Below are 72,089 nucleotides of genomic sequence, written 5' to 3' on the forward strand. Positions count from 1 at the left end.
CTTCCTTGCAACACTCACAAAATAAGGTTGAAGGATCATAAGAAGAGTCAAGAGAAGGGCACCATGCATTTTGAAGCCAAACTGAATTTTGCTAGCTGCCCAGAAATCAAATACTCAAGGTCGGCCTTAAGTGGCTCAGCAAATTGGAAATCTTGTCGTACAAGAAATGGTATTTTGGATCGTAGTTGTACCTCTCAAGATGAATGTTAGAGTTCTTTCTAGTGTTTTTTTGACATCCATCAGGAATGACATAAATGTCATAAACAAATTACAAAATTGCATCTATATCATTCAGAATGACATAAATGTAATTTTTTTTATTACATTTATTTTCTTCCAGATAGACACTAGAAGAACACTAGAAAGAGTTCTAGCATTCCTCACCTCTCAATGGCCTTCTTTGCCATCATAATTCTTTTCTCATTTCTCAAATGCGTGTCGCTTCTTTTCTACATTTCGTTTGACTTCCTTCCCTTTTCTTGCTCTCTCGTCCTTATCTGTATTTCTTTAGAATTCATTTTCTTCAACATCGATATATGGAGTAGGTCTCTTTGGGGTAATAGAGCAAATGTGGCTAGCGCTTTTCCTTGGGTCGTTACAGAGTAGGTCTCTTTGCATTGTTCTCTTTATCATCAATCTTTTTTGTGCCTCTTTCCTAACCCTAGCCTATTCCTCTCCATAATTTGGTCGTGACGAACTTCTGGCCCATTGAGAAGCCGGTAGAGAATTTCCAGCAAGTCTTTAATTTAAGGGTTAAATACGTTTTTAGTACCTGAGTTTTGAAAACTTTAATTTTTGGTACCTAAGTTTCAATTTGCATCACATATGGTAGTACTTCTGTTTTGGGAAAAGATCATATTAGTACCTCAGTCAAATTTTCCGTCCAAAAACTAACGGCCCGCCACGTCACTACCACTTAGCACCACTAGGAACACGACACGTCCCTTCCAACATGTTAGCATCCACATAATTGCCAAATCCCCCCAAAATCAGTAAATGACATGGGTGTGTGCTGTGGAAGTGTTTATGTGATTTGACAATTATGTGAGTGCTGACATGTCGGAAGTGAGAGGTGTCGTGTTCCTAGTGGTGCTAAGTGGCAGTAACATGACAGGCCGTTAGTTTTTGGACGGAAAACTTAACTAAAGTACTAATTTGGTCTTTTCTCAAAATTGATGTACGATCTGTGATGCGAATTAAAACTCAGATACCAAAAAATAAAGTTTTTAAAACTCAAGTATTAAAAACGTATTTAACCCTTAATTTAAAGACCCTAATTTGGCAAATCCTCAGACGTTGTATACTAATGTTTCAGAGTGGTATCGGTGGAGCCATGTAGCTACTGTGCAGAAATGCTCTCTGCTTTGTTTACTAAAAGGACTGGTGCTCCTCAAGAGACAAATGAGTTCGAGAGTGGTTTGGGCACAATGGCCTTGTTTGATAAGCATGGTTACAGAACAGGATAATGCTTGGCACTATTCATTGTATTTTTTTTTTACTTTTTTATTTTTTTCCAACAACAATTCACATCAAAACATTCATATTTTTTTTCACTTTTTATATCACATCAATAATTTTTTATTACTATTCAAATAAAAAAATTCACTACAATACAAAATTTTTTCACTTTTTTATACAAATTCTTTTTATTTTATATCACATCATCACTTTTTACTAATTTCAAAACTAACAACCCACTACTCTGTTCTGTTTTTTGCCAAATAAGCTCAATGACTCCAGGACAACTCCAAAAAGTATTGCTGAACAACTGGTGATTTTTTTTTTCCTAGGCAGAGTATTTATCCTTTACTTATATATAAAGCTTCTAAAAAAAAAATAGACAGACATAATTCTCGTAGACCAAAGTGTTCGTACGGCTCCCGGATACGGTATTGAGTGTAATCTGACAGGGCCATGTTGAATAAATTTACGACCATGCTGTTGTTGAGTCTATCACGGGATAGGGTCTTGAGTATCTTCTGGATATAAATTCACAGTTAGGCATGTATACGAGCCGAGCTCAGGCGAGTAGTGGTTGTCCAAACTCAGCTCGTGGAGAATGTTCATGAGTCGAGCTCATGACGGGTATCAAAATCTAGGCTTGGCTCAACTTGCCAAAGGAAAATTCTAGTCCGAGCTCGAACTCAATCTTTTGACGAGCCGAGTGTCTTATCGGGCACTCAGCTCGCCCGGCTCGTGAGAAAAAGGATTCTGAAAAAAAAAAAAAAAAGAAAAAAAAAAAGAAAAAAAAAAAAAAAAAAAAAGAAGGGAAAAACAAAATGTTTGGAGTTGATGCAAACCTGAGAAAGAAATAAAATGGAGGTTCTGTTAAGAAAATACATAAACAAACCATCTCTAGCTTTACCGAATGATATCAATTTGTATTTTAAAGGGAGAGGAGAAAAAAAAAAATGTTCCAGATTTCATCCATTGCTCTTTGTTTGTTAAATGATACGAAACAAATAGGAGAGAGTAAGAGTCTAAGAGATTCACAACAAGATTACTTACACTATGACTCCTGTTAAAGCAAGCTCAAAGGAATTCCCTTCCTGGATTAAAAGAGAAAACATGCAATGAAAATAAGAACAAAAACAACTAGAAGTGTAAACAACAAGAAAGGATGAACATGACAACTCCCAGCAAGACAGAGGAGTAAAATCAAAATCTAACCTTGCAAAAATTTGAAACTCTCAAAGCTGCCTGACTCGTCTCCTCGGTAACATGCGTGATGCACAGTGCACTGAGGATGAGGATCCCCTCAAATTCTTTGCCCGAATTTGATACAATTCGGGCAGGTTGTTGTGAGTAAGCATTTATGAGATTCACCTGACCGGATAAGCAGTTGGGCAGCCCAACTTTTATTTGGTCAGGTGGGTCTCATAAATGCTCACTCACAACTACCTGCCCGAATTCTATCAAATTCGAGCAAAGAATTTGAGGGGATCGTGCACTGATGCTTTCAATTACTTCAATGTTTGGAAAACAGGAAATGGCTGAAAAGCCATGATGCGTCTCTGCCAGTGACGCACGTCACGCACGCAAGTCCAAACAGGAAATAATCCTGTACACGCAACTTGCATTTGATTAGATACATCGGCGTGAATCAGACAAATCCTAGGCGTTGATATCAATTAGCTATTGGATGATTCAATAATTATCATTGAATCTGATGAATAGCGTGCGTGCAAAACACTAAAAATAAAATTTAGGGTCAGTTGTGCTCTATAGCTGGAATGCACATTAACCATCCAACGGTTGAAATTAATTAACAAGCAAATCTAACGGTCATCTTTAATTAATTTTAAAAAACAATTAAACAAAAATTTTCTACTCACTCTCTATCTCTGAGAGTCTCATTTAGAAGAAAAAAAAAAAAAAACTCTGACTCTTGAGTCTTGAGCGTCTCAAGTCTCGGTGTGGTGGAATTTTATCCAGTCGACCACGCTGCACGCACGTCGCCTGTGGTGGAAAACACACTGTTTCCAAATTTCAAAACACTGTGCTTTGTGGAAAACGCACCGTTTTTTCATTTATGCAATAAGTTAACTTTATAAATTATAAGTCTATATTTATAAGTTAATTAAAAATTTAAAAAATTATTATTTATACTTAAAAATAATTAATTCTAACTTATTAGTTACATATTGATATAATTATACATTTATACTTAATTAGATAATCTGTTAAATGTTAATCATAAATCCATAATTAGTATTTACACAAATTACAATTAATCATAATTCATTAATTCATAGGCTCAAGAGTAAAAGCTTACAAATTATTAATTATATTTAAACTATAATAATAATAATAATAATAATAATAATAATAATAATAATAATAATAATAATAATAATAAGGGTTAAATACCTTACTGTCACCTGTAGTTTGCGACCTTTATTTTTTGCCCTTTGAATTTTACTTTTTATCATAGATGGTACATGTAGTATGAGAAAAGACGAAAATGGTATCTTCGTCCATTTTTCCATCCAAAACTAATGTTCAACCATATCATCCTACAGGTGTCAGCGTACATGCGCAAATATAAAAAAATTAAAAAAAAATAAATAAATATTCTGAGCCACCCCCAAGGCCATTTTTGGGGGTGGCCGAACCACCCCCATGGCCCTTGGGGGTGGCCGAACCACCCCCATGGCCCTTGGGGGTGGCCGAAACCACCCCCATTTGGCTTGGGGTGGCTCGGCCTTTAACCACCCCTTCAAAAATTAAAATAAATAACTACAATTTTTTTTTTTCAATATATATCCTAGTGGTTTTATACATTTCTTGATGTGTCTCATGTGGTTTTAATAAGTACCATAAATGGTACTTTATACACAAATAATATTTGGTATATTTGGTATGCCTGTTTTGAACCAAAAGTAACATGTATGCCTTTCGTGTATCAAAATAACATATTGACAAGAATTGAACCCTTCATAAAAAAATATATAAAAAAAATAAAACAAAAAAACTAAACAAAACACAATCAGTCTTGTGTAACAATTGGAAACACAAAATTATTTGCGTGGCTAATTGATATAACCCACATATGACCAAATGTTTGTTACTTAAACACAATTTTTTTTTTCCAATATATACCCTTATGGTTTTATAAACTTGGCCAAAATGGGGGTGGCAGCCACCCCAAAATTTATATATATATGTAAAAGAAATCATTAAAATAAAATAAAAAATAAAAAAATAGTAGCCACGTCAGCACTGAGGTGTGTCACGGAGACAGGTGTCGCGCATGTACGTCGACACCTATAGGATGACATGGCTGGACGTTAGTTTTGGATGGAAAAATTGACGGAGGTACCATTTCCGTCTTTTCCCATATTACAGGTACCCCCTATAATAAAATGTAAAATTCAGGGGGCAAAAAATAAAGGTCGCAAACCACATGAGGCAGTAAGGTATTTAACCCTAATAATAATGATAATATAATCATACTTAATCATTATTTTATATTTAAGCTAGAAGTATCAAAATTATCTATGTAATTATCTAAGTAACAAGATATTTAATCATTATAATTTATATTAGTTACTTGGTATGAATTGTATACTTATGAGTCATGACTTTTGTAGTTATGTGACTATGTCATTATGTGGTTATAATAATTTATTGTTTTATCTTAATTTTTAATTATATATAGTTATGAATTATGATTCATATCATATGATATGGGATTATTTATGATATGATATGAAAATTATGAATCATACTTAATTACTTATTCTAACTTTATTAGTATCTAATAATAACATTTATATGACATGATACAACTAAAATTGATAGAACTTAGATCACACTTAATTATACAATAATACAAAATAAGTATTTTTTATATGATTATTACATTATACATTGTTCCATATGACATGAAATTTAATATCATATAAATTGTTAGATCATACTTAAATTAAATCAAATGAATTGTTTGATCACATCATTTATTGTTGTTACATCATAGTACATTGTTAGAACTTATATCACACTTAATTATACAATGATACAAAATAAGTATTATTGATATGATTATTACATTATATAATAAAGATATAATGTGTCATATCACTTAAGATTTAATATCATATAAATTTAAATCATATGTATTTCATATAAATTCTAGTGATAATACATATAATCATATAATTTAATAATATGAATTCTAATAATTATACTTAATTTGTGATTATAAGAAACACATTGTTGATTTTAATGCTAATCAATTGATTTGAGATTATACCAACTATATTGTCATTGTATATGATATGATTATTTAAATAATACGATTAAGTATCAAGATTTTCATTAAATCATATGATTAACAATTTATTGTTAATTCAACAATCATTAGATATTTAATTATTAGACTTAGAATCTTAGTCTCTTAGATCATATAAGATATAATCATATTAATTATCTTTTATAATTAAATTATATATTATATAGACACTTATAGATATAACTAATAATTATATATTGTATAACAATAATTAATATATATATATATATATAGATTAATAAATATATACGAGTCGAGCTAATAAGCGAGCCGACCATTTTTATGAGTATGTTCGCGAACTTTAAACGAGCGAGCCGGGTTTTATACGGGTATGTATCGTTTAATAATCGAGTATAGTTTCGTGTCCACAAGTAGCTCATTTAATAACCGAGTCGCGCACGAGCCGAGCCTTATCGAGCCGAGCCTGAGCGAGCTCACGGGTAGCTTTGCTTCGTTTACATCCCTATTCACAGTAAATGTGGAACGAAGGACTTCTGGAGGCCCAAGTAGCCGAAATGAATTATGATCCGAACTTGGACGATTAAACCAATCCAACTGACTGTAGAAGCTCCAGTCCTTGATCTAATGGATAAGCGAAAGAGTTGAAAACCAAGGCAACTCATATAACTACAAGACAAAGACCCGGTGTAAGTTTGAAAGAATCTGTAATGAACAATTCCAACAATGGCAAAATTCTGAATGAATAGCTTGAGAGAGAAAGAGAACAGGTGGAATTCAGTGCAAGCTTAATTATTGAGTTTCTTTAAGGTTGCAACAGAGATCCACTAACGCAGGACGAAACAAGAATAAATTGGTCATTTAGTTTTATTTAAATTATTAGTTTTTGTTTGTAATTCAATAATGGGCTTGGCCCAAAGTCATTCATATTAATTTAAGTTATTTGTAATTCAATAATGAACTTAGCCCAAAGTCCGTCACATTAGGGTTAGGGTTAGAATCAGTCTATGAAGCTATTTAAACATAATGTTCTATTATGATAGACAAATGATAATTGAATAAAAATATGTTTGTATTTCTTGGAGGTGTGATTCCTCTATTCTTTTGGTGGTGAGACGCTAGTTTGTTCTTCCCTATTGTTAGTCTGATGAGACTCTAGGTTAGTAAAAGGTTTTTCTTATAATTTGCTTTCAGTTTAAACTTATGTTGCGTCACTTCCTCTACTTGCGAAGCCAAAGCCAAGAAGCGCCTCTCTCTCACTTGCTTGCTCAGAGTCTACTTGCCTCTAAGGAAATCGTCTTCTCCGCCACTCTCTCTCTCTCAATCAGTTTAAGGTAACCTTCTCTTCTCTCTCGTTTTTGCTTCTTTTATATATTATTTTTTTCTCTATTCTCTGGTTAGGTCACAAGCAGAGAATCCCCTCCCTTGTTTCTCCTTCTTCTTTGTAACCCATCCCCTCCTCATTTCCTTCCTTCACCAGACAAGACCGAGTGAGAGAGATAATGGGTATGTGAGTTTTGATTATGATTTGGATTTGGGTTGTTTCCGCAATCGGTTGGAGGATGGGTATGGGATTTGGCCAATGAAATGGGAGGTTGATTTTGGGTTGAAATAATGCTTGATTTCCGACTTTGTAGATCTGGAGTATTCGGTTCTTTTTCTTCAGTATTTTGTGTTGTCTCTATTTTGGATTTAGGTTTGCCCACAATGAGGGTGTTTTGGTTGATTGATAGCCGATTGTGGAGATGTGTTGGCTGTTGTTGTTCTTGCTTTTGGTGTTTGGTGTTTGGTTTTTGGTTCATTTTATGCTTTGTGTTTGTTGTGAAAATTTTGGAATCTTGAAGTGATTTCCTCAAAGTTGTAGTTGTTGCTTGCCAATTGTAATGGCCTTATGGATTGGGGTGTTTTGGCCTTGTAATGACCGATTACTTTTGTTTTGTTCTCTGTTTGTTTGTTTGTTTGATTTGTTTCTAGGTCATTTTCACAGCATTGAGTGCTGATACAGTAGATGTGGTTACTATTTTTTTTGGTTTCTGCAGAAGATTTGATGCAGTACGTTTTTTGGTGGATTATGGTAATAGCTTATATGATTGAGGTGTTTTTGTTTTGCTTGTTATAGATGTTAGTATATTGCTGTAATTGCTGTATGTTAATGTCTATGGGAGAATTTATAGATGATAGTATATTGCTGCAACAATATTCCTCTGAACAAACTAGAACGTATGGAACTTGTTATTGCAGCATTTCAATACTTTGACAAGGATGAATACGGTTATATTACAATTGATGAGCTCCAGCAGGCTTGGGCAGAACATAACATGAGTATTATTGACCATGAAGGTATTGAAGATATAATCAAAAATGTAGATCAAGATAATGTATGTGATCAGAATTTTTTTTCTTCAAATGACATTTGCCTAGCAAGCTTGCATCTGGATTCTCCTTTCAAAACTCTATGTATTCATGATGCTATATGACTTAAGAAATATGTATGAGCTTTATAGACTTCAAAGTGTAAAGTTTTGCAACTTTTGAAGCTGCTAAATTATCCATTGTTGTAGTTCATTGCTCCTTTCATTTATAGACTTCTGTGTTGATGCATTTAGAGCATCCTTATCGAACTCACCATTTCCCTCTTTACTCTAAAATTTGGAGAAATATCACAAAAATGGCCCTCCATCAAGCTCTCTACTCTTTCACCATTTTAGTTTTTGTCAAAACCTTAACCCAAATATGGAGAGAAAAAAGTTTTCGCCATTCTTAATTTCTGAGTTTTATATTGCCTCTCTCTTCAACTCAGTTTCCTTCCTCCCTTTGGCGCCAACAATTCCCTCTCTCTCTCGCTCTCCTTGGGTCACCTAACCCACAAACGAAAGTTGTGGTCTTTCAATGGTAGCGGTGCCGGAGGAAGTGGGATGGTTAATAGGCTTGGAAGGAAACAAACCCACCAATCCAATCGGAAAACCAGATCAAACCCACAATTATTTTTCTCAAAGGAATCTGAGCAGTGAGAGAAGGCCATGGGAGAGGGAGAATTTGAGAGCAAAAGGTATGGGTTTATCAGGTATGGTCTCTCCTTCTACTCTCTCTCTCATCACAGCTCTCTCTCTCCTCCGGTTTTTCCCTTTTCCTTGACTCTTCACGAAATCTTCACAACAGTCTCTTCCAGGTGCTTGTTTAGTTATTCCCCTTCTTCTTTTTTCAATTGTGTTTTGACTGTACATAGATTGTCTTTCTTGTGGATAATGACGAAATTTTGTTTATGGGTATTTCGTTTATCTACAAAAGATGGTATTTTGGTTGGAAAGGCCATTTGGGTTCATATGGTAGTTAGTTTCAACCAACTAAAACCAATAAAAAATAATATTTAGTTAAAATAGAGAAATATTCGGAAAATTTGATGTAGGAAACTTTTTAAAAGTGATAGATAAAACCAAAAAAGTAGATTCTAGAGCTAAAATTTAGAGAAAATTTGAAGAAATGACAATTCAAAAATATGATCACTAGGAGAAAAAAAAAAATGACTGTTTGAAAAATAAGAACGATTGAGAAAAAATGATGGTAACAAAAAATTATCCTTAGAGAGAGAATAGATAATTGAATGTATGGTGTCTTTTAAAATTCATTAGCTAAACTAGATAAAGTAAGTTTTGATTTGTCATTTTGCATATAGAAATGCATAAGTCATTGGGAGTGCTCTAAGACGTAAAAGATGGCTCTTCCAACGAGATAATTCATCATCTATGTGTGAACTGTGAAGTGGGTAGGGGTTGAAAGATAATTAAACGGCGTCAAAGTCTATTTATGATTCATACATTTCAAGTGTAGTAAAACAACATGTTTAATCCAAAACAATCTAGACCCTTCAATTTTTTTACAGAAGTTCGTCACAACAATCTGGACCATTCAATTTGTTTTAAGTCAGATTCTTAATTAAATAGGTCAAACTCCTTAACCCAAGCCTTTTAATTTCGTGTTAAATTTGGATCGAGTTCGCAGGTCGTGTAAAAAATTATTCAAACCTTACTTTTAGCCTCCCACCTCATCACATCTTTTTAGCAGCTGCCCGGAGTCCGAACTATCCACTTTTTCTTCCCCACTGTAGAGCCTCGATCACTCTATTGTTTGCTGTGAGTATTGCCTGGTAAAATTTTTCTTCTTGCCTTCATACAACTCTTTGTGTTGTATTGTCATTACTTTTCTTTTCATTGGTTTCAAATTTATTCGGGACGTTAATTTGTTGATGTTTTGAGATATGTTAAGCGTTTCTACATTGGTTGCTAATCTCTCTGCAGACCACAACGAGAAAGATCCAAACTTTTGTTGCCAAAGTTAACTATGGGAGAATAAAAAGTTTGAAATTGGCCACCAGTTATATGGTATTTTCCCTTGGTTCTGATTTGAGTGCATAAATTTCTTTGCTGGTATTTGATTATGTGGTTGCAAGATGTGCTTGATGAGTGCAAAATATTGTATAATTGGGCCCCTTAATTTATATTTGTTAAACCCTTAGTTTTGTTATTTTCTAATACTTTTTGTTAGTTTTAGTATTTTAGTGTTTTGCAGGTCTTTGAGAAATAATGTTGTCATTTTTGTGGAATTGACATAAAGATGCAAAGAAGGTCCAAATCAATTTTATCTCTAGACTTGTGGAGACCAAATCAAGCACATATCTCCCTCCATAATGGGTAGCAGCTCTACACGTTATTGGCAAAAAGGTTTTGGAAGAAAATCCTTCAAATTCCAAGATTTTAATGAAGTGGCAAAATTCTTTATTTATGGAAAGAATCCAGATTGAGCATGTCACTTTATTTTAATCATAACTTTCGACTCAAGAATCGGATTGCATTGAATTTGGTAGCGTTGGAAAGCTAATGAAAAATACAACAAATAAGTCAGAAATAGGTTTTTCCTATTTCGAACTTTTACTATGCACAAATTGCCTCGTAATAAAAGAGCGCAAATCTGTGTGGATATGGAGTCTTTTTCCTACTTGAATTGGAATTTCAAAGGATTTGTATGAGTAGGGGACCATATCATGCAGATTTTCTTTCCAAAGCAAATGCCTTTCATGCACAAGTTGATTTTCTTTTCATATACTCCTGGTGATGGACGTGTGGAGCACAGATAAAATTGACATGTCATGATTTCTTTCCATAATTTTTACCAAGACACATGGATTCAAGATCTGATTTATTTTCATCCTTGGGCTGCTGTGCAATTAATGAAAGATGTGATTCTATCCTTAGCTAGACCACCAAGAAAGTACCAAAAAGACCTTGCAAGCTCTTTAAATACCATGCTTTGTTCTTCCGAAAAAAAAGTAGAGGAGCGAAGGAGGACAGAAGAGCATAGAGACGCTAAGTTGGAATTTTATTTTTTTTTGTTTTTAATTTATGTTTAGTACTTTGATTATGGAATTTATTTTCATAACCATGAGTGGCTAAACCTCTAGCTAGGGTTAGAGGTGAAGCCTAGTATTTTTATTATGTATTCTTGAGACCATGTTGTTTGTTCTTCATAGATGAATGATTAAATTGTAGGGTTGATTTTTTATTTGAGAGTAATTTAATGGGACAAGTTTATTTTGATTCCTTATAATTTTTGTTCATATCAAATGCTTACTTTGTTTGATTTGATATGATTCGAAAATATATTGCATGCTTAATTTATTGTTTCATGTTTTTGAAATTAAATACTCAATCAACCCATGTTTAATCTATTTTATATTTTTTTATGTCTCATGAATATATAATAAAATACTAGGTGGATCATTGAAACCCTAGTCTTTTCTAATATCATCTTCAAAATCAAATTTATTTATTTTAGTTTTATAGTTTACTTTTTAATTGAAATTATATTCCTCTGCTCCACTTTCGAGTGGAAACCAAAAGCAAAATTTCTATTTTTTTTTTCTTTTCTGCAAAATAGTAAAAATTATTATCTCGTGTCTAATCATTCCTTGTGGATCGACCTCGGACTTATCGTGATTTATTACTTGCGAAAACCTACACTTGGGTTTGCACCCTCAGTGGTCCAACAGTGCTGATTCTCAATTCATTACATAAGCTGTGCAAGCAGGATTCTGTCTCATCGATGTTTTTGAGGTTAAGCTGATTGACATATAAAAGGTTGAGAATTTCCTGGTTTGAATGTTCATGTGAACATTGTGAAATTACTCCAATCTTACTTATCCGGGAAAGGATGTTTAGTATGGGAAGGGATTCATTCTTGTTATTTTCCTCGGTGTGGTTGTAGAAATAAATATTTGTTCCTCTGTATCCGTGTCTCAGTTTCTTCAAGTGGTGTTGTTTGTGGGGTTTCAACATAGATCTTGCGGTCGGCTTTTGGTTTTAACCCCTGATATTTGGTTCCTTTTTGGAGAAGGTAGATGACGCAGCAGGGATAGGAAAAGAACATAAAATAAAAATAAATCTTGCATTAGTTTAAAGTCTCACCAAACTAACGAAGATGATAAAATAAACCAGAGTCTCAATGGCTCTAGCAGCATCTCACCACCAAAAGAGAAGAGAAGTCACTCCTCTAAGAAAAGAAACACAAACATAGTTTTATTCAATCATCATCTGTCTATTACAATAAAACATTATGCTTAAATAGCCTCATAAATTGGCTCTAACCCTAACCCTAATATGACTGACTTTGGGCTAAGTCTATTATTGAATTACAAATAACTTAAACTAATATGACTGACTTTGGGCCAAACCCATTATTGAATTACAAACAAAAACTAATAATTAAGGGAAATGCTACACATCCCAATTTTTTTTTCTTTCCAAAATTTAGTTTCCAAATGATGTATCACAATCTCATGTGATCTATCATTTTAGAAAATGTGTCACAATTTCATGGGATTGTGACACATCATTTGAGAACAAAATTTTGTAAATTTCTTTTGAGAAGTCTAGCATTTCTCATAAAAAACTAAATGACCAATTTATTATTGTCTCATCCTGCGTCATCCTCCCCTTCTTCGAAAAAAAACTCATCCTCGAGTTTAGATGACAATGCCTTGGAACAAGCCCAATTCCTTAAGTCTGGAAAAGAATTGAATTTCAATGGTTTGCTGCTGACTTGGCTTGAATGTGGACTTGATGAACTATTTTTTAATGCTTTGCTTCTGACGAAGACTGTAAAATAGGCTCCTACTTTGTTTTTTTTTTTTTTCTTTTTCTTTGACCAGCTACCTTCCCTCTTTGACCAGCAGAACAGCACCTACCAAGGAGTCTTCTTTTTATTTTTACCTTCTTCCTCTTTTTGAACCAATCATAAGAAAACTCAGGATGCTCTTGGGTGTGGCACTCAACAGGGATCAGTGGCAAGCCTGTGGTGGCCGAATGGCATACATTTGCGGCTGGGGTTGATATTTTCGGGATGGTGGGGACGAAGTGCAAGCTCGGTGGGTTGGGTTGTTCAACGTTGGGTATGGATATTTGGGTTTGCTTTTGCGTGGAGGTGGGGTTTGGGTCTTTTGGTGGTAACGGTGGAGATATGGTTCGAGGTAGAGACGAAAGTTCTTGTGTGATGGTGACTTGCTGTGTTTGTATGGGGTTGTGATTGTTGACTGAGAGAATTAAGTTTTGGGCGTTTGCTCGTGGAAGTGGGACGAGTGCATGCTGTTTGGTTTTTTCTGATGGGGTTTCCTATGGGTTTTGAACGGTTGAGATTGCCGATTTGAGGTAGATTGGGGTGTTTGGTGGTTTGGATGGGTCGCATGGCAATGATGAAATTGGCGATGGTCGTTGAGTGTTAATTTCCTTTGATTGTTGCCTAGCAGTAGTTATTGGAGGGGTCGTATAGGGATGGGTTTCACAGTGTTTTGTGGTGGTTGAATCTTGTGAGATTTGTGGAGATATTGGCTGTGACGGCGGTGGGGCGTGCGTTAGAAAATCTGGGCTTTTGGGTGGGACGTTGTCGCATAACTGTGGCAAGGGTTTGTGGATTTAGGTAGGCTGTTTTTTGGTAGGCGGTTTGGGGGTACTGAACAAAATGTTTAGCCGCGTACTTCTCTTGAAATTTGAATTTCATCACTTCCCAATCGGAGATAGGTGGTTGACGAAGTTGGTGAAGGTGTTCTTCGACACTTTGCCACCAAATACGTGTTTCACCCTTGAGCGTCATCTTTACGAAACGTACCTTTCGATTTGGAGAGATATCAATCCATTCAAGATAGTCTTCCAACACATCGAGCCAATCTTGGAACGCATATGGATCCCTTTTGCCATAAAAATCTGACACATCTTTGCGTTGTTGGTGGTATTGAGAATGCCCGTAAGATCGACCACTATCTAGATCTCCATACTGCCAATAACTCATTGACGAATACTAAAATTGGATTTGCAATTGTTGATAGAAAACAATCGCAGGATGCTCTGATACCAAATTGACGCAGTAAGGATAGGAAAATAACATAAAGTAAAAATAAATCTTGCGTTAGTTTAGAGTACCAAAGTCTCACTAACCTTGGCAACATCTCACCATTAAAAGAGAAGAGGAGTCACACCTCTAAGAAACACAAACATATTTTTATTCAATCATCATCTATCTATTACAATAAATCTTTATGCTTAAATAACCTCATAGATTGACTCTAACTTTAACCCTAATATAATTGACTTTGGGGCATGTCCATTATTGAAGTACAAATAACTTAAACTAATATGATTGACTTTGGGCCAAGCCCATTATTGAATTACAAACAAAACTAATAATTTAAATAAAACTAAGTGACAAATTTATTCTTGTCACGTTCTGCGTTAGGAAGGAGATAAAATCAAACGGAACAGTCGGAAAAGGGCTGGACTCCAAATTTCAGAATGTCCAATGGGCTTGGATGTTGTTCTTCAACCTAATATGAAGAAAAGGGTTATATGCTTCATCCATGTACATATCTATAAAAGGCAAAACCCCTAACAATCCCAACAATTTTCCATCCATTCCACGGCGCCTAAAGACAAACTTGCGCAGTACGCAGGCAAAGCATGTCTCTCTGGTTGGGTCTGAGAAAGGTTTCCCAATCCTTCAACACCTTAATACGCCACCGTTCCTTGGCCCATCGTCCCTTCACCACAAAATCTTGCAGTCGTCGAGTCCTGTTCTTTACCAAGAGACAGCTAGACAGGGAGAGCAAAGAGCAATACTTTTACTCCGCAAAAATACAGAAGGATGGCACCCTAGGCCCTGCCACTATGCTCCCCCAATCCCTTCCAAAACACTTTTCGAAATCGACCATTCATGGCTGAGAACTGCAGTCCTTAACGATAAGATCTTCATTTACTTGACCCATCAATCTCTCTTGTATAGTCTCGCCACTGATGAGCGCTACCCTCTTTCCAATTCATTCCACATCTACAGTCTCGACACTGGCGAGGACTACAGTCTTCCCGATGCTCCCCCTCTCCCTTTTCCCGTTGAACCTTGGAAATGTAAATACTATAATGATTGCTACTTCGAGTTTGATACTTTATCCAACGACCACAAGGTCCTCCTTGTTCAAAAGCTTCCAAACTCTCAAAACCCATTGAAAAGGCTTTTCTAGGTTTCACACAGAGCAGCAGATCATAGATTCAGATACACCCTTTTCCATCTGAACAAGTAATTGGTTTTTTGAACAACCTTGAAGGAAACGTTGTTTTTGCTAGTGGCGCAATTCATTATATTTATGATCCCACAATGATCCGTTTGAGAAATATATATTGGCTATTGATATGGTGGAGGGGCAACTTAGAAAGATTATGTATCCTGATAACCATTCCATGGAGAGCTAACTCAATTTGGTGGACGTATGGAGCCGATTTGGCTATTTGTTTGTTGTTTTGGAAACATGTTTTCCAAAACAGCAAAATATCTTTTATTATTGTAGTTAAAGCCTGTTTGGCAAATGGTTTTTAGTTTTTGGTTTTGAGAACTATCCAGAATAAAAAAAATAAAAAAATAAAAAGTTATTGGGGTTTTTTTTTTTTTTTTTTGTTAAAAAAGTGTTTGGCAAACTATTTTCAAAAACAGAAAACAATAGTTAAGATGTTTGGACAATTATTTTCAAAACTGTTTTCACAATTCGGCATTTCTACATATATATATATATATATATATATATATATATATATATATATATATATATATATATAGGCTTCCCTTTTAGTTACTTTCTTTCAAAAAAAAAAAAAAAAAAGTGGTAATCCAAGTGAGAATTTTGTAACCTTAAATAATTGGAGGGATAATTCATTGCAGACTATAGGACAATCATAACCAAAATTTATAACTAAATATTTGTCACCAAGATCACTTATAAGAAGGAAAAAAAAAAAAAAACTCGTACATATAAATTGATGAGTTCATAAGGGATAAATAACCGGCTCCCAAATGACATGGAAACTGGTACACTGTCAAATCTGCCAGAGTCAGAAAAAACTTTCTCAACCGGTCCAAAAAATATCCTACAATATACATTTTCAAATATCAACAAAATAAGGAACAATTTGAACAAAGATAAGCCAAAGAGATATGTTGTATTTCGCATATGAGCATCCACGCCCAATCCATTGCCCTAAGACATGTTAAAAATATGTTCAAATTAATTTGTTGAAATTGTAGCACCATAATTGCAGGAACAAATTAGTTGTATTTAACATGTCTAAATTAATTTGTTGAAATTGTAGCACCATAATTGCAGGAACAAATTAGTTGTAAGTGTCTGATTTTAATGTAAAAATAAGGAAGGTGAGCTATTTACACTTCAAAATTTTTACAATAATTCTCTTATATAAACCGTATATTTTTTGAAGAAAAATGTTACTCTGTAAAACATTTTTGTCTCTTGAAAAATATCCTCATTCGGCAATGAGTAAACGCCTTGGTTGAGAAAATAAAAAATATAGAATGGTTTCCTGAACTTTATAGTGTCCAAAAGTTTAATTTATTATTCTACACTCAGATAAATGTAATTCGGGTTCATTTAAATATTCAATATACTTGATGTCAGTATTTTTTGGGAAATAACTTCTTGTATCTCAGTCACTAAATTTAAATTTGAAAATGTTAAAAGTTTGAAAATGAAAAAGTTAAACTTTAAATAGATCTTATGTTAGGGTGTAGGGAATACCTTCAACTTCCTCTACCATTGATTTGTCATTCCAGAACTGGATGAAAAACATTTGATCTCCATGGAAGATATGTACCATGTCACAACTAATAATAAAGAAAAAAAAAACACAAAAAACCAGCAGAACAATTTTTATTGTAAGTACTAACTCTATGTATATCCTATTGATGGATGTTCAAATGTAAATTGTTATGCAAATTATAATACTCGCAAGTGCACGAATCGTTTGCAATATAGCGTTATGCAAGTGCGAGATGATGCAAGAGGATCCGAGTCTGATGACGCTGAGCTGTCAGATTGCACAATAATGGCGCTGAAATACCTGGAGCAGGCGGATCAGCGCAAAATTGGCAAGAAATCGTAATTTGGCTTAATTGGGGCAATTTCTGAGTGCGCTGCAGTAATTTGGCCATAACTTTGGCTACGAGTATCCGTTTCGCGCATATGACCCCAATTCGGAAAGCTCTCTTCGGCACGCACGTCGTGGCCACCAAGCTTCGCTCGGTGCGCCTCGTTTCGAGCCCCAAAATCCGCTGTTTTCCTTGTCAAAACCCTAATTTTAGATATTTTTTTTTCCATTTATGGTAACTTTTCGTTTATTATTTAGGAGGTGATTCTGAGCCCGATTTGGGCCAGATTTTCGACAGAATACTTATTTTATTACGTATTTCGTTTTATTAGGGTTTTCGGGATTTTGCTATTTTTGGCAAAAATTCTCCTAAACCTAATTTTCAGCTATTTAAGCCCGGCTTGTGGGCGTTTTTCGACAGATTATTGTTATTGATTAATTATCAAAATTCAGAGTTTTCTCTCTGTTTTGGGGTGAATTTTCTAGTTTCTTCCTTACAAATTACCTGTTGATTAGCCTACAGAATAATCGCTATTCTGTTCCGGCGTCATTGATCCCACGAGAAATTGTGTTGTGAAAATTAATCTCTATTCAAACTAATCATATTTTAACCTAGTTCCAAATTTAGGGGTTTTTTATGAAAGAAAACATAAACAAAATTAATGAAAATAAAGGGGTCTAGGGTTTTGGAATCCACACCCACCAAATCATAGTAACCTAATCTCATGCTCATCTACACCATTTGAAGTTCTCATCATACAAATCTTATGTTTGTTCTACTTTTGCTTCAAAAATTATTTAAATCATTCAATGAATCCATTCTTCCACAAATCACAAAAGATATCTAGTTTCAACTAAATCATCAAATGTATCCATAGAATGAAACACAATGAATATTCAACATACATGAAAACCCAAGCCATCAATTTAATGAAACTATATCAAATCATCACTTGTATCCGAAAATCACAAGAGAGATCCAAAAATAATCTCAAAAACCGAAATAGAACAATGAGAAATCAAGTCCATAAACTCAAATAGCATAAACAAGCATGAAACTCAGTTTCTATTCAATGGTGAGGTTTCATCCTCAACCCTAGATGAAAGTATTAGCTAGACATGAACAAAGAAAGCATAAATAAACTACAAGAATGCATTAAAAACGAATAAACTTACAAAAGATTGAAGTTCTAGGTCAAAATCGACCCAAAAACCCTAAGATACAGTGAAATCAGCCCCTAGAGCACTCCTAAGCGGCCTCCTCTTGGGACAAAAGAGAAAAGAATGGTATTTATAGAGTTAGCTAGGGTTTCTGAAATTCCAGCTCCGTATAAATTCGATCGATCAATTTTAAAATCGATCGATCTACTTTTCGATCGATTTACTTAATATTCGATCGATCTACTTTTTCAGCACTTTCAAAAATCCAGCTTTTCTATGTATTTTTGTCTTGAAAATTGGCATTTTTCTTTTATTGCCCTGCAAAATGCAAAAACACTAAAACTAACCAAAACATCAGAAAGTAACAAAGCTAAAGGTTTAACTAATGTAAATTAAGGGGTCCAAATATACACTTTTTGGCACTCATCAAATACCCCCAAACTTACATTTTGCTAGTCCCTTAGCAAAACAAAATGAAAAACAAAATCAAAGCATGAAACATAAGTCCTCTTTCGTGGGAGAAACGATTGCATTTAGCATATGCAACAAGCCTTTTAAACCCCTAGGACTCTCTAGTGGACGAGTGAAGTCTCGTGAGGGTTTGCCAGAAATGATACCCACAAACATTAAAACACTGTGTTGTCTACAAGAAAGAATTTTCACACGAGCCATGGTTCATACGTCATTGGCATGCTTAAAAAGACAAGCCCCATCATCAACCTCAACAGGGGATCCAAAATCAAATCACTCATGAATGGACAATTAAGACATCACATTTTCTCAAAAGTGTAGAGTGAAATCAACATGCAATCATGAGGTTTCATTTTAAACTCAAGATAAGTACCTAAAAAATCATTGGAATCCCTATCAAATTAAACAACCAAGGCAAGATAGACAAATTATTTTATTTCATTTTATTTATATATGTAATTTTTTTTTTTTTTTGTTGGCTGTGCAATGCTCGGCTCCCTTAAGCTTTCTAATTGACCCATGTAATGAGTGTTGGGCCAGTGGCTCCCAAACCAAATGGTCTTAGGGCACTAGATGTAGAAACATCCCTAAGGGCTTAATTTCTCAAGTCAAAAAGGCTACGAAGCCAAACTAGCCATACAATTAACCAAATTGAAATTCTCACCTTTTGACGCGAACACTCAATGCTTAGTGAGGCAAGAGGCCCGATTACTCAGTGAAAAACTCAAAATGATCTCTCTTTTTTTTTTCTTTTTTTTTTTCTTTTTTATATATATAAATATCTTGCAAGCCAAGGTTATTTATCAATAAGTCATCCAACAATTCTCAAAATACACAATTAAGCACAAATTCATACCCCACATATTACATGCTAATGTGCTCGTGATGATTCAACTCAAACAAGTGAAGTCTCACTAGCCCAAAAATAAGTCAAAAGACTCAGATTCCTAATGACATGATGTGTTCAAAACTTTAAGTAAGCCAATGAAATGTAAATCACAGTTACGGTTTAACTCAAACTTGACAACAACAAAATTTGTTTGTTTGTTTGTTTGTTTTTTTTTTTAACATTTTAAGAATAAAACGACAACTAAAAATAACCAAACAAACAAAAAAATTAAACAAACAAACAAATGGACATAATATTTTTCCATACCCCAAAACTTGAATTACACATTGTCCGCAATGTGTAGTATAGAAATACATTACCAGAAATACGGAAACATCGAGGTGTGAAAGGTCAAGGCGTCCCCCAAACTTAAACACCAAAACACCTGTCAACAAAAACTAAAAGCAATATTTTCTCACAAGAACCACACATCAAAAGGTTAATTGCTGTCAGAAATAAAAGTAAAATGAAAAGAAATAGAAATCAAATGAAAGAAATCAAATGTACAAAAAGTAAAAAGGGAAAAGAAAATTTACAGCGCCTTCCCCGATCATGTGGATGTCCAACCAATCCCTTCCACCCTTTCTTCTTTAAAATTTGATATCCCTCGGGTGGAATGTTTCGCCATTTTATGTACCCAACTTGCTTGCTTCGAAGGATCTTCTTAGGACGATGGTGCCTAAATTTGCGCGGTTGTGTGCATAGATCCTTGACAGTTTTGGCATAAGATGGCTCTTTGAGACATTTAGGAATTGAAGCTTGGGGCTCATGAAATGTCTCAAGAGGGATGGTGATGAAGGAATGAGCTTCAGTACTCATTTCCTTGTCATTGGACGTATTTGGATTTGGCGGGGGCGCTGTGTGCTCCAGGTGCTCCTCATTTTCTTTCTCCTCATTGCTATCCACAATTTCCTCATTCTCAAACATGGTGATGGTAGGGACATGTTCATGACAAGAATGACTAGCATCATCCTCATCAATCATGTAGTGCCCTTCAGCTATCAACTGACTCTGAAACTCTTCTTCCTCTATTCTGGTGACTTCAGCAACCAGATATTCGAGCTGTCCTTCTATCCTGACAATTGCTTGAGTGTTTTCCATAGTAGCACTCTTCACGTCACTAATAGCTTGGCCTGTGAGTTCCATGAAGACCTTGAGAGTGTCTTCCAAAGTGGACCGTGAAGGAGAAGCTGGATAATTGTAGGATGAAGGATGGGAAGATTGATTATTGAACTGTGGATAATCAAGATAGTGTAGTTCCTGAAATTGGGGAGCACAATTTCCAATGGCTTGAGCTTACCACAAGAAATCAGGATGGTTGCTCCAGTCCGAGTTGTAACAATTGGAATTTGAATCAAACTTAGGGCTGGAGAAATTGGTGTTCATTTACTCATAAGAAAGATTGCAGAATTGTCCCCATGATGGACAATTACTAGCACTATGATAAGGATCAGAGCAATATGAACATGATTCATGTGGGTAGAAATTGTGAGGGTAGTTGGTTGGAGTGGGTGTCCTACCACTAGGCGAAGCATGTTGTGTAGAAAAATCACTATAAATTTCAAAATAAGAATCCATGCTTCACTTGCACCCTCTAGCATGCAAATATCCCACAAAAGAACTAAACAAAGTTTTTCTTTCTTTTTTTTCTTTTTTTTTTTTGAAAATTAAAATAAACTAACAAAGAAAAACAAACAATAAAATAAGGTAAACAGAAACAAAATATTAACAAAATAAACCAGAAACAGTACTAAAAAAAGAAAAACTAATATAGGTTTTGATTGCTGCCTGCTATAGAAATTTCGCTCGATTGAATTTAAGTTCGATCGATCGAATTTATTCTCGATCGATTGACTTTCGATCGATCTACTTTACAAGGCACTCGAAAAATGCAGCAGCTACAGAAACAGAACCAGAAAAACAAACAACAATTTCTTTTTTTTTTTTTATCTTTTTTTTTTTTAATTTTTTTTTTTAGATCATCAAACAGCAAATATACAAAACAAAAATCTACCTAAACTAGTAGAAAAATAAAATTAATTCAAACAAAAATCAATTTCCACAAACTAAACAATTCCCCGACAACGGCGTCAAAAACTTGTGCAAATTATAATACTCGCAAGTGCACAAATCGTTTGCAATATAGCGTTATGCAAGTGCGAGGTTGATCCCACGAGAAATTGTGTTGTGAAAATTAATTTCTATTCAAACTAATCCTATTTTATCCTAGTTCCAAATTTAGGGGTTTTTTATGAAAGAAAATATAAACAAAATTAATAAAAATAAAGGGGTCTAGGGTTTTGGAATCCACACCCACCAAATCATAGCAACCTAATCTCATACTCATCTACACCATTTGAAGTTCTCATCATACAAATCTTATGTTTGTTCTACTTTTACTTCAAAAATTGTTTAAATCATTCAATGAATCCATTCTTCCACAAATCACAAAAGATATCTAGTTTCAACTAAATCATCAAATGTATCCATTGAATGAAACACAATGAATATCCAATATACATGAAAACCCAAGCCATCAATTTAATGAAACTATATCAAATCATCACTTGTATCCGGAAATCACAAGAGATATCCAAAAATAATCTCAAAAACCGAAATCGAACAATGAGAAATCAAGCCCATAAACTCAAATAGCATAAACAAGCATGAAACTCAGTTTCTATTCACTGGTGAGGTTTCATCCTCAACCCTAGATGAAAGTATTAGCTAGACATGAACAAAGAAAACATAAATAAACTACAAGAATGCATTAAAAACGAATAAACTTACAAAAGATTGAAGTTCTAGGTCAAAATCAACCCAAAAACCTTAAGATACAGTGAAATCGGCCCCTAGGTCACTCCTAAGCGGCCTCCTCCTAGGACAAAAGAGAAAAGAATGGTATTTATAGAGTTAGCTAGGATTTCTGAAATTCCAGCTCCGCATAAATTCGATCGATCGATTTTAAAATCGATCGATCTACTTTTCGATCGATCTACTTTTTCAGCACTTCCGAAAATCCAGCTTTTCTATATATTTTTTTGCCTTGAAAATTGGCATTTTTCTCTTATTGCCCTACAAAACGCAAAAACACTAAAACAAACCAAAACATCAGAAAGTAACAAAGCTAAAGGTTTAAGTAATGTAAATTAAGGGGTCCAAATATACACTTTTTGGCACTCATCATAAATATTGCATCATACCTATTGTCCAATCTCTCAATGTAACCACCTTGCTATTGTTTGTTACACCAGGAACTCTTGAAGCTTTAACATAGCGTTTCTGGTGCGGTCAAACTATACTCCTAGGCATGCGATTCTTCAAATATAGAGTGTTCAAATCTTCATAATATCATGGATCCATCCTACAATTATCCTTCTAAATTCTTGCGTACTTTGCGAGAAAATCTGTTGCCGTGTTTGTTTGGTGCTAGATATATCTAAAACTCCAACATTTCTCCTCCAACATTGATCTCGACTGATATATATGATCCATGTTTCTGCATCCACTCCATAATTTTGATTTGTTATCTTGAAAACTTCAACATTTAGAAGTATTTTGCGTCTGTTTCAATTAACACATTTTAATAACCTTCAACTAGGCAAATGTTGATTGCCCTTGTTACCCCCAATGCTTCCATTTCCAAAATATTATTGTTTTTGTACGCATCGAGCCTAATTCCACTAGTAGTGGTACCAACATCACGAACTATCACACCAGCCCAGCCAAATTTCCCCCCGCTTTATTGAAGCATCCGTGTTGACAACAACAATGTCTGGTTCTATTGGCAAGTCGGCATAATAGGTTTCTATTTTCGGTACTGTTTTAATTGCCAATAAATCTAGTTATTTTCTAAGTAAACATTAGATCAATTGTATTGTGCTTTCAAGCTATTTACCTTCTATTTGTCGTTTATCAGTGGTCAAGCTTGTTTCATTGAGAAAGCCCTTGCTGTAAAAACATTTGTTACAGTAGAAACTTCTTTTCTCTACAAAATATGAAAATTATTAAGTAAATAAAATAGAGAAAACAATAAAAACTCAAAATTATTTAATTGTACTGTATGAAACTAAAAATTATTTAATTGTACCGTATGCTTGGCTATCGTCTATGCTCAGGTACATATAAGTTTCAGTTAGAAATACAATTTTTTTTATTTTTTATTTTTTAATCAACAAGTATTAGAATAAATTTGTTATCACTACTAAGTTTTAAGTGGACATAGAAAGTGCTTGAAAAAATGGTTGTCTCACTATGAAATTTGAAATCGAGTTATAGATAATTACTTACAAGTTACAAACTCATTGTCTCTATCCATTTAATAATATGCATGAAAGAGTTGCATATATTTTGCTGAAATTTATGCTGTTAAGAGTTCATGCATTGCAAATGTCTTTATGTCAAAAGTCCTCACAAGAATGGGCTTTCTCAATGAAACAAGCTTGAGCACTGATGAACGACAAATAGAAGGTAAATACTTAGAAAATAACTAGATTTCTTGGCAATTAAAACAGTACCGAAACTAGGATCCTATTATGCCGACTTGCCAATAGAACCAAACACTGTTGTCGTCAACATGGATGCTTCAATGAAGCAGGGGAAAATTTTGGCTAGGCTGGATGTGATAGTTCGTGATGTTGGTAGACTACCACTACTAGTGGAATTAGACTGATGCTGACCAAAAACAATAATATTTTGAAAATGGAAGCATTGGGGGCGACAAGGGCAATCAACATTTGCCTAGTTGAAGGCTACGAAAAGGTGTACAATGCAACGGACGGAAAATACGTCTACAACCTGATCCAAAATGCTGAAATTTGCAAGATGACAAATTAGAATTATGGAGTAGATGCAGAAACAATTGAGCACATATATCTCTATCAAGATCAATATTGGACGAGAAAAGTTGAGGTTATAGATATATCTGGTGCCAAACAAACATGACAACAGATTTTCTCGCAAAGTACGCAAGAATTCAGAAGTAGAATTGTAGGCTAGACCCAGAGTACTATGAAGATATGGACACTCTATACTTGAAGAATCGCATGCCTTTTGGGTTGAAAAATATATTTGAAAGTGAAATGAGAATTATTAGAATATCTGCAAAGAATATAGCTGGATGAAACGCGATGTTAAAGCCCAAGAGTTCCTAATACAACAAACAATAATAATGTGGTTACATTAAGAGATTGGACAATATATATGATGCAAATATGCAATATTTACAATTGAACATCCATCAATAGGATATACATAGTTAATTAGTACTCACACTAAAAATTGTTATGACAATTTTTTTTTTTTGTTCTTTACTATTAGTTGTGACATGGTACATATCTTTCATGGAGATCAAATGTTTTTTCATCCAGTTCTGGAAGGACAAATCACTATCACTAGTAGAGGAAGTTGAAGGTATTCCTTTATCTAACATGAGATCTATTTAAAATTGAACTTTTGCATTTTCAAAATTCGGTGACATAGAAGAAGTTATTTCCCAAAAAATACTCTAACATCATGCAAGTATATGAATATTTAAATGAACCACCCGAACTACATTTATCTGAGTGTAGAATAATAAATTAAATTGTTAGACACTATTAGGTTCAGGGAAATGCTCTATATTTTTTATTTCTTCAACCAAGCAGTTTACTCACTGGCGAATGGGGTATATTTTCAAGAGACAAAAATGCTTTACAGAGTAACATTTTTCTTCAAAAAATATACAATTTGTATAAGAGAATTATTATAAAAATTTTGAAGTTCCAATAGCTCACCTTCCTTATTGTTACATTAAAATCAGACACTTACAGCTCATTTGTTCATGCAATTATTGGGAGAGTCACATCAGACATACTCACTATACAACACTCCCTCTACTTGCAGACTGTAGCATTCAAAAACTGTGGTAGTCAGGCTAAAATCCCATATAATGTTTTTAGTTTGAGTAACATTAATACAAGGAAGAGCCCTAATTTATCAGAATAACTCGGTCGTCCTCCTGACTCACTCCGAATTCACCCTCTGGTATCTTGTTAAGTTCTGTAAAGTACATCTCTTTAAGCATCTAATTCTTTAAATATTCATGCGTTTTAACAATAATCAAAACTTTTTTTTTTTCCATAAGCAAATAATCAAGCTCTGTGTCATTGAAATTGACCGAACCATCGTACGCAAAAACCTACCTTAGGACTTAGGGTGAAGAGATAAATCCTCAATTTCAATGACACAGAGCTTGATTATTTGCTTATGAAAAAAAAAAAAAAGTTTTGATTATTGTTAAAACGCATGAATATTTAAAGAAATTAGATGCTTAAAGAAATGTACTTTACAAAACTTAACAAGATACCAGAGGGTGAATTCGGAGTGAGTCAGGAGGACGACCGAGTTATTCTGATAAATTAGGGCTCTTCCTTGTATTAATGTTACTTAAACTAAAAACATTATATGGGATTTTAGCCTGACTACCACAGTTTTTGAATGCTACAGTCTGCAAGTAGAGGGAGTGTTGTATAGTGAGTATGTCTGATGTGACTCTCCCAATAATTGCATGAACAAATGAGCTGTAAGTATCTGATTTTAATGTAACAATAAGGAAGGTGAGCTATTGGAACTTCAAAATTTTTATAATAATTCTCTTATACAAATTGTATATTTTTTGAAGAAAAATGTTACTCTGTAAAGCATTTTTGTTTCTTAAAAATATACCTCTCTGACAAGTTTTGGAACTTGAAGTTGAACAAAAACAAGTAACCAATAAAAGAACTAAAAGTTTCATAATTTCAATTGTGGTGTAATATGATTATTCAAACAATATAATTTTTTTAGTTTAGATTTTTGTTTCTATAGACTTTATTATATAATAGGTAAAACGGGTCGTGTTGTGTCAACCCGTTATTTAAGTGGGTCATGTTAGGGTCGAAAGGTTTAACCTTTTTAGTTAAACGGGTCGTGTCAGGATTAACCCTTAACGAGTTGGCAGGTAAAACAGGTTAACCCAACTCGACACGCGAACCCGTTTTGCCAACCCTACTGAGAAGTAAACAAGTCACTACAATTTGTGTGGCTTCACAAAACAGCAATGGGACCCACCATAAGACTTGTGAAATGCAAGTCATTTTCCAATATCCCTCATGCTTCTGTCTCCCCAGGCCAGCCTTGCATAGGCAAAGCAAAGTTGTATAACCTTTAACTAGTGAGATCTCAAAATGCATTTATGCATATTTCGTTATACAAAATTCCCTCATCTTGCAGTATCCCAAAAAAATTGATGGTCATTATAAAATTCCATTGCAAGTTTAAAATTGAACTACCAAAACAAGGAGCCCAACCTATTGGAAAAACCAGGTCGTCCTACAGCAAGCTCACTCCGAAGTCATTTTAGTTTTATTTTCCAATTTTGTATAGTATATTTACATCTAATTATAATTAACCCTTTAAGATCCTAGTTTTTTGAATGATTAATATATGAAAAATATTCTATGAATAAGACCAAGACCGAAACCTTGCTTATAACTCTCTAATACCATCTCCCATTCATTATCCTTTCTGATGTGTCTGTACCTCATTGTAATCTTAATGGAACAAACAAAATAATAATAAAAAAAAACTTATTTTAGTGAGGAAATTGACATAGAGGCCTACCTTTGGCTGAAGAGACACATCATCGAAATCGAAATTTTGCCCAAATCCAATTGGGTTGCAGGATATTTCCCTCTCGCCAAAGGCTCAAGAAAATGTTTTACTTTGCAATTGTTGTTGTTCCAAAATTGGAAGAGCAGTCGTGCACCCAGCTTCTGATTCTAATACAACATTGAGGAATTTCCAAATTTTTATGGTAATTCTATTCTACAAACCGAATATCTTTTAAGCACATTCACCGATAAGAAGCTTGATTATTTTGCTTGTTCCACTTATATTACAACGAGGTATGGACATATCAAAAAGTATGATGAATGGGAGATGGTATGAAAGAGTTCTAAGCAATGTAACAGTCTTGGTCTTACTCAGAGCATATTTTTAATATATTAATCATTAAAAAAATTAGGATCTTAAAGGATTTAATTATAATTAGATGTAAATGTACTTTACAGAATTGAAAAATATACCAGAAAATGACTTCGGCGTGCTGTAGGACGACCTGATTTTTCGTAGGTTGGGCTCCTTATATTGGTAATTCAACTAAAAAACTGAAACATGCAATGAAATTTATCATGATCACCAAATTTTTTGGGATACTGCAAGCTGATGGAATTTTGTATAATGAAATATGCACAAACGCATATTGAGATCTCACGATCTAAAACATATACAACTTTGCAGTCCTATGCAAAGGCTGGTCAGGGGAAACAAAAGCATTGAGGATGTGCTACCATTGGCAATGGTTATTCATGCCAAAAAAAAACTACGGGTATGTTTGGCAAGTGAGGAAACAGAAGAGAATAGTGGGAAAAGAATTTTTGAGTTAGTAAAAAATGATAAATGTTATATAAAGTAAAAAGAATTTGTATAAAAAAGTGAAAACGTTTTGTATTGTAGTAGATTTTTTTTATTTGAATAGTAATAAAAAATTGACGTGATATAAAAAGTGAAAAAAAGTTATAATATTTTAATGTTGATTGTTTTTGGAAAATGTGAAAAATAAAGTTAGAAATTTTGTGTTGCTTGCAAAACAAGGCCTAAGAGCACTCACACCGGATTAGCTATTTCCTCCATTTGGCTAGAATAGCTTAACTTTTGCTTAAAAATCACCTCCATCGGCTTATGTAAAACAGAGCTAAAATGGCGTTGCAGTAGATCTGTGAACAGTGCAATGCCAGATGAGGCGTTGCACTTTACACACATCTACTTATATTTTATTGTATTTTTCTTTCACTTTCTTCCGCTCTCTCTCTCTCTCTCTCTCTCTCTCTCTCTCTCTCTCTCTCTCTCTCTCTCTCTCTCTCTCTCTCTCTCTCTCTCTCTCTCTCTCTCTAATATTCTTTCTTCTTCTTCCTCTTCTCTCTCTAATATTCTTTCTTCTTCTTCCTCTTCTCTGCGCGCGTTCTTTGCGTGCATTCGTCTTTGGATTTTCTTCTCCCGTGGAGGTGGGACTTGGCCTTGTCGTACATGTGAGCGGCAGCTTCAAGATTCCGGCGGGGGAGACGCTGCCCCCCCTTCTGCTCAATTGACGACACAATACGCCACGCTGCGGGCCACGACGACACGATGGGCCACGAACAGCAGGTTCTGCTCCTCCACATTCAGCTCCGTCGCCGGGGTCGAGCCCATCACCAACTTCTCCATGTACTTCAACATCTCCCTAGTACTGCTCGGTTTGCTCCGCCAGCTTCACCGTGATCTTAATCCCTGGTCAGTGAGGAAGCCATTGGAGCGAACACACAGAGCGAGAGAGAGAGAGAGAGAGAGAGAGACAAAGAGACAGAGAAAGAGAGAGCAGCGGAAGAGTCCGAAAATTTCTGTGCAGAACGCGTGGGTGAGTGTAGGCCAAAAATTTCTAGAGGTGCAGAACTCGACTCGTGGGGCAGAGTGGAGAGGTTTTTAACAAAGAAAAAAAAATAAAAAAAAAATAAAAAGAATAAAATTGATTATTTTAATAAAATAGATATAAATTTTGATAATCGAATAGAGGTTAGTTTTTAAGGTGATTATCTAAACTAGCAAAAAGTAGGTTTTGGTTATGTAAAATAGATTGAAGTTTAGATCATCCAATGGGAATGCTCTAAGGGGGGTGTTTGGCAAACATTTCCAACTCCCTCTTTATTTTTTTACTTCTCCCAAAAAAGTCAAATCTAAAACATTCTCTCTCTTTTTCTTTTTTTTTTTCTTTTTTCACTTTTTGTATTACATCAATAATTTTTTATTATTATTCAAATAAAATAAATTAAAAAAAACCCACTACAAAACAAAACATTTTCACTTTTTTATAAAATAAATTTTAAAATTAAATTTAGAGAAATTATAAAGAGAACAATGAAAATGCCCTTATGATTTAACTGTAAAAACTTAATGTGCACAATAAGCAAGGTTGCAATTCTTGAAAGAGACAGAAATGTGTTATACATCATATCCAGTTTTTCTTTCGTTATTTTATTTTTAAAAATTAATATTAAATTTGTAGAGTTCAAATAAAGAATTCACATCGATTCTACATATAAAATAAATAATTTATAAAAATAAAAATTATTTAAATTTGTTTCACAAACAGGCTAACTTTTAGATGATGGAGGAGGATATGGCAAGGTACGCCCGAGGCTGAAAATCCCTGCTGTGAAGTAGTATGATTTTTGCATTCATTTAAGTTTGTGTTAATCCATGTCAAAAGAAAAAGAAAAAGAAAAAGAAAAAGTTCGTGTTTATCACTTTGAAGTGGGTTCTATTGCTATTGGAAACTCTACTGATGACGAGGAAATTGAGAGTGCTTGAAAAGGGGGTTGTTCTGGCTATGAAATTTTATCGAAAACAGGGGCTGTTTGGTTTATGAATTTTGAAATCGATTGGAGTGAGTTGCGGATAATTTCTTAACAAACTTATTGTCTTTGTATTTTGCTTGGTTGAAGTGAGTTGTGGCAATTAATTGGTGTCATTGTTTGGTAACTAGTTGTAATTTGAATCTTATTGATAAATTGGGGTGTTGTAAAATAGCTCTAAAGTTTTGTGGAGTGGAATTAAATTCAATATCTCCCCTTTTCCTTTCCCCTTCCGCGTATTTGAATAGAACAAAAAATAAATTCAATATCCTTCATTAGAATATTCAATATGCAAAGCACTTAAATCTTAATTCAATATCTAAATGAGAAATTCTAGGTACGCATTATGTTGTAGCAATCCTTAAAACTTATATACTCTACAAAATTCAAACTTCTCTGGTCTCTCGACAGATTTTCTTTAGGTCAAATCAAAATCTGGCTCATAATAGTCTATGATCAATACTTCTAATAATCACACTAAGATGCAGAATATGCAAAGCACTAAAATCTTAATTCAACATCGATAAGCTAACCTGGAGTTACTCCACGCAACGTCGTTTCTTGGGCTGTGGCTATGATTGACATTTATCAACGTACTCATCAAACGATCCAATCAACCTATAATTAAAGCATCAACATAGCTTATACTATAGAGACAGTAGAAACTAATGAATTGCAAAATGAAAGATAATACAATGTCATTCCTCATAATTTTTACTAATACCATGAACAAAAGACATCTAAAATTATGTTGAAGTATACACACATTTCATCCATAAAATAAAATAAAAAGTAACGGTCTAAATTAAAGTGAGGTCACTTGTTTGAAATCAAGCAAGTGCACGAGACATTTGCCTATCATAGGAGAGAAAAAAGTTAAAAATCAAATTACTATCACCTTTCCCATGATTAACACAAATTACCAGTCCAAGAGAATCCTAAAGCAATTGTCTTAGTTATAGAGAAATGTTACACACATTCTCATTCTCATACTTTTAACTGCATTGACATAGCAGTAAAAATCATCATTAGAATTTGGATACAACAAGGATTGTGAAAGTATGCGTAACATTTCTCCTCCTAGTTACATACTGCAACATGCTATTACTCTTTCCTATCTCTTTCCTTTAGGCATGTTGTCTAGGACATACAAGTACTGTTTGATTTTCTTTTCTTTTTTACCCAACATTTGTCCTCAACATTTTTTCTTTTCGTTTAGAGGGGCAAAATTGTAATTTTACTTTTATGGACAACTTTGCCTCTCTAGTATAAAGGACCTGTTTCTCCATTTCATTTGAAATTCAGAGGATCCTTCTCCACTCTGAAGTGCATACTCCTTGCCATATATAATAATTTAATGATAATTTTTACTAACACGTTAAAGAGTGTACGTGAGAGTATGTGTAGCACTTCTCGGAGAACTAAGTTGATGATCCCACACAAGTATTGTGTTGTTGATCACCAGTTGAAGCTCCGCCTTGCTGAGATAAAACAAAATACAGACCTTGGCGCTATTGCTTGACCAATGGGTGTTCTACACATAAACTATCAGGGACAGATTGTTGCTTCTTTTTCTTCTAAGCAATGTGGGAAACGGGTTTCCAGGAAACAAAAGCAAGAGGGAATGGGCTTCCCAACAACAGACCAAACAGAAATAGTATGTGAAAAGAGTCCTCAACGATACATTTTGGTGCGCTTATTGATATCTATTTGTTGTTGGCCTGTCAATCATTGAACATTTGAACATGCAGATTTATCAAAGTACATTTAAGTTAGGGTGGTTTTGGTGTTAACATAGTGTTAAATTTTGCCCTCATATATTCTCTTACATAAAATCATTTTAGGATTTTAGACAAATCTCCCATCTTGTAGGTTTTTTTATTATTATTATTATTTTATTCAAGTCAGGAAAGGAAAAAGGAAGGACATGAAAAGTAAAAATAATGGGTGGACAACCCATTCAACTATACTAGAACTCTAAACAATCAGAAAACTGTGTCAACAAACTGAAAACTATTGAAAGTAGGTCAAATAAATGACTTTACCCATAAGGAGAACATGGGACGCCATTAAAGGCGGGTAATCAGGGGCAAAGTTCTGCAAGCGAAACAACCGTACGTAGGAGGAGAGAAGGCGCTTCACAGCAAACCGAACATGCATTGTAGAAGGTTCAAACAGCTACCGGTGTCTAGAAAGTCGAAATAGAGGCAAAGAGAAGGGGCAAAAATCTCAAAAGATCCATCAACCATTCCCAAACACCAATTAAGAAACTTTGGAGGATATACCATACTTGTGTCATCACTCCAAAATGACTAATCAAGTTACAATTAGAATTATTTGAAATTATTTATAAGAGTCTAATATTGCAGTCTCTCATTCATTTTAGGTGAGATCCACATCCAAAAATCCATGTAGCAATGGTTATTGTAAGTTATTCGATAATAAACAAATAGAGATTATGTTAGTTAAAACTATAGTTATTCGTTAATAAACATGAAATACCCTCCGCAACATATGAACAAACAGAGCCAAAATTTTCAATGCCATTCAAGGAGCCTATCTCTAGCTTATGAAACACAATTAAAGTAATTTTGTAAACTCCGGAAGAAATCAATACGCAAAAATTAAATAAAAATCAGTAACAAGCTAAAGGGTCTCATTGGAAAATTTTGTTTGTTACATTTGTCCAACTTTCTCCATGAGGCTATAATGAGTAGTGATAGGCAGGGGCCATCCTGCCAGCCCCTGCCCGGCCCTTTCCTACGTGGAAAGGGCCACCTCAATTTTTTATTTTTTTGTTTTTTATTTTTTATAAATTAAAAAAAAAAAAAAAAAAAAATTCAAATTTTGAAAACAAAATCAGATCGTCTTTCTCATTTTCGCACTTTTCTTCCCCAAGCTTCCCCCCAAATTTTCCCTCCCTCTCTCCATCTACCCAAAATCCCACCGCCGACCACCGTTCGGAGCCCGCCCGTTCTGCCCAGCACCGTTCCGAGCCCAGCACCGTGCCTGCCACCGTTCCGAGCCCGCCCACGTCGTTCTGCCCGCCACCGTTCCGAGCCCGCCCAGGTCGTTCTGCCCGCCACCGTCCCGAGCCCAGCACCGTGCCCGCCACTGTTCCGAGCCCGCCCACGTCGTTCTGCCCGCCACCGTTCCGAGCCCAGTACCGTGCTCGCCACCGTTCCGAGCCCGCCCAGGTCGTTCTGCCCGCCACCGTCCCGAGCCCGCCCACGTCGTTCTGCTCGCCACCGTTCCGAGCCCGCCCAGGTCGTTCTGCCCGCCACCGTTCTGAGCCCAGCGCCGTTCTCCACCTCCGGCCAAAACTTAGGGTTCCGGCGACCCATTTCCGGCCCAGATTTCCCCCATTTCCGGCTCTGGTACCGATCTCCCCCATTTTTGCGTTTTTTCAGTTGTTTTCAGAGTTGCTTTCTTTAGTTCCTTGCTGTGATTTGTGGTTATTTGTGGTTTTTTGCTATTGGGTTTCCGGTTATAAAATGCCTTCTTACATGTTTGTGTTATGTGGACTGTGAAACATTGATTGTAAACCGAAAAACCCCTATGGATATTATTTCTGAAACGCTGTGTTAATTTGCTCCTTACTTGCAGTCATAAAGGTTTTTTTTATCAAAATATGTAAAGCGTTTAAAGGATATGAAGTTCTTGAGAGAGGATTTGGTTTTCAGTACTTACTGTAAGGAGGTAATATATTCTTTCTTTCTGTTTGATTTTCTTTCTGTTTGATTTTTCCTTCACACAGCTTTCTTATTTCTTGTATGCTATTTTCACTGTTAGGGGTACCTACATTTCAGATGCTTTCTCTTTATTATTCATGTAGCATATTGTAATTTTTTTAAAAAATATATTAACATTGAGGGTTATTAGTTTCCATAAACTGGATTCTGCAATTACAGGAAAGGATATCTTTGTGATGATCAGTACTTTTTGATGGCTGCACTTGATTGAGAGTCAACATTTTTACACTTATGTCTATTTCAAAAATGCCAACCAACTTACAATATGATGTTGAAAATGTTGAAAATGCGCAACATTTACACTGCATCCTACCAAGAATGCCTGTACAGCACTATTTCTTATAAATGCAATGCAAACAATGTGGGTATTTTTATTCTTTTCCTAAAAACATGAAAGGGTGAAAAATGATACCTGCAGATAGGCCCCACTCTTGAGTTTGAAGTGAACTCTACTATTATTCCTTTCCATGAAAAATGTTTCTGATGTGGAAGGTGATTCTGCAGTAGCAGAGACAGAGCACCCTTCTCCATCACATGTTAGAAATTGGCCTTGGGAGGTTCGAAACTGAAATTTTGATTCCGTGACTCTCCATAACTGCAATAAAAGAAATAGTGGGATAACATTTTTCCCTACAGACTCTCATAAGGTTAAGATACTCTGTTTAGAACATCACATGAGGGCTATCATGTTCATTAAGTTACACATAAAAGACAAAACATTACTTCTTAGCCTGCAAGCAAAGATAAAAAGAAAAATATAAGAATCAGATTAATAATATTGAAGCTGAAAAGAAACCATAGTCGCTTGAATACAACTAGCAATACTCACAATAAAATATGTAACTCATCGATAAATCCACAATCTCTTGACAGGCACATTGTTGTGATACTCCTGGGAACAGCAATCCATGGAGTCTTAACCTCCCATTCCTCAAAATAAAGAAAATAAAAGGAGAAATAAAGGGAGGAAAAAACTCCAGGGAGATCCATTTCCAACTATATATTACTAAATAATGAAAATTCATGCAACAATACTTCCTTATTTTTTTGGTTAGCTCCACCGACTCAAACTACTAATCACTTCAAAACCTGAAAATGTGACCTTAAGGTTCTCGTTTTTTTCTTTTTCTCGTTTTTTTGATTTGATTTGAAGGATATAAAATCATGAACATTGTATCAAAGCCTGTCTTCCTTATGAAGTATTGTGTTTTGAGTCATAGGAACATTGTTTGTTTTGGTTCTGGTTTCTGTTTCAGGGCTCCCGGTGCAGTTTCTGGTCTGCATGTTAGGAAAAATAAAAAAGAAGCATTTCTCTTTGGTTCATGAATATTGTATCAAAGTCGGTCTTTTCACATATCCTGGACGTGAGCTGCGCCACCGCATTGATTTAAAGGTACTTGATGGTTTCCTAATTTTAGACAAATTTACCAGAAGGAACATCTGCACTCATATTTGTATTGGTTATTCATTCATATGCCCCCCAAGGGAATCGTTAACAAGTTGTGGAAGAGAAGTATCTTAATTTATTTTTTTTAGCCCCCAACTACACGAGGGGAAGAAGCCTTCTTCAATCCTTTTTCCACTTCTTTAACACCCCTCCACATGTTTGTTTCCAGGTTAATTATTTTAGTTAACTTCTTGTTTACTAGATAATTTGTGATTTTCTCTCTCAAACTTTGAAGCAAATTTCTTCCAAACTACTAAAAAAATTGCAATGTACCAATTTTGTTCCATTTCAGCAAAAGTAATTGGTCGGTTTTCAATGACCTTATTTCTTGTTTAAGTAACATATATTTAGCCCCCCACTTCTGAATTTAGGCACAAGTAAATGTCTACAACAAGTGATTTGTCAAGCGGTCATCCGTTATGTAAGTGTGGAATTCCTGCACGTCTAAGGTACTCTTGGACCACATCCAATCCCGCTAAAAAGTGGTATGGATGTAATAACTACAAGGTAATTATTGTTATATTTTGAAATTAGCTTTGTGTTATATTTCGTCGTTAGTAGTTCATGACATTTTTGTTGACCCTTGTTTTTTTCACGCAGAAAGCCGGTGATTGTGATTTTTTTGAATGGGATAAGAAGATGTCTGCATATGAGAAGGGATTAGCGCAATATCTGAAAGAGATGGAGGAGAGAAGACAGGCTGACAATGACAAAGTTGAGGAATTAATTGAAAAAAAATGCAAGGAACAATTAGCGCAACATTTGAAAGAAATGGAGGAGAAAGTTGAGGAATTGATTGAAAAAAAATGTAAGGAACAATTAGCGCAACGTAACAAGAAGATGTTTCGTGTTTTGTTGTTAGTTGTCATTTTGCTGTTAGCCTTTTATTGTTGTAGTTATAGTGAACCTAGACATACTAACTTGATGTTAAAATGAAATTATGAAAACAATTCAGTTGTAAAAGACTTTTGACTTTTTTCTGTTTGTACTAATTTCCTAAATGTATGTTAAACTTAATTGATGACTGTGAACTTTTGGTCTTTGATCATCTTTGATCTCATTTTCACAATAGACTGGTGCTCTACCTGCTTCAAATGAATTTGGTTCTACACTATTGAATGTATTGTATGTTTAGGTAGATGTCAAACTTGAAAAGTTTTTATTTTGATAAAAGATTGTGACGATTAGGTGGGTGAATTGATTTTCAATGAGCTAAGTTTGTAATCTAACCAAATTGATGGCTAAGTTTGTAACCCAATTATAGGTGTTATGATATAAGACTAATCCAACCTATTGCATTAAAACATGTATATATTATTTCACTGTCTCTTCTTCGATCTCTAGATAAATGACGATGATGTCAAAACAAAACAAAACAAAAAGATATAGAAATTAATGGCACAACCTCCATAATACTACTTTGGTACTGTTTCAGAAACTAGCAATTCCCCTACAAAAAACTAATTTGAGTGATTGTCATCCCTTGTTAACATCTTGAGTTACATACGATAAATGTTCCATTCCACTTTTCTATGCTTTAAAATGAGTAAAAATAGAACTTCAGATTATGGAAGAACGAAACAAAACCATCCAGAAAAATATCTAGTGAAGATAAGAATTCATACTTATGGATAGATTTCATTAGCTCATATTATTTCTCATCGGCCAAAATCTCACCATTACAATAACAGTTTCACAATCTAACAAAAGGAGACAAGAAAGATACACAAAACTACTGGAAGTCTCCATTATTTAAGGTTAGTACTCCAGCATATATATACATATTGCACACTCGATTGGTCACATATATCATACAAAACTAGTCTTCAACAGCTCTGATCGATTGGATAAAAGCCCCTCTCTTCATTCAAAAGCACGACCACGTTCCTCTTGTTGTTTGGTTGGTCCTGGAAGGAAGAACTCCAACCACATCAAAACTTATCTTAGATTACAATATCACTAGATTCAAGGAAAACAACTAACCACTAGATTCAAGGAAAACAAATAAATAAAACTTATCTTAGATTACAATATCAATTAAAGTGCTAAAGAATAAAAGGAGATGCAGAATTTGTACACGAGAAGTATACAGAAGGTAACCATTTGCGAAAAGAAATTAAAAGGTAAAAATAACAAACAAAAACAAGGATGTAAGTCCTAAAACAAAGATTAGAATCTTCAATGCAAACGGTTTTGAGTGCAATCAGCGTGTGTGTAATTATCTATTTTCAACACACATTGCCTTTTTTTTTTTTTTTTTATGCATGAAGGAATGTAGTTTGCTAACTTGAATGAAATAAAGATATTAAACTTCTAAACATGCACACATACAGACAAGTGCCACACCCGCACTATCTCGCTTCTCCATTCTGTTCATGCCCTATATGCTCAAGAATTAATGTGTCCACGTGAACTTTCATGTTAGACTTTATGCTTGTAGGACCATTCAATAAAGAATGTGCACCTTATATTTTCTGGAGAGAAACAAGAATTTATTGAGAAATTAAAAATGCAAGGGATGTATACCTTCTTGCAGCTCAATGGATGACTGCTTAAAGGAAACAGAAAATGTAGAATTTGATGAGCACTGGCTTTGCACATTATAGATGGGATCACCCGAAACAAAAGCAGGATCAAGAAAATTGGTTGTCTGAGGATATGAAGCCGAGCCCTGAAACATTTTGAAAAAGACAATTAGCAGAATACCTGGAAACAATTATCACTTGGAAAAGAAATGAGATTTACTTTAATAGGATCGAAAATTCAGCTGAATTCAATGCCACAAAAGCAATGACAACTTCCAAGAACAGCCCAAGCAATTCACAGAAGTTGAGATATTTCATTCCAGAAAACCAAAAGACCAACTCAGTTCCCAATAAAGCAAATGATAATGCGATACATTGGCACAGAGAAAAGCCCAAAACAAAGAAAAAGAAGTTGATTTCGAATCACAACAACAATGAAAACTTAAAACAATTACCAGAATGCATATTACGATCAGAAAATAAAAGTAGTAAGGCATTAAAAAATATGCAAAAAAAAAAAAATCAAGTACTAATAAAGCACAAATCCTCCTGCTATGTAGTTTTAGAAAATTAGTATACATTTGAACAAAAGTGCATTAATGGATGAGATCAACACCAGACTACTTGAAAACAACACTAAACATGAAAGAGACCTTACCACTTACGACAAGTATATAGAATCTCCTTCGAAAATACATGACGATTGTGAATTCCCAAACGTCTGGAACAAATACATCGAACGATTAATATATATGAAATTAAACTATTCGTCAACATGTATGAATCAAATGCACGTATATGAACTTTTTTTTCCCTCCTTTCAGTACCTGTGTAAGTACACTATGTTGTGTTTCAATCACTTGGTCATGCTGCACATCAGTTGAAAAAGGCAACTGATCTTCACTTGTGTCCAGTTCATCTACTAGCGATCTTTGGCATGTCTTCAAAAAATAAAATATTCAAGAATGTTAAAATTAATATTAAAATTACAAATGAACAAGTACACATACAACGACTTTTGAATAGTTGAATACCTTCTTTCTTTTCCCTCGCTGCTCGGGATTTGCGTTGCTCTGTTTCTTATTTCCTCCTTTTGACGACTTTTTTCTCACCACTTTTTCAACCACAGACACTTTTCTGATTGATGGTCGCGCGCCTTTAGTTCGAGCCACAAGAGGACTACACACCTCCACCTCCATACAATCCATGGCTCCATTATCGATCATAGGTGCACTTGGGAGATCTTTTGCACTTGGGAGTGATTGGGAAGGTTGACTTTGTTCACAGCTTGGACCGCTAAATTTCTTAATTAGCATATCAACATACTTTTGCAATTCCATGCAATGGTCCACGTTTGGTGCTGCAATAGCGGCCAACTTCAGCACATTGTTGCTCAGTTCAGCATATCGATCTGCAGTAGGGTTGCCACTCAAAGGATCATAACTACTCTTGATTAACTTATATGGCCGCTTCAAATCCTTCCTCCATCGATTTAGAAAATACTTTTCGGGCAAGAAATCGACATCTTCAAATGTAGTCAACACGGATATGGCATGTTTGCACAAAATTCCTCTTGATTCAAACAAACGGCAACTACAATTCACTTCACATACAGGGCCATTGTAGCAAACATTAAAAACGATTTTTTTCCTATAGGATTCATTAATTTCTACCTGTTCGATCACCTGATAGGTACGAATTCCACATTCACTTTTTAAAAGAGAAGAACCACAATACATAATCGACGAAATCTCCTTCTGAACTTCTCTAAACTTTGCATGGGTGTAAATTTTTTGGAATTGCTTCTCAAAGGGCCAATGGCTCACACATGAAATGGTGGTATTGAAGGAATCGAAATCAGCAACATTCTCAACCTCAACCTTCCTGCGCAAAGCGTTATCGTATTGATCCACAAATTCCTTCAATGAGGTGGACGATTGCACATAACCATCAAAAAAGGCATTCATACTCTCACTACGTTGTGTGGTAGTCATGCCGGCCCAAAATACATCATTCAAATATGTTGGTACCCAAAAAGTCCTTTCACTGTATAAACCACGCAGCCATGCATTCTCCTCTAGATTATAACACTCAAGCATACTCTGCCAACATGAATCAAACTCGTCACATGTATGAGAATTATACACACAATTTCTTATGGCACTCTTAATGGCATAGTATTGTAAATGTGATCCAAACTTTTCCGGAAGTTTTTTCAGTATATGCCATAAACAAAATCTATGACGAGCATTCGGAAACACCTTCTTAATAGCATTTTTCATGGCCCTATCTTGATCTGTAATAATTGCCCTTGGCGCACGGCCCTTCATGCATTTCAACCATGCCTCAAACAACCAAACAAATGACTCCGTATCCTCACTTGAAATTAATGCCGCCCCTAAAAGAATTGATTGACCATGATGGTTTACTCCCACAAAAGGAGCAAATGGCATTTCGTATTTGTTGGTTAAGTATGTTGTGTCAAATGTAACCACATCACCAAAATCTTCATATGATGCCCTACTTCGTGCATCAGCCCAAAAAACATTTCTCAGCCGACACTCATCATCCACATCTATATCAAAATAAAAATCATCATTTACGTTCCGCATTCTATTGAAATAGTCACGAAGTGCTGCGGCACCTCCTGTACCAAGGCGAAGGCGTCTTGAGTTCGCAATATAATTGCGACACTCTCTCTCTCCAAATGTAAGATTCTCATAACCCCCCGCTTCAACGGCTAGTGCGTTATAAATTTTATTGGTGCGGATTCCAGCTCTATCATCTATATCAAGCTTTCTCTTCGTAGCAGGATCCAACTTCTTGTTGCACCGAAAGTATCTCGCTTTACCTGGGCTTAAGTCGTGATTATGCCCTAGATTTACATTTGTCACATACCACGATGTATCCACTAACGTTGCATTCAAAGTAGCCTGACACCCCGTTTTGCTTGTTTTGCTAGCCTTGCACAGGTTATTACTTGAACTGGATGATGCTTTGCCTCCGCGAGCACATGTCAGACTGATGTAGTGTACATCTCCATTTTCATACTTTTTCTTCTTCTTTTGTGTCACACCAAAGCCCGCTTGCTTTCCATAATTCCTATAATAGTCAACGACTTCCTCTATGAAGCCAAATAGCATACCGCTCTTAGGCTCCTCAACAACTTTATCTCCATCTATGAGCTTGGCCTTGGACCGACAATTATCCACACCATCATTCAATTGGTCATTAGCAACAATTTCATTTCCATCTATCACAAAATGAAAAGAAATAAATAAATATGGTGTAAAGAACCCAACTATAAATAATAACATTTATTATGTTACAAAAATTAAAGGTAAGCATGAAGTGTCCAACATACCATTTTGAGGGTCCATTTCGATGGGCACAACATCATCAAGTTCAATATGTGTCAATGAACAATCATCTTCGTGTTGTGAAATCAAGTCCAATTGTGATAAATCCATTTCAAAATTTCTGTAACAAATAAAGATTCATATCAATGCATTATCATTTAAATGATAAATATATTTTCCAGGTTAAAATAAAGTTTCAGATCCTTACATGCATTTTTAGGTAAAAAGTACCAACCGATTTACATCACAAAGCATTCAAACTTGGGGAAAATATTTTAAATTTGTAAACTCTAATAGATTTGAACCATAAAATGAATTTTTTCTATTTCACTTGTTTGGTAAGTAGGTCTCTTTACTCCATCATAGATTTCTTCTAAATGTGGTGGAAACTTTCATGTACTGTATACGTATATTAATGCACGTGACAGTTTGATAGTGTACGAAAAGATGTAATTCATGTCAAAAAAAAAAAAAAAAAGATGTAATATAATTTTACAAGTGTGAGATAATAATCTAGATTTCAGGTCTTTTGAGAGAGTAATAAAAGCACCCCCTATCTTCTATTGAAATATATATCCAAATAATCAAAATGATCTTTAATAACTAAATTAAGTTCAATAATCCAATTAGTGGTATTCTGAATCATCAATCATAAAAGAATAGGAGACAAATGCTGATCGAGGTGATCAGAATTAACTAAAGAATATATATATATATATATATATATATATATATATATATATATATATATATATATATATGGATTTGTAAGAATGGTTTCTAAATATTGTATTTTTTTTCTTAATTAGACGACATTAATGCTAATTTGTGAAGATCTAAATTAACCACAAAAAGACAAACAAGTACCTACTCTCTTGTGCTCTTTATCTCCCTCCTCCTCTTCTTCTTCTTCTTCTTCTTCTCTTGCTCCTTTAAAACAAAGTTGTTGAAAAGGTGTCACAATATATTACTCAATTAATATTAAGCTATATGTGTACAGATAGGTTTATGAACAATAAATGGACTGTTACATATGATGAGTAATGTTTAATTAATTATATAGCTGGCATGTCCTTTAACTTAGTTTTTTTTTCTCGAATTTGTTGAGAGTAGATGAAAATAAAGCCTCTTTAATAGAATTGATGGACATAAAGCCTCCACCTCCACCTCCACCTCCACCTCCACCGTTAGAGTAGCTACTAAAATGGTGAAGCCTGCTGAGGTGAAGGTGTCATGTCAATTGTCAACTGTTTAAGGACCACAAGATCGAGTTAATTACCATATATATATATAAGATAGGATTTAAACCCATGCTGCCTCTTCATCACAAGGATAGTTTATATTCCACTTCACTTCAATTAATTTTTGTGAAAGCTAGGGACAGTGCCTCTTCATCAAGATTTCAAGGTATATATATTGGAAATGGGTAATTGACCAAATAAATTAGATAGAGTTATATTTTAAGATTGAGGTATATACAAATTTTATCAAATATTTTATCAAATGAACAAGATATTTTATCAAATTAGATTGAGGTATAAAATATTGCAATATTTTATCAAATGAACAAGACACAAAAGCAAGCTAAAACAGGGAATTCCTTTTCATTTACAACGTATACAATTATCAAATCTGTGGGAATACTTGGGCATAGCTTAGTGAAGAGAGGGCTTTCACAGGGGGCTAACAGTATGTTACAGTTAAGGGAAAGAAGGGAAAGGAAATGTTAAGGATTAAAGACTGCATAAGACAACCAAAGACACTACAAAAATGCTCTTTAATGGAACAAACGATCGTGACCTAGGAACCACCAGTTTCGCTTGGTAGGCCAAGAATGCTCGGCTCACTATGTGCTATATGTAAGAAAAGCCAATCTTAGCCAAATCTTCCTGCCCCCCCGCTGGTTTGAAATGAAATGGTCTCCTAAAGAATTGGAGCAAAAAACCAATAGCAAAAAACCACAAATAACCACAAATCACAGCAAGGAACTAAAGAATGGGGGAAATCGGTACCAGAGCCGGGAATGGGGGAAATCTGGGCCGGAAATGGGTCGGAGGTGGAGAACGGCGCTGGGCTCGGAACGGTGGCGGGCAAAACGACGGTGCTGGGCGGGCTCGGCACGGTGGCGGGCAGAACGACGTGGGCGGGCTCGGAACGGTGGCGGGCTCGGAACGGTGGCGGGCAGAACGACGTGGGCGGGCTCGGAACGGTGGCAGGCACGGTGCTGGGCTCGGAACGGTGCTGGGCAGAACGGGCGGGCTCCGAACGGTGGTCGGCGGTGGGATTTTGGGTAGATGGAGAGAGGGAGGGAAAATTTGGGGGGAAGCTTGGGGAAGAAAAGTGCGAAAATGAGAAAGACGATCTGATTTTGTTTTCAAAATTTGAATTTTTTTTTTTTTTTTTTTTTTTTTTTAATTTATAAAAAATAAAAAACAAAAAAATAAAAAACTGAGGTGGCCCTTTCCACGTAGGAAAGGGCCGGGCAGGGGCCGGCAGGATGGCCCCTGCCTATCACTACTCGGCTATAATATATATTGTACCATGCTTGTCCATTGACTTCACCTTTGTCTCAGGGCTTTGCTCTGATCTACTTTATACCGTTTTCTGATATAATATTGTTGTAATCATTCCCTTTTGGTCGTATATTCAGGGAAGAAAATTAATCATATCTATATCACTACTTGGTCATTTTATTTGTATTTTTTAGCAACTATTCAATTAATATATCTATTCGCAAGAAATCACAAAACAAAAAGCAAAACAAAATACAGCACACATCACCAAAAAAAACTAAATACATGCATAACTTACATCACATTTACCTGTCCAAATACTTGCACTGAATCAGTGGCTCGATCTGAAGTCCTTAGAGTACGTTCATCCTCTATCATCAGGGGCCCATAACCTAAGAGTTCGTCCAACCCCTTGGTCTTTCATGCTGTCTTTTGTTGAGCTTTTGTCTTCCCTTGATATGGAATTGGCGTCTTGATTTCTTTAAAATAAAAATAAAAATTGCCTTTATGGTCTTATAAAAAAATAAAAATAAAAACTAAATACACACAAATTTAATCACATATCATGGCATTAAAAAGAACACAAATCACCTAAAAAAGAAAACCAAATTCAAACATAACTTTCATTGAACTTCATACCGTTTGTGCTGCATCAAGGCTCAAGCCCTCAGGATTCACACCTAGGGTTCATCCTTCATCATCCATAACTTTTCGATTCCCTTTGTCTCTTTTGTTGTTTGCTATGTTCGAATTGGGCGAACGGAAGAACCTACTCGAATAGCAAATCCTCTCTTGCAAGTCATATTATTATCCTTCCCTTTCATCCTGAACAGAAAACTGGCAGAGATCCGAACCCAACCCTTACCCTTACCCTTACCCTCAGAGGCTCGATCTACTGCCATCCGCCCACGACCGATGTCCGATCGCTGCTGCAAAAGGTTTCCAGAAACATAATAACATCACTATTTCTTTCTCGGGAGAAAAGAAAAATATTCAGCAATAAAAAACAACAAAACTTATGATAATAATGATTGATCTGATAGGATAGCTCTGATATTATAGATCTGAGATCATCAGACAAATCATGGGCAAATCTGGTTTAAGCAGAAGCGGTGCAGGATACGTTACCGGAGACCATATACAACGGCAGGAACGAAGCCGGTGGGGGCAAGAACGAAGGTTGAACAGAAAAACCTTGGTCCAGACAGACAAATCCACAGAAAGAGAGATTAATCTTCACATACGGCTATGTATCCTGCAAATCGTGTATAGATCGATCAACTACACATCACAGGGAGTAAGAGAATTCCCGGTGACCATATACAACGGAAAAAACGAAGCTGTAGCCTACATGGAAAAAAGGAAGGCCTGCAGGGAAAATACCCATGCCTGTATGACAAAAACTAACCTAAATTGATGGGATTGAGGACGAATCTCTGCCAATGGCAAACGTTTGAGATGAGAGAAAGATACATCCTACCAAAAAAACAGGAAAAGAGAAGAAAAGGGAGATATCACTGATTTGTGAGAAGACTCAGTACTGAGTACTTATAGGCATTCAAAGACATGCATAAATGCATGCATCGTTAAAAGATTCACATTTGGCAGAAAAAACAAATATCACGTGAAAGAAGCAGATCGGGTGTCCGTAGTGTCAGTCTTCAATGATCTTCTCTTCCCCTTTTGATTTTCTTCTGCAAGCTTTCCATTCTCACGAAACTTGTTTCTTTTTTAATTTTCTTCCGTTTTTTTTTTTTTTTCGCTGAACCGTCTTCGACGGTATTTGATGTGAGTTTTATTTTTTTAACAGTAATATAAAGAGTGGTTGTTGTGATATATATATAAAGATGAAATAAATTTTAAAAAAATTAGAGATGATTTTTTTTTTTGAAATAATAAAAAAAATTGATATGATAGAAAAAAGAAAGTAATTTAAGAGAGCTTCACCCTTATTTTTCATCGCTTTTAAAAAATATAAAGTAATCAAATTTTAAAAATTGTCAATTTTTATAGTATTAATTTTTTAATTTTTTTCAATTTTAACCATTCATTAGAATTTTCTGTTAAATTCTGTCAAAATTTCAAAAATATCTCCTCTTATTTTATGAAGAAAAAAAATGCTAAGATTTAAGTGTTGATCATAATTTAATAGAATTTACAAAAATACCCATGCCCGAGTCAAATATTTGAAATTTTTTTATAAAAAATAAACACAGAGGGTATTTTGGAATTCTTTTTAAGATTTAACAGAAAATTGTACCGAATACATGAAATTAAAATATTGATATCTTAAATTGATACTTTTTTAAGTTTGAGTGTATTTTTGTAAAAGTAATGAAAGATCGAGAGTTATAAGTAAAATTTTTTTAAATAATTTTAAATTTTTAATAAAACAAAGTAAAAAATGTTGTAAAAAAAAGTAATTAATTTGATATATAAGTTGAAAAAATATATATAAAAAAGCCATTAAAATGATATTAGAAGTAAGAATGTTTTGAAATTATGATTGAAGAACCTTCTTAAAATAGAAAGACAACATATTCGGTACATGGTAATATATATTATTAAATTGGGAAAAAATAATCTAAATGATAATAATTCTCCACCAATTTTATTGAAATAATTCTCCACCGAATATCTGTTCTGCTTTTTTAATGTTTTTTTATTATATTTTCTTGAAAAATACAAAATTAGTTTTAAAGATTAACTTAATTTACAAGTCACTCCATACAATATAAAAATAATTCAAAAGTCATTTAAGTATGTCAAAATAACAATTTAGACCCAAATTTTTGGAGTATGTATCGGGTCTTGTAACCGCCCAACATAGCTAAACGAGCTGTTTTGAATTCATCAATATTACAATTATACATTTTCACTTGCATTATTATTAGGATTCAAATAAGTTCATGCTTGTGAATAGTGGTCTAATCATTTCACTCCCAACCTCCATTCTAAAATCTCAAATGAACTAAGCAATAGCCTCAGCCGCTATTAGAGATGTCCAATTGTTTAAATCAACAGTTATATGACCAATACACCACTTGATTCCTGCTTGGATTTAGTTTTAATCAATTGGGACATGTGTTTTTTATGTTCAATTTTAAGATGCATGTTGGTGCAGACACTACATGTATTGTAGACCATTGATTAAATGTGTGTTGTGTTTGGCTCTAGACATTGTAGACCGGCACAACCTAATTTAAAATATTTGATTAAATGATTAAATCTATCTTTTTTTATCGGTTCAAACTTTTAAAACAAATGGTTATTTAACATAGTATTAAAATAAAGGTATTGAGTCACGTGTTAAGTCTCATCTATTAAAAGGAATAGGTGTTTGAGCTCATACAAGAAAAAAAGTGTTAAAATAGTTGATTAAATCATTAAATTTATATTTTCCTCTCAGCATAAACTTTTATGATAAGTGGTGATTTAATAACTCACGATTTTTTTTTTTTTTTTTTTTTTTTTAAGGCTATGTGATTGAGTTGGAGATGTTATTTTTGAATTCTTATTTTTATTTTATTGTAGACCGAGTTATGTTACCAATCACTCTCATATCTTTATCATGTTTTTTGCAAATGTTTTCACGAGTCAAGACTGTTGGTTCATCATCATTGCAAATCTTTCTATTACAAATTTTACAATCAGTTAGTTAAAATTAACCAACACAACAATCCACCCCTTTATTTTCATTTCTCCTAAGAAGATTGAACTTCAAGACATTTAAACTTTTTTACTTTTTATATCACATTAATAATTTTTTTTTAGGGTTAAATACAACTCATCTCCAAAAGTTGTCACTCATTTTTAATTTGAGTACCAAAGTTTAAAAGTTTGCAATGTGCTCCAACAAAGTTTTTTGATTTTTCAATTTAGCCATTCTGTCTGACTTTTCCGTTGAACCAAACAGAATTTTGAATACGTGCGTGTCACTGGACTTTTTTTTATGCAAATTTGTCCGTTTTAACCTCACTCCAAAACGATGTCGTTTTGCCCTTTTGTCAGCCACGTCACACCTAATAAGAAACTGATACATGTCCAATAAATATATATATATATATATATAATCTAATAAAAATAAATAAAACAAATAAATAAAAATATTTGTTTTTAAAAATAATAATTATTTTTTTAAAAAAAAAAAAAAAAAAAGAGAAAGAAAATACAGAAGGGGTGGCTGCTTATTGCCAATCACAGTGGCTGGGTTTGGCCACTCCCTAAGGCATTTAGGAGTGGCCGCACGCCACCGCCGGCCACCTCTAGGGGTGGAGGGATGGTTGCCCAACCGGCAACCACCCCTTCATTATGTTATTTTTTTTAAGAACGAATATTTTTAAAAATTTGTAATTTGCCCTCATAAAGTTTCTAGAATTTTCAATTCACCCTAAAGACCAAAATGACGTCGTTTTGGAGTAAGGGTAAAATAAACAAATTTGTATAAAAAAAGTCACGTGACACGCATATATTCAAAATTCCGTATGGTTTGATGGAATGGTTAAATTGAAAAATCGGGAAACTTTGTGGGGTACATTGCAAATTTTTAAACTTTGGTATCCAAATTGAAAATTGGTGATAACTTTGGAGGTGAATTATATTTAACTCTCTTTTTTTTTTAATTTCTATTCAAATAAAACAATTCACTACAAAACACCATTTTTTTTTTTACTTTTTCATATAAATTATTTATACTTTATATTAATCACTTATTACTACTACTTAAAAAAAAAATTACTATAACAATCTTTACCAAAAACACCTATTTATGAGTTTTGAGGGGTTAGTTTATAGTAATCCTTTTATAACAAAACTTAATTAGTCAACTAGTTGCTATACATTTGATTTAGAGATATGTTACTTACGTAATAATTTTGTATAATAATTACATAATAATATTAATGTGTTCAACATTCAAATGTAGTTGTTGGGCAATGTTAGAGGGACGCGTGTCATCAGTGGATTGAAAAGAGAGAAAAGAGATGAAAAGCGTAATGATAATTTGTTGAACCGGTCAATCTTTTGGTACGAATTTCTGACACGCGCGTTTATGCATGAAGAGGCTTTTCCGGATGAAAATTTCAACAAGGACGGTCAGCTGCATGCCTGCATGTCTGGGAAGAGACAAGTACGGTCAGCTGTAAAAATCGAAAAGAAAATGCATGGCAAAATGGAGGGTCACGAACTCAAGGGCATAGGCTTTTTTTTTTTTTACAAACTGTAATAATGTGAAATTTGGACCAGTCAGTTATAGGGTAGGGATATTTTTGTTAAAAAAATATGAAATGACAAAAATATCCCTGCCGTATAACTGACTGGATACTCTCCCGTTCAACTGAATTGGAGAGGATATATATATATTATTAAATTGGAAAAAAAAATCTAAATTATAATAATTTTCCACCGAATATCTGTTCTGCTTTTTTAGTGTTTTTTATTATTTTTTTTGAAAAATGCAAAATCAATCTTTTAATTTACAAATCGCTCATGCGATATAAAAATACTTCAAAGATTCTTGAAGTATGTCAAAATAATAATTTAGTTCCAAATTTTTGAATTATGTATTGGGTCTTATAACCGCCCAACATAGCTAAATGAGCTGAAATGAATTCCTCAACATTACAATTAAACATTTTCCCTTGCATTATTATTAGGATTCACTCTCAACCACCATCCTATTAGAGACGACCAATTTTCTAAATCAACAATTATATGAACAATAAACCACTTGATTCCGGCTTGGTTTTAGTTTTAATCCGTAGTGATTGGGACACATGTTTCAATTTTAAGACAAATGTTGGTGCAAACACTACATGTATTGTAGACCATTGATTCACTGTTGTGTTTGGCTCTAGACATTGGAGATCGACACAACCTAATGTAAAATATTTGATTAAATGATTAAATCGTATAACAAGTGGTGATTTAACATGATATCAGAACATATGTATTGAGTTCAAAACATGTCTCCGTTAATTCACCCAATTTCAATTAAATATTCTACGTGTTGGATCTCATATAGTGTGAGAATATTATCTTCATCAAAGTTAAATCAGGCAAGATTATTTTTGTCTTCAGCATTTCTTAAATTAGAAATTTACTATTTTGCCCCTGTTAAGCAATGTAGTGTGGGAATAAGAAGCTAGTAGTAGTTAAGCAATGATGTGCCAATATATGATGGGCCCTTGATCGAGGCTTGTCTACTGAAGGGGGTGAGAAGAAATTTGCCGGCTAGCCAATGATCAACTCAGTTCCTGAAGTCGAGTACACCCATACTACGATAAGATGCTCCACACTCCATTCTCATTTTTTGCCACATCACATAACCGATTGTCCATGCCAAATGACCTCCCCCAATATTCACAGGGATTATTTTTCATGCACAATAAATTTCAGGCAAAAATAGTGTATCTATATGACTAATGAGAGAGGTATACACATAATTTTCTCTACATATATTCTTTCAATAAGGTTCTCCTTCAACTCTGTTCACCGACTTGATCGTCCGAGTGCCTCCAGTCCTATAACATCAAGACTTTATGAAGACCTCTCTCTTATTTTGCTGGTAACTCATCACGGATCCAGCTGTCAGAAAATTGCTTCAATAGACTAGTACATTCAATAGGTTAACAGCATCACCGACCTAAACTAGGTCTTTCGTCAAATGTTAAGGCCCATACTTCATATCCCAACAAGCAAAAGTCATGATGAAGCCCAACAAAACATTGGGCAGATTCTACTTAGAAAAGCCCAACCTCTGTCAGTGAGAAAAGAGTATTCAAATTGCTTAACCCATTAACGTAACACTGTTCATAACTGCCAAATTTACACTTTTGCCACCCCCCTAAATCACGGAACTTTTCTTCACTGCACTGCTGCACCGCACCCATTAGGATATGTTATGTTAGGTGCATAACAATTATACAACATTGTTAATGTGTTCTGTATTTTTATTCTTTTACTTAAAATATTAATATTATTGTATAATTATTATATAACATATTTCTGACCCATATCCCCACGTGTACACGCTCAAAAACTCAATCAAATTTATACATTTACCACTCCCACTCAATCACGAAACTACGGCTTATTCATTCAGTTTTTTTTTTTTTTTTTTACCTTAAAAAAACCTGCATCATAACTACCAAATTTACACTTTTGCCACTCCTCAATCACGAAACTTCGACTTATTGTCAACAAACCGTATCAAACAGCCGCCTCTTAAAAAAAAAAATTGTTTATTGTTTATTGGGTACGTCTTTTTGTTTATTTCTCTTATAGTCTTTTACAGGTTGTGTGTCTATTCCTTTCTTCTTCTCCACTATTTTTCAGATGTAACAGTTCCGAAACTGTTACCCTAATTTCTAGGGTTTTGCTTTGCTGAATTGTAATGAAAATTGGAATAGAAATGGATAAAACGATGAATTGATAAAAGGAATGTATGAACAGTGAAGATCTATAAAATCTGTAACAGAAAATACAATAGAAAGACCACATTCGAGAGTGCCAATCTCTTAAAGCATTCGAGTTGCTCAAACCTACAGTTTACCAAAGTAAACACAATACTTTTCAAATTATCTTACAATTAAGACTATTGGGCCTTATATATATAGCCTTTAGACTAACAATTGGAATGGGCCAAGCCCATCCAGTCCATTATTAAAACCCAGCCCATCTATTACTAATGGGACTCTTACATCAGACACCAAAGAACTCCCCATCCTATATTCCTATCAAACTCAGTATAAATGCAAATCTATAGTGAAGCAAAATGCTTCTCTCTCTCTCTCTCTCTCTCTCTCTATATATATATATATATATCTCACGGAAGAGTGACAAAAAAAACGTAGCCAAAATTACGCACCCATACACTCTGTATTTTTTTTTTTTAGCTTTCTTGGAACTTGAAAAATATACAGCAAGTATTATTTTGAGTAATTTCACTTCTTTCTTCTTTCTTTTCTTTTTTTCCTTTTTTTCTCTTTATTTTTTACCGTCATGTTAGTTTGTTATCGTTTTTTGTTCTTTTTTTTTTTTAATATAATTTATAAATTATTTTTATTTATGTTCTAAAAATAGTTTATATATATATATATTAAAAGAACATTATATATGCGAAGGATGATCGTAAAAAAAAAAAAAAAAATCTGTTTGAAAGAACTTATTCTGATACCTACAAATTTCATTGGAACCAAAGAAAGTATACAAAAAAAATAAAAAAATTATATGAGTATTTTTCGTTTTTTGTTGGTCATCCTTTTTCAATTTTTTATTTTTTTTACTTATTATATGTTACGATTTACATACAAAAAATACAGTTCCTTTTCTATTATAGGAGTATTTTCCAGTTTCTTGTTGTTGTTCGTTTTCATATTTTGTCCTTATTTTTTGTTATAATTTATATATTATTTTTATTTTTGCTCTAAAATAAATTTTTTTTTTCAACGTTATATATGCAAAGGATGGTCAGGAAAAAAATCAAAACTCAATTAGACATAACTCTTCCTATACCTATGAGGATAATTATTTTTATATTAATTATGATTATTTTTCTTTTTTCGTTTGTCATCTGTTTTCATTTTTTGTTCTTATTTTATGTTATAATTTATATGCTATTGTTTATTTTTGTGCTAAAAGTTTTTTTTTTTTTTTTATATATATATGTGAAGGATGATCAAAAGAAAAAAAAAATCCTCATTTTGACCAGAGTTCTTCCTATACCTATTAATTTCATTAAAACTAGGAAAAGTATACAAAAAATACAATTCTTATGTTTTCAATTTTTTTCCTTATTTTTTTTTTTCTAAATGTAGTTTATTTTATGTTATATATGCGAAATACGGTCAAAAGAAAAAAATTTATATTTGACAGGACTTTTTTTTATACATATGAATTTCATTAGAATTGGAAAAAGTATACAAAAAAAGATAGTACATTCTTTTCTTTTATTATCATTTTACATTTTTTGCTTATATGTAGTTAGTAGTGAGTAGGATTTTTCATTATTTACTAACTCAGATAAAAGAAATATAAAAAAGAATAATAAAAATGTCAAAAAAATAAGTCGGTCTTTGGCTTTTTGAATATAATACCATTTCATATTAATTAAATATTAAACCCTAAACAAATATCTTTTAAAAAAAATATATCCTTGCATTCTATCAGGCATAGAACTTCTCTCTAATAATGTCCGAGGAAACGTTGATAAAAAGTGTTTCTATGAGTGCTTTTGTATACTCATATTATCTTCTTCCGTTTCAATGGTTTTTTTTTTTTTTTGGATGAATAAATGTTTTAAAAAGCCCAGACTCAAAATGTTTACAAACACTCTAGAAAACTGGAAACAAGCTACTGACTAGAGTAGCATCAAAACAAAACAGCCAAAGCCAACCACAAACGAGTCAGCAAAGGCTACAACACTTAACAAGAAACAACACATCAAAACATCCAACATAACCTCAGCTGAGTTAAAAATGGTTATACTAAAGACAGCATTAACCAAACAACAGCAGCAGTAAACCAGCAAAGTTGCTAGCTTCAAACCACAGTAACTGTAGTAACTTCTACTAAACATCTTCGGCAAAACCCACCTCAACAAGGAAGGCTAACTAAGAAGAACAGTAGAACCCCAACAATGGGGAAGCAGAGACAAGGGCAGAGACCAAAAACCTGCAGTTCTCACCCAATTGCTGCAAACTCCAAACCTCAACTAAATGAGGATACCAAACAACAGCAGCAGCAAGCAGCAAAGCTGCAAGCTTCAAACCTCAATACCCAGCAAGCACTTGCTGCAATCTCCAAACCTCAACTAAATGAGGATACCGACATAGCATCTTGGTTGAACAACGAGCAAGAAGTCTCAAACGCACATCTTTTTTCACCTCGAGCACTATAGAATCTTCTGAGCTAAGAATATTACCATGAAGCAGAGCATTACGGTGCCTCCATAAGTGATAAACCGAAGCTCCAAGACATAGTTTACAAATAATGGCAATCAAGCTTCTACCTCTCAAATGATAATTACACCAATTAACAAGAGAGTCCCACTCAATAGGAGGATCCCAAATCAAACAATCCTCCATAACCCTCCTCTAGATGTGCCTACTAAAGCTGCAGCTGAAAAACAAATGCTTTTGGTTCTCTTGACAAGCAAAACATAACAGGCACAAAGTAGAACCCAAATAGCCCCAATAGCATATCCTCTTCTTAGTTACTAGTGCATTTTTGAACACCAATCAAAGGAAGAATGCTTGTTTAGGAATCGCTCAAGAGAACCAAACAAATTGATGCTAGCTAACTTTAGGAAGTTTATTTCTTAGCAACTCCCAAGTCTGTGCACTAGAATACTTTCCAAAAGAAGATTTCCAAATCGATAGATCTACACCACCAATAGGAATCTCATGTAATCTGCTCTGTATTAGGACCAAATGATCAAATATGGCACTAGGCCAGAACCATTCTCCATCCCTGATAATGGAAGATACTCAGAGTCTTATGTTTCTGCTAGCATCATTTATGACACGATATCCAAACTTGTCAAAAAGACAGCCCTTTGGATGCCAATTATCATGCCTTAAGAAAATTTTGCTTCCATCCTCCACTTTAAAACTCAGAAATTGTTTAGCAACATTCCTAAGTTTTAAAAGTTTCTTCCAACTCCATAAACCACTTTGGGGAATAAATGCCCGCCAGAAACTATCCTCTTTCAACAGATTTTTTTCAACCCAAGCCACCCATAATTATCCGGACCTAGCAAACAAAGTCCAAATGTGATGAAGCATGCAAGCTTGATTCCAAATATCCAATTTTTTTATACCCAGGCCACCTTCCTTATTAGGAGTGCAAATCTTATCCCATGACACCTTAGCATTAGCTATAGAATCCTTCCCACTCCAAAGAAACCTGTTAAGTTTTTGCTCAATCAACTTAACCACTTTCTTTGGAAGAATAAAGACCCTAGACCAGAAAACATGGAAGCTACATAAGATAGAAGAGATCAGCTACAACCTATCAACAAATGAAAGATTTTTCACTAACTAGGAATTAATCCTAGTAATAATCTTATTCGCCAGAATATCACAATCCACAACCGACAATCTTTTAGTTATCAGTGGCACTCCAAGGTAACGAACAAGGAGGTTTCCCTCACTCATTTGTAAGAGGTTTAGGACATTCTGCTTACCCCTGTTTGTCAAACCAGCACAAAATACAAGACTCTTGTCAGGGTTAGTTTTCAAGCCCGAGAAACCCTCAAATTCAGCAAGAACTCCTTTAATAGCTTGAATAGAATCCATCTTAGCAACTGAAAAGATCAAAAGATCATCAGCAAAACATAAGTGTGTAAGCTGAAGAGAGTGACATCTCGGATTCTGCCGTTTCAATGTTAGAAATCTCATATTCTTCAAACAATCATAAAGATATATACAAAAAAGTGGTTTTTAACTTTTTTTAATCTTTTGGTTCTTAAATTAAATGTAGCATTCTAACATAACAACTCAATTTTTATGGTTTTTTTTTTTTTAAACTACTTCATACATTATCTATTACTTTTAAAACATAAGTACATGACACAGTTTAAATTTGTAAAAACCTACGCATGATGCGGATTATATGCTAGTTGACGTATATAATACTCTAAAAGAAATTATATATATATATATATATATATATATATTTATATATATAAAGCACAGAATGGACCAAAGAATTAAAAACCCAATGGTTTCTTGATTCTCAAACCAAACCAAAAACAAAATTGTCTGGTAGCCTAACCTAGTTTCGTCAAATTAAACAGAGTGCCAGTGGTGCAAGTACTAACAAAAACCAACAGCTAACACTAGTATAGGTGGACGTGGTTAGGGGTGATTTAAATATTGACAAGGATCGACAAAACCCCAACAGGTTACCAAAGCAACGGTGGAATGAAACAAGAACATCAACAAATAAATAAATAAATAAAAACCCAAAATATAAAATACTTTAAAAATGCTTAAAATTACTTTAATTTTTATGCTATAATTTAACTGTACAATAAAAAGGAATATTTTTATAGTTAAATAAGGTCATGAATACTATAATTACATAATAAATATGTATCTTACGAGAATTATAACAATTACATAATCAATATGTAACATATCAAAATTATGAAAAATAATGCATGAGAGTTACAAATGGAATTTAAAATTGTACATTGTCTTCATATGTTTCAAACATCTGTTTGTTATATTTATTTATTTGTAGGCAGCACCCAAGTTAAATTTTTCTAACTTAGTGTATAGGGTATCGATGTGCCTCTATTTACTGTATTTACCTTCGGACTTCTTCAGATTAATGCATGGAAGCTCTGGTTATTTTGTTAAAAAAAAAAAAACAAATACATGGTTCATCTAGGGCTTTTACAAGTATGGGGCATTTAGAGTTCACATTTAAACATAGCCAGAGAATTCTCCTCCCCTCTCACCAGTATTGCTCATAAAAAAAGGAAAAAAAAAAAAAAAAAAAAAAAAAAAAAAAAAAAAAAAAAAAAAAAAAAAAAAAAAAGAAGAAGAAGAAGAAGAAAGCCTAGAGAATGAGGATTAATAGCCTAGTCATATTCATATTGTTTGTCAAAATTTGAAAGATGCACTATTCAAATTTGGAAGAGAGGCTCCTACAAATAAACGCTACTACATACAATTCGAAGATATCAAGCCAACAAAATAATCATCAACACCCGATACAATATTTGTTTATGAACAAAATAATCATCCACACGGTACAATAACTGTTATTCACGTAGTCTCAAGTCCAACAAGTCCCATGTCGACTGATCTTCTGAAAGCAAACCCTTATCAATCCTTACCGGTAGACTTGGATTGTATTTGTTTACTCAAAACATGTTCCTAGCTCTTTTGTGTGCAGTCCGCCACCAAGGAGCTTGGGGGCCTAGCCCCAAAGTTCTCCCAAAAAAAAAAAAAAAAAAAAATTGTTAAAAAAATATAATAAATAAATTTTATCCTTAATAATTTTTTATTTATTTATTTTTTTTTTTTTCTAATTTTAGTCCTCCAATTATTATTATTTTTTATTTTATTTTTTCAATTTGACCCTAAGTTGGGGAGGCCGGCTCTGCCCAGCAATCATAACACGTTGATCATTTGGCTTGGATATTCTCCTTCCAAGTTATCTTGAGTAAAACTTAGAGCTTTACCGTACAACGAAGATACAGAAAGAAGTTGGTTTGGGAGACGGTGGAGGCGTGGAGTAGATATAGGGGAAAAAAAACGAGAGAAAACAAAATATTGCTAATTAACCTAAACTAAACGAGTCCCTCCCCTGGTTTTTGCCTCTCCCCCTTCTTTTAGTCCCCCACCTCTGTTATGCAGCCACACAGATCTCTCTCCGAGCCGTCCACTCTTTCTTTTCCCACAGTACGTGGAGCCTCACTCTAATGTTTGCTGCAAGTATTTCCTGGTAATTGCAGTGTCAAATTTCTTATTGTCTTCATACAACTCGTTGTATTGTCGTTACTTTTCTGTTAATTGCTTTGGAATTTATTTGGGACATGATCAGTTTGCTAGCTGATGTTTCGAGATATGTCAAAAATTTTAACTTCGGTTGTTAATCGCTCTGCGCGCGGACCACAACGATCGAGAAAGATCCCTTGGTTTTGAGTTATAAGTGCATAAATTTCTTTTACTCTCACATCTCTCTCTCTCCTCTCCCTCTCAAGACCAACGATGGAACCTGCAGGTATTTTTAGCCTCTCTCTCGTCTTCTCTCTGATCACCGTTTCATCTCCCTCCTCATGCTTTCAACGCATCACCCATGAGCTTTCTAGCTGCTTGACCTTGAATCTCAACCTTCCAAAGTTTGAAACCACAATCTCAACCGTCCTTATACCCAATAGCAAAAACCTCAAACTTCATAAGGAAAAGAGAGAGAGAGAGAGAGAGAGAGAAGGGCTGGGTCTGGAATTTATTCTTTTTATTTTTGTTTGGCGCGGAGGAAGAAGAGAGCGACAGTGAAGAAAGAGGGAGAGAAAATATAATTTTTTTGTAAAAAAAAAACATTTATGGTGTGAACAGTAAATAAGTTGAATTGTGTTGATTCTAGAAGCAAAAACTATAAATTAGCTATTCTGCTAGAGAGGAAAAAAAGGTAAAAAAAAAAAGTTAAATTCGATTTTTACGAGGGATTTGGTTATACGTTGGAGATCCTCTGCAAGCGGCTAATGTTTATGAGCTTTACCTAATAGCATCTCCAGCAGAGCAGAATGGGTAAATGACTAATTATAGTCAAATTATTTTTGTCTCAAGCAAAATAACTACTTTACAATTTTTTCTTATAGCTATAAAGTTAGCGTTACAAAAAGTTTTTGTCCCACACAAAAAACTAAAAAAGAGCATCATAAAGAATTGAGTGGAATGTACGTGTATAAAAAAATGAGTAGTTAAGGTAGAAATTTATAGTTTTTTAATAGCTATTTTGGCTACTAAGATGCTCCCACTGACATATAAGATTAGAGCCGGCTCGATACAGTTTGAGGCCTAAGACAACAAGTTTAAGTGAGGCATCTTCTTTATTTTTAAATATCAATTAAATAATATTTATTTTATTATTAATTTTATATTTTATATTTAAAAATTATTTTTCTCGCTTTTTAGAATGCAAAATTACGGATTAAGTTTTTCTAACATTTCATTTTGGTAATTATTAATTAATGTATGTGATTGATTGAATTTTTGGTAACTTTCTTTTTTTTTTGGGTCACTGATTAGCTATGGAATGATTTTGATGCCTTGAATTATGAGTTGTTAGAAAATAATGAAAGTGTCGAACAAGATGAGTTTAATTATAATTGAATTGACTGAAATATTTTGAAAACTTTCCATCTTCTTAGCATTTTTTTTTTCCTCGTTTTATTTTTAATGTTGGAGTACTTGTGTAGCATAATTTATATCTTTTTAAGATTTGGAATAAATTAAATATTATTAGCATTGAATGTTAAAGCAATCTATGCCTTTTGCAAATGATCTAATTGGTAGTTGAGATCAAAATTTATTGTTGTCATTTAAATTCTGATTGAAATTTTGGCATTTTAATGCTCATCACAAAGTCCAAAAAACTCTACTCACAACATATTTGATATTATTACTATTTTCATTCCCTTCATTATTTCCAATAATAGAACGTTTAAAGTTGGAAAATGGGTTTTATTTAAGAATGTTTTTAATATTATTTGATTCTCTTATTTAATAGTATCAATTTTTTAAAACTTATTTCAATAATGGAAAGTTGGAGAATTAAATGATATTAATGTCTTTTTAATTGCTTATTACTATAATTAGGGGCTTAATTAAAAAATAATGACTACAATTAAGCTTTCATATATATATATATAAATCGTTATTAATATTCATATAATTGGGGGCTTTAGGCAATAGCCTAATTTTTTATAAGGTAGAGCCGGCGGTATATAAGGTTGAGAATTTCTTGCCTTGAGTGTTCATGTGATCATAATAATTTCAATCATATTAGTTAGCCGGACAAGGCATGTTTAGCGTGGGAAAGGATTCATTCGATGTTGTTATTTTCCTCGATGTCGTTGTGGGAATGATTCGTTCCTATGCACGGGTGCCTCACTCTTGAAGTTGTGTTGTTTGTGGGGTTTGAACATAGATCTTGCGAGCGACTTTTGGTTATAACCCCTGAATCTGATATGTATTTGGTTCCTTTTGGAGCAGGTGGATCTCTGTTAACACTCAAGCCTGCAGTGAATTCCAGCTGGTATTTGGATCCCTTCCTCTTTCTCTCTAAAGATATTCATTCAGAGTTTTGCCATTGTTGGAGTTGTTCATTACAGTTTAACACATCGAGTTATACATTTTACAGACTATCATTTTCCTTCGAATCCGATTCATTTAAACTTACACCGGGTCTTTCTCATGTAGTAATATACTAATATGAGTCTCCTTGGTTTTCAACTCATTCGCTTGTCCATTAGATCAAGGACTGGAGCTACTACAGCCAGGTGAATTGGTTTATGATATATTTGTAGCGAGCGATGGATGGGGCGGGGTTTTAATCTGCTACTTGGGCCTCCAGAAGTCCCTCGTGGAGCACTGGTCGTTTTAGCAAAGAAAGCAGAGAGGATTTCTACACAGCAGCTATATGGCTCCACCGATACCACCCTGAAACATTAGCATACAACGTGGGGGCATTTTCCAAATTCGGGTGTTTAAAAGACTTGCTGGAAATTCTCTACCTGATTCTCAATGGGCCACAAGTTCGGCACAACCAAATTATGGAGAGGGATAGGGTTATGAGAGACGGACAGAGAAGATTTACGGCAAAGAGAATAATGCAAAGAGACCTACTCCATATATTGATGCTGAAGAAAATGAATTCTAAAGAAATACAGATAAGGATGAGAGAGCAAGAAAAGAGAATAAAGTCTAAAGTAATGCAGAAAAGAAGGGTCACACATTTGAGAAATGAGAAAAGAATTATGACGTCAAAGAATGAGAAAAGAATTATGATGGCAAAGAAGGTCACTGAGAGTTACAACTACGATCCAAAATACCGTTTCTTACACGACCAGATTTCCAGTCTTTTTGCAAAGCTACTTAAGGCCGACCTTGAGTACTTGATTTCTGGGCAGCTAACAAAAATCAGTTTGGCTTCAAAATGGTGCCCTTCTCTTGACTCATCTTATGACCGTTCAACTTTACTTTGTGAGAGTGTTGCAAGGAAACTTCTTCCACGTGAATCTTGTCCTGAATACAGAGGGCTGGATGAGTCCCATTATATTTACAGAGTTCGAAATCGATTACGGAAAGAAGTTTTGGTCCCGCTTCGTAGAGCCCTAGAGTTGCCAGAAATTTACATGAGTGCGGAGCAGTGGAACTTGGTTCGATATGATCGGATTGCATCTAATGCCATGAGAACTTACAAGGGATTGTTTTATAAACACGATCGCGATGGGTTTTTGCAACTCCTTCAGAATGTGCAGTACCCTAAAATGCCAAAAACCACTACCAAAGAATTGCTCCCTGATGAGATATTAAGTCTCTTATTAGGTTGTGATAGTGGTCGATCATGAAGTTGCTGAATTGCAATGGAAAAGAATGATTGATACCTACTCGAGCAAAGGAAAGTTTGTAAACTGCATTTCAATCATTGATGCTTCCCTAGTTCATGGGGGATACGAATGTACAGAAAGATTCTGCCTCGCATTTGCATTGATGCATGACATCTGAACTCTGTGCAAGCCCATGGAGGGGAAAGGTCTTGACATACAGTACTATTAATAATCATGAGTTTGTAAACATTGAAGGAGATGATCTTGGATCAAGGATAAGTTTTTTGAGATGTCTACCAATGTGTGATTACCCGGAGCTCATACGGTTGTTGGATAAAATTTTGGAAACTGCAAAGATTTGAAGTTGAGTAAGGAGAATATGATTGAAAGAATTTTCGTGTTTGATCATAGTGTCCCTCATCGTTGTTTTATCGGTTGGCGAGAGAATTATGGGAAAATGCGTGAAAAGTGTGAGAGGAATGGGTACGTGATGCCAAAGATTGTGTACTGGTATTATCACGCATGGGATACATCGATAGAACCGTGTGAAGTCTCCGACGGTGGCATAACTGGAATAATAGCATCAGAAGCAAGTTTTAGAAATTTCGTCGAGACCAACGGGACCTTGAGTCCAATGGCTGTGATGGAAATGAAGATATCTAGTGAAGATTACTTGAAACTTGTGGTGCGTGATTAGGTTTTATATTCTTCAAGTTTTTCCTATTTTCTCTGGTAAACTTTCACCTTAATTAAGGGTATGATTAATTTAGTATCGTTAGTGGTTTAGTGTCACATAACAAAGGCTCACATGATATGTAGTGTGAAGTGATCCTTGTGGGTTTTGGATTTGAGGTTTTTTTTTTCTTGTGGCTATAGTGGGTTTCTCTGGGTGGGCTGTTTTGGTTGTTCGTGTGCGTACTTTTTATGTACTTAGGAGTATCTTATGATGTCTTTTTAATAAAATTTTATAATCTATTAAAAAAAAAAAATCCTATTAGATGTGTGATAGATATTAAATTTTAATTCTATAATAATGTTAAAAGCCATATTAGTTTTGAAGAGACACAAGAAAAACATGGGAAGAACATTTAGCATTACTCATGGTTTATACCCTAAATAAAAATGATACGCTTTAATTTGTTTGTTAAGTATTTTTTTTTTTTTTTCCTTTCAAACTAAAAAAATTAGCAAACAACTTAAAATATAGAAAGGTCAAAATTATTTTCACCATATGTTACATTAGAACTAGAAGACTTTTTCAAAAAAAAAAAAAAAAATCTTATTAATCGGAATCGGAGCCATAGACTTTACTTTGACTTCTTATTTTAACATCTTCACTGGGTGCGTGCTCCCAATCCCAAATGCTGAATAATGTGCACTTATTAGATCACGTACACTTCCCAACGTTTGTTGAGAAAGAAAATAAAACAACATTTTGAATTGTTGCCCAAAGAAAAAAAGGCAACAAGGTTTGATTTAGTATAGTTTTTAGTTTTCTTGATGCCAAGCTATGGAATTTTCTTGACAACCAAAACAGCAAGTATAGTGCTGATTGTCACAACAGCCTCTGATGTGAGGTAAAACTGTTATTTGCTCTGACTGGACGAATCCTTGATGGTCTTGCCGGTTACATGTCGAGGCCAGATCGATGCCAACTTGCCCGACTCAAGGGATGGCTACTGGTCCAGTTCTACAGCCCAGACGGATTGGATGGTCAGTAGCGATTACTGTATCCATAATTTTTTTTTTTTTAATTAAAAAAAAAAAAAAACAGGAAAGGGTGACCTGATCATCTGGATATTGGTTAAAGAGTAATATTTATTGCACAACTTTTACACAACTTTAACTGCTTATTTTTATGATCAACTATTAGATTTGTTTTCTTACATGTGGATCCTAAATATTCAGTGGTTGATCTTAAAAAAAAGTTGTTAGAATTGTATAAAAGTTATGTAAGAAACATTCATCTTGGTCAAAAATTAAGAAATGGCCAACAAAGTGGTGTTTGAAGCATGCAGGCCAAAAAACTGACCAGCTTCAACAACAACAACCACCGAAAGGAAAAGAGGCAGTTGAAGGAGAGGTGTTGTATTTTCACCAGATCCAAACACCATAGAGGTAGTAGCTAACCACAAACACTGCGAGATACCAGTAATGAAGTAAATCCGAGCACTCTATCCATATCTCAACATGAGATATATATATATATATATATATATATATATATATATATATATATATATCCATTTAAATTAGAGTAGAGGATATGGAAAAGGCAATCATGGCTTTATAATTTTAAAGAAATTTGCATCGGCTTATAAAAATGTTATTAAAATTATAACATGTTACAAGACAGTCAAGAAATTTTTTTATTTCAAAAGACTTTTTATTCACTTTTAAAAAGCGGTTTATTCTATTGTACACCAAAAAAACACGATTTTATTTGGTCATTAATTCTATCTTGATACAATCCAAATATGAGAGACTTGCGGATTGTTGTATGCTTTGTGGCCTTATAGGCCACATACAAAATCCATGGGCAGCTCCTCCTATTCCTTTGACTCCAGAGAAGTATGGCATCTCTAACAATTCACAAAGCTACTAATTTTTCTAGTCCAAGGTCTTCTCTGGTGGGTCAAGAGGAATCAACCGGCTCTAGTATTTCATCTGAAAGCCCGATCGATGGAACTCCTGATTGAAGTTGTTTTACGTTGACAACTTACACATGGAGCGCTGCAACTCGTCTCTCGTCAAAAACAAGATCTACAAGTTGTCTCACAAGTTTATCAAGTGGCACCGCTTCACCAAACCACCTCATCGTCTGGATCAGAGCTTGCCATGTTTTCTTAGAGTAATTCCAATATATTAAAGAGGAAAATAAAAATAAAATAAAATGTTGCATTAATTGTACCCCTAAAAGAGTTACTAAACTCATATTATAGATATAAACACATATATGCATATGATTATATACTATATATATATGTGTGTGTGTGTGTGTTAGAGAATTTGGAAAAAACTATGTTTACATTTTTTTCCTATTTCAAGTGGTCTAATTGGCTCGACTATGGCGAGCCAATATTCCCTTTCCAATATTGATATAAGGGCAATTCAATGATTTCATCATGGTATGGTAATGAATAAAAAATTGATTATAAAAGGTTTTAATTAAAAAATTTGAAATTAGTTTGAAAGAATGAAATCTTAGTTTATTAGGAGGATTTGGTCAATTTCATTCCCATATATGTATTTTGCCAAAATCCTTTAGAATTATAAGATTCCAAATTGAGATTAAAATAATATTTGAAATTAAGGTTGAATGTAAAGCTATGTTTTGATATTTCTAATTTGTGCATAATATCTGTATTTTGCCAAGATCCTTTCTAATTATAAGATTCCAAATTAATTAAGATAAAAATAATATTTGAAATCAATAATACAATAAATTTGTATTTGATATTCTTATGAATTCTTAAGACTTTTAATTCCAAAATACACTTATGTTTATATTTTTTCCTCTCCAAGTGATCTAATTGGTTATTCAAAATCTTTTCAAAAAAAAAAAAAAGGTTATTAAAAAAAAACGATCTAATTGGTTGGACTATAATAGTAGAATATTTTATTAGTATAATTATGGGCATATTTTTTTTTTAAATAATTGTGAACATAATTATTGGTAACTTTTAATTGTTTTGATTATTAGTAATATATACAATAGGATTTGGCTTAGATGCTGTAAAAAAAAAAAACTACAGCATAAGTGCTGTAGTTTTTTCAATGGTCAAAATCTAGTTTTAAGTGTTTTATACAAAAAAAAAAAAAAAAAAAAAAAAAAAAAAAAATTAAATTAAATTAAATTAAATTAAATTAAATCTTGGCCGTTAATAAAATTACAGCATCTAATTATATCTATACACGTATATGCTGATATGCATATGAATTATGATTATATACTATATATAGGGAAAATTAACCCCTGATCAGGATCTCTTATAATTTTTTTTTAAATTCTCAAATTATGTGGAGATGTAACATTAACTCCTGATCAGGATCTCCTATAATTTTTTTTTAAAAAAAATTCTCAAATTATGTGGAGATGTAACATTAACTCCGGATCAGGATCTCCTACTCTACAATTTTTTTAAAATTTGAAATTCTCAAATTATATGAATTTAAACTGTTTTATACATCAAACGACGTAAAAAATGCTACATATTAAAAATGTAATATGTTAACAATGAGAATTGAGTATATTTTGATCAGGTTTTTACATTTTATGTCGTATAAAAGCTTTGAGCAAAAAACTATGTTTTTGTTTAGTAAAGAAGAAGCGTCTCTTCAAAAGTGAAGAAAAAACATTTTAAAATGAATTTTTTTTATTTATTTAAAATTGTAGTGGATTCTAATTCCATTGGGAAATGCTTGCCTTACAACCCCCACCCAACTCCCACACAACTCCCACTCACATGTGTGTGGGATCTATGTGCATGGGACCCACACACATGTGAGTGGGAGTTGTGTGGGAGTTGGGTGGGAGTTGTGAGTGTATCATCTCTCAATTCCATTAGAGTAAAGCTATAAAAAAACCCAACACACCTATTACACACACCCTCTCATATGAGGTGGAGCCATGTTGTGGGTCCTACCCCATGTAAGAAAGTGGATAAATGATTTTTTTATATCATATTACTCTACATTAATCCTACAACAAGACACATTAGGTGTGTGACCCATGCATATGAGTCCCATATATGTGGATCTCATATACATGAATCACACACTTAATATATCTTAGCGTAAAATTAATATTGTAAAATAATGTGACGTTGGAATAACAATCACCGCCTCCTTGATTCTCCCATTCCATTAACTCCACCCTTCAACGAAGCAATATTAGGTCACACTCGTAAATAAATAAAATATATATATATTACGTAGAGCCATTCTCTTTTGGGGTTGTTTGTCTTGGGCGTGCGCTTCTCTCTCTCTCTCTCTCGTATTCTCATCCTACAATTGGAAGAAGCTCGAACAAACCATTGAACTGCTTTTCTCGAACCGCCTTATATTGAAGTAAAGATAACATTGTTTTCAGAAGTAATTTTTAGGGGTTTTTTTTTTTTCCCTGTTTGACTTTCATCAACTATGATATTTTCCTTTGGGGTTTGATCCTTGCACAACAAGTTGTGCACCAAGCTTTTTCCTTTCCCTTTTTCTTTTTTCTTTTTATTTTTCCCCTGAAATAGGAGAATTGGGTTTCCCTGCATCTTTGCAGATCTCTTTTAGTATTTTTCATTTTCTTTTTCTTTCTTCTTTAGCAGAAAAAATAGATATAATTATGTATTTTCCTATTGCAGCTTGTGGATTTCTTTCATATGCTCCGTCTGATTGTTCCAAATTCTGGTTTTGTTGGTTGTATTTTTGTTAATTTGAAGTTTTGGCGCAAATTATGCTGGTTTATTTGCAATTCTGTGTGAATTGTGTTTTAATGTAGTGATTTTCTCCTTGCTATGTGTAAAAGCTTCGGACTTTATAAATAATAATGTTGTGAATTTCAGTTAAATATCATAAACAGACTTTGACGCCGTTTAAGTCTCTTTCAACCCCTACTCCCTTCATACGCAGACCATGAGTCAATTGCTTTTGGCCAATCTAAACAATCTGGACCCAAACCCTACTTTTAGCCTCCCACCTCATCACATCATTTTAGTAGCCGCCCGGAGTCCGAACTATATCTACTTTTTCTTCCTCACTGTAGAGCGTCACTCTATTGTTTGCTGCGAGTATTGCCTCGTAAAATTTTTCTTACTTGCCTTCATACAACTCTTTGTGTTGTATATATTGTCGTTACTTTTCTTTTCATTGGTTTCAAATTTATTCGGGACGTCAGTTTGCTGATGTTTCGAGATATGTTAAGCGTTTCTACATTGGTTGCTAATCTCTCTGCAGACCACAACAAGAAAGATCCAAACTTTTGTTGCCAAAGTTAACTGTAGGAGAAGAAAAAGTTTGAAATTGGCCGCCAGTTATATGGTATTTTCCCTTGGTTCTGATTTGAGTGCATAAATTTCTTTGCTGGTATTCGATTATGTGGTTGCAAGATGTGTTGATTCTCAATTCATTACATAAGCTGTTCAAGTAGCAGGATTCTGTGGGTTGTTTTGTGTTGGGTCGGTGTTGAAGTCGATGCTTCTTGTATACTCCGTGTATACTAGGGCGCCTTTCACTGTTTTTTTTTAATAAAATTGCACTCACTTATCAAAAAAAAAGTAGCAGGATTCTGTGTCTCTCTGATGTTTATGAGGTTTGGCTGATTGACATATAAAAGGTTGAGAATTTCTTGGTTTGAATGTTCGTGTGATCGTAATATATAATTTCTCCAATATTACTTAGCCGGAGAAGGATGTTTAGTATGGGAAGGGATTCATTCTTGTTATTTTCCTCGGTGTGATTCTAGAAATAATGCGTTCCTCTGTATCTGTGTCTCAGTTTCTTCAAGTGGTGACATAGATCTTGCGGTCGGCTTTTGGTTATAACCCCTGATATTTGGTTCCTTTTTGGAGAAGATGGATCTCTGTTGCAACCTTAAAAAAACTCAATTATCAAGCTTGCACTGAATTCCACCTGTCTCAAGCTATTCATTCAGAATTTTGCCACCATTGTTGGAATTGCTCATTACAGATTCTGTTAAACTTACACCGGGTCTTTGTCTTGTAGTAATATGAGTTGCCCTGGTTTTCAACTCTTTCGCTTGTCCATTAGATCAAGGACTGGAGCTTCTACAGCCGGTTGGATTGGTTCAAGATATATTTGTAGTGAGCCATGGATGGGGCGGGGCTCGGGTCATACTCCATTTTGGATACTTGGGCCTCCAGAAGTCCTTCGTTCCACATTTACTGTGAATTCATATCCAGATGATACTCAAGACCCTATCCGTGTTAGACTCAACAACCGCCTTTATAGTCTCAACAGGGCCCGGTCAGATTATAGTCGAGATTTTATCCGGAAGCCGTACAAACACTTTGGTCTACGAGAATTAGGTCCGTGTCTGTTTTTTTATAGAAGCTTTTATATATAAGCAAAGGATATATACTCTGCCCAGGGAAAAAAAATCACCAGCTGTTCTGCAATACTTTTTGGAGTTGTCCTGGAGTCACTGTGCCCAAACCACTCTCGAACTCATTTTTCTCTTGAGGAGCACCAGTCCTTTTAGTAAACAAAGCAGAGAGGATTTCTGCACAGCAGCTACATGGCTCCACCGATACCACCCTGAAACATTAGTATACAACGTGGGGGCATTTGCCAAATTCGGGTCTTTAAAAGACTTGCTGGAAATTCTCTACCGGATTGTAAATGGGCCAGAAGTTCGTCACAACCAAATTATGGAGAGGAATAGGGTTAGGAAAGAGGCACAGAAAAGATTGATGGCAATGCGAAGAGACCTACTCCATGTATTGACGCTGAAGAAAATGAATTCTAAAGAAATACAGATAAGGACAAGAGAGCAAGAAAAGAGAAGGAAGTCAAAGGAAATGCAGAAAAGAAGCGACACGCATTTGAGAGATGAGAAAAGAATTATGATGGCAAAGAAGGCCATTGAGAGGTTCAACTACGATCCAAAATACCGTTTCTTGTACAACAAGATTTCCTATCTTTTTGCTGAGCTACTTAAGGCCGACCTTGAGTATTTGATTTCTGGGCAGCTAGCAAAAATCAGTTCGGCTTCAAAATGGTGCCCTTCTCTTGACTCTTCTTATGATCGTTCAACTTTATTTTGTGAGAGTATTGCGAGGAGGATTTTTCCATATGATTCTTGTCCTGAGTACAGAGAGCTTGATGAGTGCCATTATGCTGACAGAGTTCGAAATCGATTACAGAAAGAAGTTTTGGTCCCACTTCGTAGAAATTTCTTGAAGAGCAACAAGACCTTGATGGAATCGAATATATGCAGAGAGGATTACTTGAACATACTTGTGGTGCGTGATTAATAAAGTTTTATATTATTCAAGTTAAGGTATGATTATTATATTATTCTTTTAAGTTTTTACATTGTATTTACTGTTGGTTTACTTCTCAGTTCTCACTAAAGAAACCATTAGGGACAAATTAATGAAAATTCTTGACATTTTCAATAATGTTAGTTGATTTGACTCGGGTATTCTTTTCTGTGTGTATGTATGAATTCTTTTTGTATCTTTCACAAGAAATTATGCCAGATATATTGATTACTAGCTATCTTATTTGAGATCCTTTCACATTCATTACTAATTTGATTTTAAATTCACAATGGGGATTAATTTGTTAGTAATTAAGTCAGTGACACATGCCGATGAAATCATAACTATTAACTGTGTTTCAACATTCGAACTCAGAACATTAATTTGACTTTGTTACTGTGTTAAATCATCATTTATCCTTAAAATTTAAGCTAATAGAAAAAAAGTAAATTTAATAATTTAATCAATATTTTAACAACCTGAACCAGTTTCAAATTTTATTTTTTATTTTTTAATAAATTATCTCAATCGAACGGGAAGAATAGGTAGGAAACCATTTCCGGACAACAAATGTATTGATACCAACATTATATATTTATATATATGAAAATGAATTGTTGTTTGGCTGTGAAGAACTTATTTTATAGACACCCATGTCTTTTTCATGTTATACAAAATAGAAACCTGCCTTATTACTGAGCATCAACAGTCACTCTAATTTGTTGCCATACACATACATCAATAAATCACATCGAACTTATGCAAATGGCTTTTCTTGCTCATGTCATCTCTTTTTAACTCTTTGGAGCCTTATTCCCCGGCGGTAGATCAAAATAAACTGCATATATTATATTTATTATATTTGATCTTAATTTAGGAACAAATTAGAGGCTTTACAGTTTCAAAGTCTTAACTCCTCAGTTATTTAGTTCTCAAAATCCTAAGGCTTTGCGACGTTCATAAAGCCAACCTAATAGACCTAAAAGACTTATCTCTATTGAAGTCTTATTCGCCTGAAATTATTAAGTAAATTATTTTTGTTACTTTTTTGTAATTTAAAATCTGAAAATAATAGTAAAAAAAAATATTTAAAAACAATCCGTGCATTGCACAGGTTAGCCCATTTGCAGATGAGCTGGTAATTGGTAAAGCTCTTCGTCCTCTTTTTTCTTCTTATTATGTTTTCGTTGTTAATTTGGTTTCTGAAAGTTTGTTTCTATCGTTTGGGTAATAACCGTAATATTTCTGGAGGAGACGGGGTATGATGCACTGGTGCGGGCCTTGTGATCCGTAACATTGTGTGGTTAAAACCTTTTTTATTTTATTTTTTTATTTTTATTTTTAATCTAAATCATAGACGAATGCAATTTTTTACTTTTATGTGGTGGTTATAGAGTATTCTTAGATTTTTGAATGTAATTATAGCACAAGAATGATGCAAAGCCTTGTCTTCGTTTCAGATTTGTAATGTTTTAGTTTTGTATTTGAATTTGTAATGTTTTGGTTTTGGATTTGGATTTGTAATATTTTAGATTTGTATTTGGATTTGTAATGTTTTGGTTTTAGATTTGTTTGTATTTGGTTATTTGGATTCGTATTTTCTTTTAATAGATATTTTGAATTTGTATTTAAATTTGTTAATTTTGTACTTGGTTTTGGAATTGTTTGTATTTGATTATTTAGATTTGTAACGTTCTGGATTTGTAATATTTTGGTTTTTGATTTGTTTGTATTTGGCTATTTGGATTTATATTTTTTTTAATATATATTTTGAATTGGTAACTAACCTTTTTTTTTTTTTTTTTTTTTTGTCACTGATTAGCTATGGAATGAATTTAATGCCTTAAATAGTCAGTTGGTTGAAAATAATGAAAGGGTAGAAGAAGATAATAATTCAAATTTGAATAAGACTTGAATAGGAAAATAAAGAGAAAACAATTGAAACTTATAAAAATAGGAGTTTATAATTAATTAAATTGAATAAAATATTTTTAAAACTTTCCATCTTCTTGACATTTATTTTTTTTTCTCGTTTTATTTTAAACGTCGGAGTACGTACTTGTGTAGCATAATTTTTATCTTTCTAACGTTTGGAATAAATTATATATTATTAGCATTGAATGTTAAAGCAATCCATGTCTTTTGCAAATGATTGAATTGGCAGTTGAGATTAGAATTTATTGTTATCCTTTAAATTTTTATTGGAATTTTGGCTGTTCAATGCTCATCACAAGGCCCAGAAAAACTCTACTCATAACATGCATATTGAATATTATTACTATTTTCATTCTTTCCATTATTTCCAATAATAGAACATTTAAAGTTGAAAAATGAGTTTTATTTAAGAATGTCTCCAAAAATTAAGCCTTCAAATATTTTTCTTATATAAAAAATCCTTATTGATACTCATTTTCTTTGTTTTAAAAGAGCTTCGCAGTAAATTCTTTAAATTACTTTTTACTCTATTTGAATATATATATATATATATATATATATATATTATAAGTGAATATTATTTCTTTATTTCCATGCATGATGGTTGGAAGATTTATTCTTATGAAAATAACCTTATGGGACATCCATTTCGGAGGACAGAACAACAAAATCTATATATATCCAATTAATATTATATACCCTTGGATTCATAGAAGCTAGTCTGCATATACGTACTAATTAATGTTAGCAATTTAGGTTAGGCAGCTGAAAGTTTCAAATTTTCATAAGCAGAAAAGCAATAACGTTTTCATTCATTAATGATTTGCCTTACGGGCATCTATATCCTTTTATGTATTGAGGAATATTGCAACTTATTCTAAGGAAAAAAGATTGCAACCATGCAATTATTACAGAATAATACTTCAATAAGAAAATTGCAATAATATGCAATTCTCTCGATTATAAAATTTATTATGAAGGTATTATGATAATATTAAAGGAGAATATTTTGTCCTGAAAAGCGGGAAAAAAAAAAAAAAAAAAAACAACAACAACAACAGTTTACAACAGACGAAGTTTACAACAGACGAAGCAGTTGCACTGATCATCAGAGGATGAGCATAATTGTTTATAGGGATGAATTAGCCTCATCATCCCTAGCTATAATTGTCATCTGCACTTGCTGCTTGGCTTTTTAGAAACTTTTCTGCCTCTCCATCTCGTCATCGAAATTAACTTCTTCAACTCCAAAATAAAAACAATCCTCCTCGTCGTCCTCGATCCAATAT

General features: G+C 34.0%; 3 protein-coding genes and 2 long non-coding RNA genes across 6 annotated transcripts in view; 2 read left to right on the top strand and 3 right to left on the bottom strand.

Annotated features, from left to right (window-relative positions):
• Window positions 1-30,779: 30,779 nt before the first annotated feature.
• On the bottom strand, window positions 30,780-45,242 carry LOC133874871 (uncharacterized). The gene is made up of 4 exons (XR_009901400.1): window positions 44,932-45,242; window positions 44,443-44,732; window positions 44,113-44,282; window positions 30,780-30,825 (listed from the first exon to the last, which is right to left on the bottom strand). It is a non-coding gene; the product is annotated as an uncharacterized LOC133874871 (long non-coding RNA).
• Window positions 35,789-36,466, top strand: LOC133865925 (uncharacterized). The gene is made up of 2 exons (XR_009899839.1): window positions 35,789-35,913; window positions 36,007-36,466. It is a non-coding gene; the product is annotated as an uncharacterized LOC133865925 (long non-coding RNA).
• On the bottom strand, window positions 37,059-41,406 carry LOC133858765 (protein FAR1-RELATED SEQUENCE 5-like). Of its 2 annotated transcripts, XR_009898582.1 has the most exons (6): window positions 41,296-41,406; window positions 38,966-41,184; window positions 38,759-38,872; window positions 38,590-38,652; window positions 37,933-38,077; window positions 37,059-37,313 (listed from the first exon to the last, which is right to left on the bottom strand). XR_009898582.1 is itself a non-coding variant. In XM_062294226.1 (5 exons), exons 1-4 carry the CDS (start codon window positions 41,399-41,401, stop codon window positions 38,593-38,595), a joined length of 2,499 nt encoding a protein of 832 aa, XP_062150210.1. In that variant the 5' UTR covers window positions 41,402-41,406; the 3' UTR covers window positions 37,759-38,077; window positions 38,590-38,592. The 2 variants fall into 2 exon arrangements, 1 of the variants encoding a protein (XP_062150210.1); XM_062294226.1 differs by lacking the exon at window positions 37,059-37,313 and having other exon boundaries at window positions 37,759-38,077.
• Window positions 45,243-59,753: 14,511 nt separating the features above from the next.
• Window positions 59,754-60,892, top strand: LOC133858372 (uncharacterized). Its single transcript, XM_062293830.1, has 2 exons — window positions 59,754-59,821; window positions 59,896-60,892. Exons 1-2 carry the CDS (start codon window positions 59,754-59,756, stop codon window positions 60,890-60,892), a joined length of 1,065 nt encoding a protein of 354 aa, XP_062149814.1.
• Window positions 60,893-71,754: 10,862 nt separating this feature from the next.
• LOC133858601 (uncharacterized) overlaps window positions 71,755-72,089 on the bottom strand; it is a 1,759-nt gene continuing 1,424 nt past the window's right edge. The window contains exon 2 of the mRNA XM_062294080.1: window positions 71,755-72,089. This exon is cut by the window's right edge and continues 639 nt beyond it. Coding sequence (XP_062150064.1) covers window positions 71,996-72,089 — 94 coding nt within the window. The 3' untranslated portion in view covers window positions 71,755-71,995.

The sequence above is a fragment of the Alnus glutinosa genome, chromosome 1 (genome assembly GCF_958979055.1).
Source record: "Alnus glutinosa chromosome 1, dhAlnGlut1.1, whole genome shotgun sequence".
Classification (NCBI taxonomy): domain Eukaryota; kingdom Viridiplantae; phylum Streptophyta; class Magnoliopsida; order Fagales; family Betulaceae; genus Alnus; species Alnus glutinosa.

What these genes read in the sequence shown, in the direction of transcription:
- LOC133858765 (XM_062294226.1), bottom strand. Translation starts at nt 41,401, where the DNA reads ATGGATTTATCACAATTGGACTTGATTTCACAACACGAAGATGATTGT. An exon ending in AGCGAGGGAAAAGAAAGAAG is followed by an intron (nt 38,873 to 38,965) that starts GTATTCAACTAT and finishes TATTTTTTGAAG; the next exon opens with ACATGCCAAAGATCGCTAGT. An exon ending in AACATAGTGTACTTACACAG is followed by an intron (nt 38,653 to 38,758) that starts GTACTGAAAGGA and finishes TATTTGTTCCAG; the next exon opens with ACGTTTGGGAATTCACAATC.
- LOC133858372 (XM_062293830.1), top strand. Translation starts at nt 59,754, where the DNA reads ATGAGTCTCCTTGGTTTTCAACTCATTCGCTTGTCCATTAGATCAAGG. An exon ending in ACTGGAGCTACTACAGCCAG is followed by an intron (nt 59,822 to 59,895) that starts GTGAATTGGTTT and finishes TTGGGCCTCCAG; the next exon opens with AAGTCCCTCGTGGAGCACTG.